This window comes from Lygodium microphyllum, chromosome 7 (assembly GCF_053477565.2).
Source record: "Lygodium microphyllum isolate KBCC chromosome 7, Lygodium_microphyllum_v1.1.10, whole genome shotgun sequence".
Lineage (NCBI taxonomy): Eukaryota > Viridiplantae > Streptophyta > Polypodiopsida > Schizaeales > Lygodiaceae > Lygodium > Lygodium microphyllum.
This window is the reverse complement of record NC_141141.1, coordinates 106,402,670-106,474,758: the sequence shown is the minus strand read 5'-3', so window position 1 is coordinate 106,474,758 and position 72,089 is coordinate 106,402,670. Positions and strand designations below refer to the sequence as shown.

General features: G+C 38.9%; 1 protein-coding gene across 4 annotated transcripts; it reads right to left on the bottom strand.

Annotated features, from left to right (window-relative positions):
- Positions 1-33,954: 33,954 nt before the first annotated feature.
- Positions 33,955-52,854, bottom strand: LOC148033794 (DEAD-box ATP-dependent RNA helicase 20-like). 4 transcript variants are annotated; one of them, XM_087681785.1, is made up of 10 exons: positions 52,707-52,854; positions 51,981-52,420; positions 51,698-51,877; positions 41,097-41,258; positions 40,862-41,016; positions 40,660-40,752; positions 35,840-35,925; positions 35,499-35,725; positions 34,667-34,882; positions 33,955-34,582 (listed from the first exon to the last, which is right to left on the bottom strand). In XM_087681785.1, the coding sequence occupies exons 1-10, from the start codon at positions 52,763-52,765 to the stop codon at positions 34,485-34,487; spliced, it is 1,716 nt and encodes a 571-aa protein (XP_087537911.1). In that variant the 5' UTR covers positions 52,766-52,854; the 3' UTR covers positions 33,955-34,484. The 4 variants fall into 4 exon arrangements, 3 of the variants coding, with proteins under 3 accessions (XP_087537911.1, XP_087537909.1, XP_087537910.1); XR_015691373.1 differs by lacking the exon at positions 33,955-34,582 and adding an exon at positions 35,165-35,353 and having other exon boundaries at positions 34,747-34,882; XM_087681783.1 differs by having other exon boundaries at positions 33,955-34,882.
- Positions 52,855-72,089: the final 19,235 nt, after the last annotated feature.

The window sequence follows — 72,089 nt, the reverse complement described above, 5'->3', positions numbered from 1 at the left end:
AAAATATCTTTTTAAGTATACATAGCACATTGCCCACACTATCAAAGTTTTTTAAAAAAATCTTGCTCCATTTCATAGGCACGCTCTCTCTTTCACACACACACACACACACACACACTCTCTCTCTCTCTCTCTCTCTCTCTCTCTCTCTCTCTCTCTCTCTCTCTCTCTCTCTCTCTCTCTCTCTCTCTCTCTCTCTCTCTCTCTCTCTCTCTCTCTCTCTCTCTCTCTCTCTCTCTCTCTCTCTCTCTCTCTCTCTCTCTCTCTCTCTCTCTCTCTCTCTCTCTCTCTCTCTCCCCTCAAGTTGTACATCTCATTTCTCTACCAATTCCATTTTTTGACTTGGAACCAATCTTGATTCTTTGCGGTCTATTAGTCTCAGATCGTTTCTCGTTCTGGTGACTATGTGGCAAAAGGAAATGACATGTTGCCCTCCATGTATCGATCACAAGGTATCACTCGAGCAAAGACAACAAGTGGTGAAGCAAGAATATGATACGATCGTAGAGATAGAAAGAGTGAGGAGAAGAGGTGCAAAGATGAGGAGGTGTCAAAGAGCTAGACAAACAGAAGTGTCCAAGGAGGCATTGATTCCTAGGATTTCCCTTAAGGTTTCAAAGTACATAGAAGAAGGTCCCTCCTTCAGAGTTTCCCTCCACTTCAACTCTACCTCTAACTCTTCCCCTTGATGTGGGATTTGTATTAGATGGGTCTCCTTCACTCAAAACTATTGAGAGTCTTCTAATTTCATGCTTTCTAGTAATAATGTGAGGGATAAACTCTCTCTTCATTGTCCTTACATAGCATTGTAATGCTTTTCCCTTCATTATGTGAGTCATGTAAAAATCTTAAATCAAGAAGGTATGCTAGACTTAAAACCAAGATACAAAATTCTTAGTTGTTAGATTGTATATGGTTTTCTCAGGATTATATCTCTATTGTAATTTTCTTTCATGATGTACTTTTGCATTGAGGTATACACCCTTGAGGTGTCTTTTAATAAAAGATGCACCCACACACACGCATGCATGCACTCATAGAGGCATGTCTTCTTGCTAATTGTGAGGGAGTTCATGTTACATGCTATAGCTTTATGAGTAAATGTTTTACAAGTTGAGGCCTCCATATTGTAATGTGTACACATGCATGTAGATGCACATGCTTGTGTATCATATTCATGTGGAGAGAAAGTGCATGTGTGCATAAATAAACCAATCATATGTAGGTCAAACATGTGAGATGTGGATTGCATGTGCACAAGTGTGTATACAAACATGTGTAGACTTGCATGTATAAATGGCTTTCATTCATGCATGCAATGCATGCCTTCTACAACTTTTGTATGTTGCTTTGTGAGTTTGTAATTTGCAACCATGTAGGATGAGAAGAAAAATAATGCATTGTGCAATAGATAAAGAGAACCATGGCATGCTATGCTGATGTGGAAATATCACATGATGACTCGGCATGCTAACATCGTAGGTGTGCAATAGTGTGTTTTTTCCCCCTTTGTCACTGTTGATGTATGACTGCACATGCTATGCATGTTTTTGGGCCTTGAAAGCTACAACTTGGGTTTTTGTAATTGTGTAAAAAGAAATATTGATCTATTTTTCTTTTTAGAATATTTGCCAAGATTGTATAGAAAGATCTCTACGAGCTTAGTGTAGCATGGTCACCTTGGGTCTAAAGAGGAGAATGCTTTCTGCAAGCCATGTAGAGCCATATATGAATTTCAAAGGCTTGCAAAGAAAACAACGAAACACAAAAAGGTGCACACCACATTTTGGGACTATTGCTCTGAAAATGCCATTTTCTTTGTGTGATGAGATATGCACTTCTACAAAAACACAATAATGATTAATATTTAATCCCTACATTTCTTTATACATTCTAAATGCAATCCTTATTGTCAATGATCACAACACTCATGGTTTCTTTATGACAATCAATTTGAGCATGAGACTTGAGATTCCTTACCATGAAGTTTATTTAACTATCTTTGGCATATGTTGAATGAGGATTAGGATACTTTAAACAAGATTTGCAAAACAACCTTGCATGTCTGTTGTTATCATACCTCAACCATTTATGCATGTTCAAGTATTCTTTCTAAAAGAGAGCTCATCCTTCTTTTTTTTTTACTAAACTCCACATTCTCTTTGGGAGGCATACACTTCAAGCCTTCATAAATATTGTTAGCACAACTTATACAAGTTAAATATGGACCATGATCATTTTGATCACTTTTCATAAGTTTTTTAAAGGCATTTCTTGCATCAACTCTTGCATAAGGAACAAGCACACCTTGTCTTTTGTCCTTTGATTTCGGTTCCATTATAAAGCATAAACCTAGCTTGTGATGTGCAAGCCTTATGTCTCTAGAAATAAGTAAACAAATGACTTGTGTTATCCATAGTTCTCATAGGCATTTAGAATGCACATTAGACTATACTATGAGTCAAGAGAATCAAGAAAATATGCTTAAAAGGTTGGCTTTCTTATTACTTAGGCTTTCAATAAACTTATGTTGTGAAAGAAAGTTGATTATTTCTACAAGAGAATTGATAGCTTGTACATGGAGGCAAAGAATCCTCAAGCTGCTTATTAAGAGTCTCAAATACTCATTGAGAGCCTTGGATAAGGGTAGAGGGCGATAAATGGTGAGTGCCACTTACAAGTCAAAAAAGGACTTCCTCAAGAAGGCCTAACATTGAAGCAAGCATGCTTTCTCCAACTCTACCTCTTAACTTGGAAACAAACTTAACTTTGTGTTGAGGGAAAAACAAGCATCAATTTTGTGTTAAGGAGGGCAGCATCACAACTCATTGGATAGTGTGGATGGTTTGGAGAAGGAAAACTCTAATATGTGGGTGACTTAGAGCAATATGAATGGTTGAGAGAAAGTCGACAACGATTTAGAGATTGGAAGCATTTCACAAAGTGACTTAGAAAAGGGCACCCCATAAATCTTGCAAGTCACTATCTATGGATGAAGAGGAGAGCAAGCTATGAGTGATTTAGGCATGACAAAAGTGTGCAACTTCTATTCCATAGATTTTAGATGAAGGGGAGCCAAAAGTGACAATAGAGAAGGCATATATTGCATGGTGAACTTCCATTTTTGGAAGAAGTTTAGTTAATTCTATAAGAAAAACATCTGCATATTCCTTTATCCAAGAAGGTTCTTCTTTTGATTATTTGGCCTGATCTTATTAAGCTTCATTAAGTAGATCAATAACCCTTTTCTCGAGCCGCCTTGGACAATGCATGAAGCTTTTGCTAATTGGGGTCTTCAATCTTATAGCCTCACCCTGTAGTATCAGTTATACAATGTTATAAATTTTGTGCATAAATTGAATGCGCATGTGTGCATGTGCACATGTATACATACTAATTTAAGCCTCCTATTGATGGGTTAAATGAACTAAATCTTGTATGGGTCATTAAAGAGTTCCAATCATTTTATCCCAAGTTTCAACAAGCTACTATTTTCTCCTTAGCTTTGACTCTTGAGTGAAGAAATATAAATAATCATCTAATTTGAAGCGGCTCTAGGTTGATGAAAACTTGTACCTTTCATTGTTTAGTTTCTTTCATTAAGGGTGAAACCTAAACCTAGGTCATATTCAAGTGCAAGGAGCAAAGGAGCAAGCAAAGAGAATGGCGGAGAAGATTTCCATGGATGCCATAAGATATATTATTGCTATTGCCAACAAGTATGTTCTTGGGAGACATTGAGAGAGTTGTTATCAGCATAGTGGTAACACAAGTAGTGTATTACAAGGATGGCCATAATAAGGTGGATATTGTCCAAAGCCATAAGTCAAAAAACTTTTCAATGTCTACCTTTAGTTGTCTCCATGCAATGTAGAGGCAGGTTGAAGGGAGACAATCAAAAAGTTTTAATTTATTTCTTGGCAAAAGGATATTCAAACTTCTAAAGCATTCTTAAAGAGAGCTTTGATTGTATTGCCTGAAGCAAAGTTGTGATTGATTGGGTGTTCCCTTGAGGAGTTGCAAATATTTCCTGATAGTATAATATACACGATTCTCACACTAGAAAAGAAGAAAGCCCATTCAAACTTTAAGCACCTTGATGCTAGGAGGCATATTTCACAGTGGATTCTGTGAGGTTAAACTATTTATTTGCCAGGGCTTGTACACAAGGAGGATTCCTTGTGCGAGAAGTTGACGGGGATGCTTGTCCTTTTCGAACGTCGGATTAATTTAATATGCACGTGGGTGATTCCACAACGGATGATTCTGTAAAATGCATACTAAATTAATGGAGGCTTATGATTTTAGAGTGCGCAATCGAATTAAATTAAGGTTAGGACAAAGTTCCAACCTATTTAATTATTTTGTAGTTGAAGACTGCAGGTATTCACTTTTTTTAGGTTTTATTTAATTATTTTGTAGCTGAAGACTGCTAGGTATTCACTTTTATTAGGTTTTATTTAATTATTTTCTAACAACTGTGAATGCTTCAATTGATGTGTAGAGCAAGGCAACGGTGGTATTGGGTAGCACCGGGCGATAGCGTGAATCCAAATGCCTAGAAGAATTACTATTTTTTATGGGTGTGTACCTTATCACTAAAGGCGTCGTGCCAATATTTCTTTAAGCGCACTTATTTATTAAAGTGCTTGACAAAACATTTATTATCTTGTATGTGCATAGGCGCTCGATTAAATACTTCATTATTTGATATTTGTATTTGGGCACATCTCGACTTTTGGATGCCCAAATGCCCTACCTTATATTTGGGCAAATGCAAACACAAAAGCAAAAGCGTGCTATCTGTAAAGTGGGCTATTTTTTAGCTTGAAGATAAATAAATCTATAAATACATGCCTTGTGAAGCACTCAAAAAGGGCATGGGAGAAGATTGCACCCAATTGGTCTCTTTTGTCTCATGTTATGCAAATTTCCTTTTGCTTTGTACCTGAAATTATGAAGGTTTGTAGAGTTCTTTGTTCTTGGAGACCTTTCGACATTCACTACACACACATCTAGTATCTGATCTGTGCACTAGTGGTATTAGAGTGGAGTTGAGATCAAGAGATATCAATCACTTGCCATCTCGCACGAAGACAAAGCTCCTGGAATGAACGATCTCTACAGGCTATCTCGCGATGAACTAACAACAGAGATGTGTTCCTGGCGGTGAAGAACCCCTTACTATACCCTTTGATCACAAAGGACCTCTCGCAGTAGGTGGAAGACCACTCAAGAAGTCTCTTCTACAATTCATTTTTTTTTCAGAGAGGAGACAGAGAAAGCAATTTATATTAATGGCAATGCTAAGCTTTATGTTTAAGCTTAGAGAGCTTAAGCTCTAACTCAACACACAGTAATTCGGCATATACTCGTTGACGTCGATTCCAACAAACACATGTCATCGTCCTCTACAGATCATTCCAATTACTTAAGCTTGTTAAAAGCTTAAGATATTAAGCCTAACTTAAGTTTAAAGCGTAATTACCCACACTTTATATAGAAGGTGTTCATATTGTGGTACTCCCGAACCAATTTTGAAGCTTCAGTAAGCCCATGTTCCCACATGTGCAACTTGGCTAAATGAATTTATAGCAAGTAGGCTGTCACTCACAGTCTATGAGAAATACTATTTTGCTTGGAAGAAGACCGTTTTCAATTGTGTACCCAAGAAAAGCAAAATCATAAAATCAAAAGCATAGTAATAAAAAGAAAGCAAGTTCGTGTGGTGGTCTTATTCACATGTGACTAGAGGACGAGCAACAGATCTTCAATCAAATCTAAAATGTCAAATCATAACATGGACAATTTTATGGGCGAAGGCGATTTGCCAAAGCTGACTATGGAATAGAAATTGGATCTACTCATGATGCAACTTCAAGAAAAGTGAAGGGAACGTCAAAACTTGCAAGCACAATTGGATGCATTTCAACAATCCGCTATCGAGCAAGATGGAGCGCAACCTGAAGATGTCATTTGATGTACTATTGATGCGATGCTCGATGCACAGACTCTTAGAAAAGAGGCCAAGATAAGTAAAAGAAAATTTAAATTTCACACTTTTAATGGGCAACGTGATGGCAAAATTGTTCTTGCTTTCATTAGTTAGTTTGATGACTATTTTCATGAAGAGCAATATGCTGAAAAAAATAAACTTAAATACATCACTAACCATTTACCTAACAAAGCATCATTATGGTGGACTGTTGTCCGCAAGAGTGTTTATTGTCCCTCTACTTGGGAAGCCTTTCAAAAGAAATTCTTGCAGAATTTCCTTCTGCCTCAATTCCATGAGAAAGCCATCAAATAGTGGGATCTCCTACAACAAACAGATTGTGAATCCATCCCGCAATACACTGAGCGTTTCTAGAGTGCCTTACTTCAACTTCAAATGCTTGAAGATGTTCCTGAGACGACCCACAAGCGCAAGTACATGTCCGGTTTGCTTGGTCACTTCTATCTGGAAGTGAATATGTTCAAGCTAAAGACTTTGGAGGATGCAATTTCTTTACCGCATGATGCAGAGAATAAAATTCGTGGACGAGAAAAGCGACCGCAACAATTTTAGGTTAATGGTAACTTTGGTACAAAGCAATTCAATTCTAATTTCTGAAAATTCAATCAAAATCTCTTTGTTCCTTCTTCTTTTCATAAACCCTCGACTCGACCTCCTACTTTACTATCAACTGCTAATTCAAACCCTAAGCTTATGGTTTGCTACAAGTGTCATCAACCTGGACACTTAGCAGTGAATTGTCAGTCCAAGAAGCAAGTTGTTCAAATCAATCACTTGGGAGCAACAACTAATGACGAGGACCATGAAGATATGCTAGACGTCATTGAAGATGATGATGATATTGGCGATGCTTCAGATACTTTACCAGGTATATCAAATCCTCATTCGTTATTAACAATGACATGTTGTGTACATGGTAAAGAAAAGATTGTTTTTACATGAGAATGGAAGCACGCATGATTTTTATTTCTGCAAAGTTGGTAAAAGAATTGAATTTATCTACTGTTCCAACTCATTATCACATAAAGGCTACATTCTTAGGCACTAGATACAATGGTACACAAAAAGTGCATGATTTAGAGATTAAAATCGGTGATTATGTTGAGTGTAGAAATTTCTTGGCTGTGCCTTTGCAAGCTAGTGATATTATTTTAGGAATGTCTTGGCGACACAAATATAACCCCCTGACATAGACTATTCTACACATTCTATGAAAATTCCTTTTAACAGAAACCAAATCACATTACATGGACTGCACACCTTTGATAATTTTCCACTACTTAGTCAAACACAGGCTAAACGTGCATTGAGAAAAGGTAGTAAATCATATTTAGTATGGGTGAATGAAATTGAAGGCAAGGAAAATAAGATGCATCCTAGGCATGCACAATTTCTTTCACAATTTAAAGATTGTTTTGCTGATGATTTACCACCTGGTTTACCACCTACACGTCCTGAAGACCATAAAATAGATTTAATCCCAGGTTCTCAACCACCATGTAAAGCACCTTATAGACACAATCAAATTGAACAAAAAGAAATCCAAATACAAGTTGAGGAATTGTTGAACCGAGGACTCATTAGGTCCAGTAGTTCTCCTTTTGGTGCACCTGTCCTATTAGTTAAGAAGAAACATAATACCCCAACTTGTTTTTCAATAGTATACCAACTACTCATCTTATCAATATCTCTCTTTACCTATAACTTATGTGTAACTAGATTATAATACATATAACCATTTTTCTCAAGGAAATAGCCCACAAATACACACTTTTCAGTTTTCGTATCCAACTTCTTTCTTAGCTCATCTCAGGAACATGTGCATATGCAATGCATCTAAATACCTTAGCATGTGAAAAATCTAATTTCTTGCCAAGAAACTTATTCTTTGGTGTCATATGCAATAGCAGGAGTCCCCTATATATAACAAACATAGATGTAGTGATGGCTTGATCCCACCAATAATAATGAGTCATGCTCCTGTTAGCCATCAAGGATCATACAATTTATACAATGTGCATGTTCTTCCTTTCAATAACATCATTCTATTGCAGAGTATATCTACATCTAAACTACCTCAATGTTGTTTCAAAAAATTACTAAATTTATTGGAGAGATATTCTCCCCCTCCATCTGACCTTATGCACTTAATCTACACATCTATTTGTTTATCAACCAAATTTTAAATCCCGAAAGTGAGAGGACACCTTACTTTTTTCCTTGATGAAGTACACCCATACCTTCCTTGTACGATCATCAATAATGATTATATAATACTTATATCCAACCATTGATGTAATATTTGTAGGACCCATACATCTGAATGTACAATATCAATTAAATGCATATTTGCATGTTTAACATGAGAAATGCATGCCTTGCATGTTTTTCAAATTGGCATACTTCACACACTTTCTACATATCATCCACTTTGAACTTAGGCAAGCCCATCACAATTTCATGTGGTTGCATATTTTTCAACCACTATACATTTACATGGCCAATATGTTTATGCTGAATGTCAATATCAACCATAACTTCTACAAATTGTGCAAATATAGTCAGTTTCACCTCGCATGAATTTATATCCAATGTAAACATTCTTCCCATATGCTTGCCTTCTTTCCAATAGAAATCAAGTTCTTTGTGATGTTAGGCATATGCAACACATCAACCAAACGCATAACTTTTCCATCCTGCATTGACAATTAGACACTCCTAACATGAGCAATAGGATGCTTTGTATTGTCACCTATTTTCATAAAACTAAGCATTTCACGATTTCTCATTTTCCTAAACCATTCTTCATGAGACATCATATGGTTAGAGGCACCCAAATCCACATACCATATATCATCAATCAATACTGCCAATTCATCTACACTTATTGCATTCATAATATGCTGTATAACATACAACTTCTCACTATCAACCTAATAACTAGTAGATGCATAATTGTTATGCTATCTTCTTCCATTTTTGTTATTTCCACCTATTTTCTTTTTTGGATAGTCATATGAAGTATGGCCTTTTTTATCACAATTATAGTATTCTTTGATATCATAATATGCATTCTGTCTACCACATCCTCTATGGCTTCCCCTATCTTGAGACTAGCCTTTATCACCGGTATGTGATTGCTCCTATGAGTCATGAGATTTTCCCTAATTTTTCCCATATTGACCACTACTGTGGTCTCTATCACCCCACGACCTCTACCTCCACTTGTGTGAGTGGAGCACATGTTCTGAATTGTTCTTGTTGTAACAAGATCTAGCTATTTTGTAGAATCAGGGATGTGTCTCTTGTGTTGATGAAGGTTTGAAACTACTTGTACTCCTCACCTAAGCCATACACATATGCAGCCATTATATCATCATCATAGACCTACACTTTAATAGATCCAAGAGCTTCAACAATGCTCTTAATCTTCAATGCATAGTCACTAATAGACAAATTGTCATGCTTCACATTGTTTAACTTGGACTTTAACTACAATTTTCTAGCTTTGGTATTTGTACCAAACAGTTTAAACAGGCTATTCCATGCTTCTGCAGGATTGTGGCATATTGTATACGCCTAATCATATTATCTAAAACACTAATGGAAAACCAGCACATAAATTTTTGGGCACTTTGATTCCATTTCTTAAATGCCTTAGTCTCCTCAGGCGTGGAGTTTTCCTTTAGTAACTCTAGAACCTTAGCATTATCTCCTTTGATTTAGTTCCACTAACCTTTATCCATAAGGAAATTGGTCAATCCAAACTTCCAAATATGGAGGTTGTGCTTATCAAGCTTGTCATTGATAATTAGATTAAATGCCTCAGACATTGTGGAGTAAAAACTACAAATATATCTTTATTAATACCTTGATAATTCACATCAATTGTCATGCATATTGAACTTAATACATAAGCATACTGTGAGCAATACCTATAATGTTTGGCAATATCTAAATATTGTTTGCCACATCCACTATCTGCAACTTGTTTGTTGCGAAATGACAAAGTTTGCAAAGTTCATGAATCTTACTAGATTTGCATATGAACATCCTCAAACTCCCAAACGTGGACTAAAACATACCTGAAATGCAAAATCGACCACATAGATTCAAATCCGACCAGAGAGTTATAACACTCCCTTGAGCACTTCAAGCTTGTGAAAACAACTTGTCAATCAAAGAAAGTACTTCATAGTATGGTTTCCTTATAGAATATTATGCTTAGGGCTCATAGCTCCTTGCTTAAACGTCACTTTGATACCATGAAAAGATGGGGGGAGAGAGAGAGAGATAGAGAGAGAGACACAGACACACACAGAGAGAGAGAGAGAGAGAGAGAGAGAGAGAGAGATCTTGCAAGACACAAAACACATGAAGAGAATGCACATAAGATAGGAAGTTGAAACCCTAGTCCTTCTTCTTCTTCTTCTTCTTCTTCTTCGTCATATGAGTCTACTAAGAATAAGAGAGAGTACAACATACATAATATAGAAGCAATCCATAGTGTGAATATGCTAAGTATAAAGATAACTAGATAGATATCCCATAACTCGGATAGGTGGACTAATTGATGTGCAAATTTTGTAAAGTATCACTAGAATGATATGTAGATGTAGATATCAACCACATCAGTGATGTGAATGTAGAAATGGTCATCCAAGTACTTGAGTGTTAGCTTATATTGAGCTTGACATCTCAACAATGGAGTGGTTTCCTTTCCTATCATACCAATTAGTTATAAGTTCATTTGCGCTGGTCTCTCCATTTTCATATGAGTACAATCAATCACACCCATGCAATTAGCAAAGCATGGAAAATTTTCCATTCCATCTTTAGTTGTTTGTATCTCAAGAGTCATAGAAGGCCATTAGATAATGTCCTGGAGATGGCAAATCATAGCTTCTATGAAGTTGTTTATCAACATAGGGGGTAATTCACATCCAAAATGCTCGCACACAAATGAATATAAACAATCAATTGCAAGGGGGAGAAGAGTAATGGCAACCTTTCTTTCAATCAAGAATACGCAATCTTTAAAAATCAATAATGACTTTGTAATCCTATGTTTTCAAAGAGCATGTGTGCAAGCATTGTGACAAGTTGGGAAAATAAAGTTGAGGGTATGTGGAAAGATGACTGAAACCACATGTGATCCTCCATATACCAAACATGGTAATTTGGCCACCACCAATGAATGGACTGAGATTTTATATATATCAATCCTCAAACTAAATGCCATCCCGATGCACATGGGAAGTTGAAGAAACAAGACAACAAAAATGTGCCATGCCGATGTGAAGAACATGATCGAATGCTTGAAGTTGAACATTTCCAAATCCTCCCTAAAGGTTGAGAACATCCAAAACATTTAAAGTCGATGACCTAATGTGGATTGCAAGTTTGTGAGAGACAATACCATTAACTAAAGAATGGTAATGAAGACCGGTAAAATCATAAACAATGGATCATCATGAGCTCTTTAGAGGGAAACAAAAAGGGTATCATGATGTAGCACAATCAGATCACTAAGGAAAAAAAGAATGCATCTAATTCAAGCAAACATAGTACCATGTTACGTATATGCAAATCAACCTTGAATTCAATTATTGTAAAACTTGAACGCCTTCAAACAATGAGGTGGGTGCATACCTTTGAAAACCTTAGGGACAAGGTGGTCATATATTCTACCAAATGTACTACAAAATAAATAAATAGTGGAAAGAAGCATGGCTTATTATTACTATGCCTTTATTATTAGAAAACAAACTCATTATGGCTATTGAACCTTAATACAAAGTTGGAGGTGTTGTGAACTTGCAGGGGGTAACTGATGATTAGCAATCGATCAATGACAACTTAGTCAAAAATTGATGAGAGGGTAGTGGAGGCTAGTGGACAGGAAGGGAGGTCAATTTGCTCAAGTGAGCAAGGCTAATGGAGATCAAGAATGTAGGTCAATTGCAAAGAGGGTGGAGCTAAACGCAACAATAAGGATGAGGGCATGAGCTCCTTTTCATAGTGTGAGAAGGTGAGGGGGTTTGTGCATTTCAAAGAACCTCATATGTGCTATCCAATTGATAGCATCACACAATCCACGTGGGAAGGAGGTGCTAATATCATGCAATACATTTTGCCACTTCAGGTGCCAATTTGTAGACTGCTTATGGGAAGGTGCTCTATGCCCCTTATACAATTCCATATTGCCAAGGTATGCCATAGCATTCCCCCAACAGAAGTTATTTCCACTTTAGCATAGCGGGGTCATGTTCATGGATTAGACTTGAAAAAAATTTAGAATACTTTGGTTAGCTTTACAATTGATTAACTGATAGGGAATAATTTCTAATTCTTTCTTACATCTGGTACATAGACTAGAACCCACTCCTAACTTGGTTTCTCTCTCATTGGTCTATAAGGCTTTGTGTAGGATTAGACATTGGAGGTAGGCAACTTTCCCTTATGTGGATTTGACCCATAAGTTTTTGAATTCGTGTTTCCATTATTTGTGGCTTTGGTCTAGGTGCCATTGCTAGTTGGGTTTGTTGTATTTGTTTCTAATAGTCTAGGCATTCCTAGTAGCGGGATTCAAAGCAAGGGTTTGTTGTTTTTCCATGCTATCCTTTAGGGTTGAACTGTGATTCATATGTTGGTTCCAAAGCATCGTCCTCTCTAAAGATAATTCCACTTCATGTTGTTCAAGATGGAATGTGAGTTTGAATGTTTTGAGTTGTAGCCAATCTTTAACCTCATGGTTCCATAAGTCATTCCAATTTATTGCTCCTTTTCTTAAACAACTTGTGGGCTATTGCATATTCATATTGTCTTATGTTAGGATGAAAGCAACTAAACCAAATGGAGTCTGATCTTAATAACTAGAATTGACAAATGCATTTGGCTAGCTCAAAGTAGCCCTTAATCCTAATTGACTTGGCTAAAGGTCAAAAGTGATGGGGTTGAGCCCTTTCCATCTAGGGTGAACCATGAAGGAACTTTCTGGCTAGCCATTTGTAAAATGTCACGACTTTCTTCACCATGAAGGAAAATTTTGGCTATCCATTTGGTCACCATGTTGTTGGCAATGTGTTCAACACTTGGGAGCACTAATACCCCTTTTTGGAAAAAGTACAAACGTAATAGGCTAATTTGGGGATTTTAAACTTTATGCTATCCCTAGCTTGTAAGAAGCTCTTGGCTAGGTGGTTTAGTTGTTTTATGCTTGCAGTTGGTGTGGTTCCTAGCAAGCAAGATAATATAGGGAGGTAGGGATTACTCTGTATTTGAGTACCATTTCTCTCCCAACTGGTTGCTTTACATGCCTTTCCATTTTTTAAGTTCTTCTTGATTTTGTCCAAGACCCAATCCTATCTCTGCTTTTGAGTTACTCCAAAGCCCATTGGGATACTCGAGAAATTTGAATATTTTTCCTTCCTTGTATGTTCTTACAACCTTCCCTTAGCAATGGCTCAAGAGGGTCCTTGATTTGTTCCCTTCTTCTTGTTTTAATAGGATTTATTACTAAATTGAAGCTCTACAAAATATATTCAGACAATTCCAAAAGAATCTTATAGAGAGGGGGCCATTCTTGATTGTAGCATTTGTATCATTTGCGAATTGATTTAACACAATGTGTTTGTTAGTTGGAAGCTAAATTCCTTGTAACTTTTTTAATTTCCTCCTCCACCAAACCATCCGAATCCATCAATAGCTATTGGAAGATAGTAGGGGTGCCAGTGAACACTCCAAAGGATTTGCTTAATTCCCCATTTACTACAACTCTTGCCTATGTGTTATCAAAGAGTATCTTGAAACATTCTATAAATATCATTCTTAGCCCATGTGGAGGATTGAAATATAAAAGTCATGTCTAATCTATCGTATGCTTTTTCAAAGCCAATCTTAAAATATATGGACTTGGTTAGTTTTATGAGCATATTCATAGATTCCTTTTGATCTTTCTATATTGATAATTCATCACCTTTCTATAGCCATCAGTCAAGATAGTTATCCTTCTTCATATTGTGCAATGGCTTCTCCTTCTCTAATTGAAGGTTGTTAACACTTATATTTTGTGCCCTTCTCTTCTTTTACTGAAAAATTGTCACCTTGGGTGTGGTGGTAGATGAATTTGAAATCCAGTAAAGTTTCTTTTTCTTTTCCAATACTTGGTAAAACAAGAAAATTTCTAAGTTGCACATTTAAATATAAAAAACATCCCTCTCTCTCGACTTACTTGAGTAGGATAAGAAAGCATAGCTTGGCTAGTCTGCCTTGCCTTCTCATGTTTGATTGTTTTATTAAAGGAAACGAAGGTGCTCACCATGCATGCCATGATGGAGAGGGGATGGTGCATAACAAAGATGAGACTTGTTCTGAGAGAATGGCAGGCGAAACTTGCGCAACAACCATAGCTACACCAAAGGAGCTACCTTGCCATCCCCGTTTTAGAATGTCTACCTTAATAAGATAGGTGTCTTGTGCTATAAGGACAAAGGCTATGCACATGATATAAAATGCATCTCTTTTGCTAGCATCGGACAAGCGATGCCAAAAGGAATATCATGTTGGCACAAGTACATGCCATTGTTAGTTTTTCTATGAATGATCTCTAGAAGTCACCTAAAGAAAGAAGACCCCTCATCTTTGTCAAGAGAGGTGGGCATATTGCAAGTTTGGAAGCAAGAGGCCATGGTCTTGAAGAGTAATGTCATTGTACACAAATATGCTTCTCTAGAGAGGCATGCATGGGGTGGCACTTGATATCAAAGGAGCCATAGTGCTCATGCAATCGAATCACATCATCATTGGAAATGCTAGCAAGTACCATCAACAAGTAGCTTGTCATATTCATCCATAGTAAATGGTGAGAGTCAAGTCCATTTCTCTCAAGATTTCTTGTCAACTTTGTATGAACAATATAGTATCACTCCCCTTGCAATGGCTCTCTAGTCCCTTCAAATAGCACCCCCTTCCTTACCTTTTCTTCCTTCTTTTGTGTCTAATGTAGCTCTCTTCTTTGAGCTTTTCTTCACATGCACATACTTTCTATAGCCTTCTTCTATCTCTTACAAGGTGTGGTAGCATGTGGAGATCATTATGTGTCACCAATTGCATATGGACGATGCTCTAGAACACCATTGTCCTCCCACAATAAGCTGAAACATGCTGACGATGGTAGATGTACTTGATGAATATGCCAAAGCTATTTGTCAAGTGTAGGAATTTTCCTCATCCTTAGTTTTTGTTATCAATTTACAATTTTTCTATGGTGCCTTTAGTTGATGCCTTCTTCCCAAGTTTTTCGGTGGTCAATCGTGTGCAACTGGATATGCTTTATAGTTTTGGTTGAAAAAAGACACTCTTCTGCCATGATTTGTTAATGATTTGGATGGATTTTTTTATTTGATTATCTTTTCATATAGCAAATAGCCTCATTTCTTGCAAAGTTGCAAAATGGGGAGGATTAGAAACAAGCACATCATAGGGAAGAAATGAGGATGTGAAACTTCATTCTCATTCCTAGATAATCAAACATAGAGAAGAAAGAAAATAGAAAGACAACCATTCTCATTTCTAGAGACCAAATCATAGATAAGAATGAGGCTAATGCAATAAAGAGTGTGTGGTAGTGAACAAGAGGTCCATCTCTTGGGCCAAAAAGAGTGATACCTTGGTGCATCACAAATTAGGCTCAAACATTTGAAATTTGAAATCAATAGAGGATTTAATGGAATATTTCAAAGGTGTGAGATGGATGAGTTGAGTTAGTGAGGGTAAGATCAGTGTATGGTTGAGGAATTGTTGATGTCGGGCCCATAGGTGATCTCTACGTAGAGGGTACCAATGTCAAAGAAGGCACTACATGACGGTACCAGATGCAAATGATGAATATCAAGAATGACTAGAAAGTTATCAACTTATCTATCATGCGCTATGGATGTCATAGTCAATGTGGCCAGTGCAGAACATGGATAGTTGCTATGTAGCATTAGTCAAGGTGAGGAAATTGAAGTGAAGTAATATGCTATCTGGGCTAGTGTCATGCGAGGGCATGTGACGGACATGATGAATGATGTGAAATAGATTTGAGATCATTGCAATAGTTATCATATTAATCTTGGATGGTTGTGTGCATACTAAGCAAAAAAAATTGGTGTTAGGATGATGGTTTCCATTTCTGAGTTGTAGCGATGATGGGTAGTAGCCATCATAGAAGACAATGCAAGTTGCTAGCAAGGGTTCTACCATCTGGTTGATAGAGCTAGAGTGGAAGGGGGATGTAATTCATCACGTATATTTATTTTCACTCTTAGCATTTATTTGAAATTGGGAATGGCCATTAATCATAGTAGAGGTAAGCTGCCTATTGCTTGGACTATTGGTGGACTTTTTACACCCATAAATCATTTGTGAGCATTGTTGCTATAATGCTGTTAAGGTTGTAAGAGGGCAGAGTTTGAGCCTATGTGGAGATCTCTCACAGGCTCACCTCTATCTTTCATAGGTCCAATATCAATGTAATTCTATTATATAAGCTAAAATCACAAATGATCACATATATTGATTTATTATAGTGCTATTGACTTTTCATAAAAGCTTCAATTATGTGATTGAGATTTAATCTCATTTCTTAGGCTCAATTTCAAGTTTGAGCCTCTAAGTCCCCTCCTCCACATTCAATTCTTCAATTGATTCTCTTAGAGGCCTAATGCTCAATTTTGAAATCGAGCCTCAGGCACTCAATTTTGAAATTGAGCATGTAGAGGAGCTAGAGCCTCAATTGCAAAATTGAGCCTAAGGGGGTTTAGAGCCTTATTTTTGGCATTGAGCATGAGAGAAAAGTGTGTCTCTTGCACTCATCATCAAAGGAATCCACTAAGAGCCCTCTATCCCTTCTCTCCTCATGCTTAATTTCAATATTAATCCTCCAAGACACCTCATGGCTCAATTTTGAAATTGAGCCATCCACTCCTCCCTTTGCTAGCTAATTTTCAACATTGGTTCCTCAACTTCCCTCGTATGATACTAAATTTTTTAGATTGCCATCTAGTTCATCTTCTTTAGCTTGAGATTGCAATCAAGTGTATGACTGATCTTCTTGGATTCAAACTCAAAATGAACCCTCAAAGAGCCTCTAAGTCTTATCTTTTGAAGCTCAATTTTAAATATGAGCCGTTTAGAGGACTCTAGATTTGTCTCCTTGACCTCAATTTTTAAATTGAATCTCTCAGAGGTGTGATGCTCAATTTTGAAAGTGGTCCTTTTATAGCTCCATCCATACGCTTAATTTATAAATCAAAAACTTTATTTCTAATCAATCTTAAGTTAATTTGGTGAGTAAGTACTTATTATATGGTTATAAAACATACACCATGTGTATAAGATTTATGCCAATTTGAAACATTATCTCAACAAAATGGCACTTGAATAAGTGCCGAAATTCCTAAATCGGTTTTGGAGGAAAACAATCAAATATGTTGTTTGAATAAAACTTTGCAAAATCATTTTAATGGTTCTTTTGTTGTATAGATCCATGTTGAAATCACTAGAAATCTCTAAAAGGAATTTTGCTAAGAATATATATTCAAAGAGAAATGAGAAATCTAAGAAGCTAGCAATACTAGTGTTAATGTTTAGAAAAGTATCACAAGAAGGACAATGCGGTTTATTGAATAATGGCTTTCTAAATTTGGCATGTTGAATAAACATTAAATCAATTCAAATAATCCTTACAAAGTAACTATATAACATATAAGCATCAATATACATATTATTTTAGTACTATTTTTTTCTCTCCTTTTCTTTTTCCAAAGCTTTAAGAGGTGTGGTACATAGATCGGATGCTAGACGCATGCGTAGTGAATGCCAAAAGGTCCCCAATAACAAATAACTCTATAAAACTTCATAATTTCAAGTACAACGCAAAAGAAAATTTGCACCACATGAGACAAAAGAGACCAATTGGGTGCAATCTCCCCCCATGCCCTTTGTGAGTGCTTCACAAGGCATGTATTTATAGATTTATTTAACTTCAAACTAAAAAATAACCCACTTTACAAATAACATGCTTTTGCTTTTGCATTTGTGTTTGCCCAAATATATAGTAGGGTGTTTGGGCATCCAAAAGTCCAAGCTGTGCCCAAATACAAATATCAAATAATGAAATATTTAACCGACCACCTATGCGTATACAAGATAATAAATGTTTAACCGACCACCTATGCGTATACAAGATAATAAATGTTTTATCAAGTGATTTAATAAATAAGCGTGCTTAAATAAATATTGGCACCACCCCTTTAGTGATAAGGCAAGCACCCATAAAAAATAGTAATTTTTTTAGGCATTTGGATTCACGCTATTGTCTGTTGCTACCCAACGCCATTGTCGCCTACTCTACACATCAACTAAAGCATTCACAATTGTTAGAAAATAATTAAATAAAACCCAACAAAAGTGAATACCTAACAATCTTCAGCTACAAAATAATTAAATAGGTTGGAACTTTGTCCTAATCTTAATTTAATTTAAGTGCGCACTCTAAACTCGTAAATCTCCATTAATTTAATTGTATTTTACGGAATCACCCACATACAATTCAAATTAATCTAACATCCAAAAAGAACAGGCATCCCTATTAACTTCTCACGCAAGGAATCCTCCTTGTGTACGAGCCTCGGAAAATAAATAGTTTAACTTCACAAAATCCATCGTGAAATATATCTCCTGGCATCATACCCCCGCCTAAGTTTCAATCTAAGTTTGCAAGAATTCACTCTTGTCAGGGTTAGCATACAATTGATTCTCTTTCAACAAATTGAAAACTAAAGATAGATGTTTACAATGCTCATTCTCATCCTTATTGAAAACCAGAATATCATCAAAGAAAACAATCACACAATTTTGATACTTCAAAAATATACGATTCATCATACGACTGAATGTAGCTCGTGCATTGGTCAAAACCAAAAGGCATAACAAGAAATTCATAATGACCAAACTGAGTTTTAAATGTAGTCTTAAAAAGGTCAAATGTATCCATGCGTACTTGATGATATCTAGACTTGAGATCTATCTTGCTAAAAATAATGGCCCCTTGTAGTTTATCCATGAGGTTGTCTACCCTAGGGATCAGATATCTATTCTTAACAATGATTTTATTTAGGGCATGATAGTCAATGCACATCCCAAGGTCAATTGTTATGTGTTGTTTGTATGTTGCATAACATGGCCATAGATCATGGATTGGATGTTGACAATGAAATAGACCAAGATATGACAGTTTACAATGAGGAGATGCCTCAAAGGCTAGATCATTTAAATGCTATGAGTGTTGAGACAGTAACCATGTACCTTGATGAGATTTATGGCACCCACATGTAGCTCCACCTCTTTTGTCTAGAATTGCATAGATAGTGCTTTCCACTTGCCTTGAACAAGCCATTGTCTAATTGCATAATGAAAGCATAGATAAAATGTATATAGATATTGTAAAGCTTTTACCTACACTTAACTCCAATTAAAAATCACCTACTTTGAATACATGAAAATATTGTTGGTTCTTTATTCAAATTATATGCAACATGCATTCAATACTCAACAATCAATAATTGTAAATATTCACATGCTTCCTCTATTGGTATATATGCAATCCAAGCAAGAAGTTCAAATGTAGATTGTTGATGGAAATTATATGGATTTATAAGGGTTTGCACTTAAAATTTTGACGAAGGTGTCCTTTGAATATATGTTGTGAAAGTATGTCGTGGGGACTTCTCACATTGAAAAGTGGCATGTTCAAGACTTCTCAAAATAACACCATATGGAGAATATGGGAATTTTCCATAAGTTTGGGACACATGGTCAAAACTTTGGACTTGCCATAACTTAAACACTATAACTCCAAATCGAGCACTCTATAGTTCAATAGATTCCTTTTTTTAAGTGCATTCCAATGATAGGTCACATCATATGGTTTTGAGAAACTTATGGGCATGTTATCCATGTGCCACCTTTTTAGTATTTAAAAAATGGGAATTGGGAGATTCCCAAACTCACTAATATTGTGTTAAATGTATTATGGACATATAATCAGTCCCCTGCTTTTGTAATTAAGAACTCTACTATTTCGAGACTAGATCTACATAAGGTCTCAAAACATTAGGGATTGAGCTCTTTTAAAGCTATGCAAAGGTGACACTACTATTAGAGTATCTAAAATATCTTAAGGAGGAACATGATCAAAGACTTTTTGGTGGTGGAATACTTTAGTTTTAGTTTAGGATTGGTACTAGGTAGGGACAAGACTATGTAGGCGTAAATTTTAATCTGCTTATAGAAATCTAATATATTTGTAGAAATTTATTTGTTTGCTAGGAGGCAATATGTAAACTTAAATGTAAAAGTAAAAGCATTAAGTTTAAATGTAGATTGTTGTTGGTGGATTGTGAAGAGTTTGCACTTTAACTTTTGAGGAGGTTTCCTTTGCATATGTGTTGTGCATAAGGCCTCCAAACATAAGGGATTGAGCTCTTTCAGTGTTATGCAAAGGTAAAACAATTAAAATATCTAAAATATATTAAGTGAGAATTAAACATGATAAAACACTCGACCATTGGTGGTACAACCAAAGATGATCAAAGGCACAATCATTGATGGTAGAACCATTAAGGAAAGATCACAAATGATCAAAGACTTGACCATTGGTTGGTCTAAAAAATAGTGTTACTTTGACAATGTTGTGATGATGACTAACAACTTTTTTTATAGAAATTAGTTTGAATGGTCATAAGCAGCTAGTTTTTTGTTCAAAATTTCATGCATTCAAAGAAAGTACAATGCACTTATTTTGTGTTCAATATTCCTTATATTCTGAGAAAGTAACTAATTTTGTATTCAAAAACTTGTTTGAAGAACCTTGATGCAAAAGTAAAAGCATTGCATGCATAACATGTGTGAATTTGTAGTGGGCAATGCAAAGACTACTAAATTGAAAATCCTAATACAATGCAGTAGTGAATGGGAGATCACGAAGGCACTTCCTTAACAGAAATGAGTTTGCTACTATCCTAAACCTCCACCCTAAGCCGTGTAACTAAGGGGGGTGGGGCTTGGTGAGAGAGAGAAGCACAAAGGAAATCGGACATGCTCTTTATGGAGCCATGTAGAACTTGGACTTGATTTTCAATAGCTTGCACTTGTCTAGCTTGCAAGGCAAGCATTCCTCAACCTACCTTTGTTGTGCTTAAGCTCTCTCCTTTTGGATATGCTCCATAGTATCCGAGATTCTTGGTTATGCATTGGAATACCTTTTTAATGCTTGTAGCTTTTGCATCAGACTTTCCCCTCCTTCTCATGGTTGAGTTGGAACTATCTAGACAAATAGGGTTTGAAGGGATTTCCCTTGCATTGGTTGCAATGTTATTAACGCTACCTCCACCACTCAAACTTCCAGCTATTGGATGTTGTCTTAGTCATCAAGATGAATTTGTGTTCTCTTCAATCACAACACCCATTTAGTCAGATTTTGTTGAGCAACATATACAAGGAAAAGTATACAATGGGAAGGTACTATGTATGATACCAAGAGAATTAGCTAAAGTATCCATAATGATAGGGCCAAGGTCCACTAAAACATCAATCCCAAACATGCTATCTAGAATGTCATACATTCGCATGTTAAAGGTCTTTAGAAATCTTCCTACTTTACACTCCTCCACATCCATTAGACTATAGGTATTTTTTCCAAATGGGATGGCCTATCCTAGTCCCATAAATTCTTCTATTTTGGAAAAGTGTTCTCCCACTTATCACAACATTGTAATGGACTTTTATTGGCTTTCTTGACCTTACACCATGTAAACACCTTACGCTATCTCTCGTCTAGTGAAAGAAATGTATTCTTGCCTTTGGCTTCTATCATTTCCTTGTCCAATCAAAATTTAGCATCCACAAACACCCTAAAATCATTAATGGACCAATGATCCCTATAAGTTGATGCCTCATCATCGACAAGCTTTTGCCTATGTGACTTTGCATACTTTTGATTATTGGACTCTCTAATACTATTGTTTGCAAGGTTTGAACCTCTTTTTTCTTTAAAGGGTGGCCCAAGAGACATTGGTTTTGCTAATGCCATGACACAATCATTGTCATCCTCATTGCACACATGGTTATCGCATTCGTCATCTTCATTAGAATGGAAGTCTTCAATATCCACTAGGGTATCCATATTTGTATCAACCTTCCTTAATAGTTCCAATGTACCTTGTGATCCTTGAGAAATTGCAAGAGGAGCTCATAAGGATATATGTGAGAGTGACTAAGAGGGAATGGACAATCAAATAGGTGACAATCTTTCAAATTCCCATAGAATACCCATGCTAGGTATTTTGATGGTGGTTGACAAGCTATGGCTGGCATATTGTTGTTGAAATGAGAGGTGAGGGTGGGCACACAAATGAACCATGAAAGGAACAAGAAAGTTATTTCCTTATAGGATTACCACAAGATATTGAATGGCCAAATACATGAGATAATGAAGATAGTGGAAAAGGAAAGGATGTCTAAGGAGTTGATGAAGCTTGTGGCATGATAATCTCACAGGGATTGTGAACAAAACACTTGGGACATCTATGACTTGTTCATTTTTCCATCATCAGAGGGGGTGGTCTCATTAAGATGAAATGGTGATACCATGCTACAAATAAGCATTATACAAGGGTAAGATTGCCACCCAGAAATTGCAAAAGCCCTTTAGAAACCCCAATTCAATCCATCTTTACTTGTTCTTATACACACAAATGAAGTAATACAAACTAAGAGATTACTTGACACAAAACTTTGAAATCATCAAAATATTACTAGTACATGAGTAATTTTGGACCAATTTTTGGGACCATCAATTGTCTTGCCCCCTCCCAACATAGTTAATGGGTTTTGAATGATGGGTAACTACAATCCAAAGATAGCGAGGGATCTGATTTTGACAACTTTCCCCACCATCTACCCATGAATCATAAGCACCAACCAATTGATGATTGAATCAAGACAATGTGCTTTATCTTGGCTTGTTGGCTCTGAATCACACATTCAATTGGTTGCTATGGTTTTCCAATACAAAAACACCACTTCTATAGACATGTAAACTTAAAACATGAGCACAAGAATATTTTGTTCTGAGGTTAATTGCTCAATTTCTTTCACTTATTTTCCCTTATTCACATCTACTTAATACATGGTGGAAAATTTATCAAGGGATTGAAATTTGTACATGTCACCAAAATTTTGCAACATATTTTCCTCATATTGTGTAGCAATCTCACTTGATTGAACTGCACTCATAATTAGAGTACACTTAGAAACCTTTGCATCATAGAAAAATTTGATCAACCTTTTAAAACAATCTCATGTTCATTATCACTTTTATATCGAATCATAACTTTTCCTTTTGATTTCATCATACAAACTTTCATTCACATACTTTGTATTTGTGCATGATAGTTTGTGACTCAATAAGCAAGACCTTGATAATAAAAGGGATACACATGCTATGGCAATTTTTAAGCTCAAAAGAAAGGATTCAATAGCCTTAAGGAAAATTAATGCTTCTAAAGAATCACATTATGTATATTAGTATTAACATTTCTAGGATATATCCACTTTCATAGTCATCTTAATTTGAAGTAGCTTATGCTTTCCTAATATAGAATCTATAAAGGTGTTGCCCATAGTCTATCAACAAAAAATATTTCTCCTCACTAGCTCAATCACACTCCAAGGACTAGGTGTCCAACATATGCATACATATCAAATTATACAAGTAAAGCGATATACATGCAAAATGACATAGTAAAAATGCATTAAAATTTATGTGCATATGTGTGAATAAAGGGAAGTAAAAGCTATGGTGGAAGGAGCAAGAGAGCAAGAGAGGGACACACGCACAATGTGGGAACTCCAACAGTCACAATGTGTGACTGGCCTTCCCTTTATTCAAATGTCACTAAAAGAATAAAGAATGAAGTGATAGTGATGGGCACCCGTCGCCTGTAGTGTGCAAGTGGCGTGGATACTATCAGTGTAGTAATACACAGGCAACTAGGTAGAGGCACCTTTACCCCCAATAACCTCCCACTTAAAAGCAAATCTGCCTCAATGAGGAGTGAAAAAATAAAAGAAAACACAGTACAACATATACATAGACACAATAGGATGAGGAGAGATGTCATCTCATGCAATACTCATCAACCTCCTACGAAAGACAAAGTGCTCTATAGAGAGCCTTTTCATGAGCAAGTCTGCAAGATTCTGGTCAATTCAGATCTTAACAAGGTCAATAGACATGTCCTCAATGACCTCATGAATGAAGTGATACCTCACCTCAATGTGTTTCTTTTTTGCATAGAAGACCAGATTCTTAGTTAGCTGGATAGCACTCATAGAATCCGAATATAGTGTCCATGAAACAACACCTCCAGCAAAAGTATACACATAGCTAGAAGTGGACTTCCTACTATATGCATATCCTGTATAGTCAAAGTCAATGTATCCCATGACTCCTAGATCTTGGCTGCCATAATATATGCATATATTAGCAGTGCCCTTCAAGTACCTCATGATACCCTTCACACCATCCCAATGCCTCTCATCAGGTATAGCCATATAACGTACCACAACACCAACTACAAATGTAACATTTGGACATGTAGCTATCATGGCATACATAAGACTGCCCACTACAGATGCATAGGGAATCTTGGCCATCTCAACCCTTTACTCATATGTTTATGGATAATTGACCTGTGATACCTTCACATAAGAAGGCAATGGACAACCAGTAGGCTTCACATCCTACATATGGAAGCGCTCAAGGACTTTATGGATATAATCATGTGTGATAGATAGAGTAGTCCCCGAGACTTGTCACGCATAATGCGCATACCAAGTATATGAGAGGCATGTCCCAAATCTTTCATCTCAAAGCTCTTCTTGAGTTGAGCCTTAAGGGCATCTAGCTTATCATGAGCTTTCACTGCTAAAAGCATGTCATCCACATAGAGTACCAAAATTAGTAATGAACCATTACGAGCTTTCTTCATGTACAACCATGGATCCATAACACTATGGCTATAGCCATGTGACTGCATAAATGCATCAAATTTGTGGTACCATTTCCTAGGTTCCCGCTTCAAGCCATAAAGACTCTTCCTCAATCTGCACACTAGGTATTCTCTGCCAGGCTCTACAAAGCCCTTAGACTGCTCCACGTATATCTCATCATGCAAGTCCCCATGTAAGAAAGTCGTCTTGACATCCAACTGATACAAGTCCAAGTCAAGCTGTGCAACCAAAGCCAAGGCTAATCATAGGGTAGTCATTTTAACCATAGGAGAGAAGACCTCATCAAAGTCAATACCATGCTTATACTTAAAACTCTTTGCTACCAATCTAGCCTTGTATGCCAACTTGAGGTGTCCAGGGGTACGTTTCAACTTGTACACCCACTTGCAAGGCAAAGCCCTCTTACCACTAAGCAAGGAAACCAAATCCTACATATGATTCTTATGCAATCCCAGATTGTATAGCCCTCTCCTAGAAGTGACTGTCACCCCGGTGCATAGCCTCATCATAGGTGAGAGACTCTCATGCATCTATAACCAATACATAATTTATAGAGGGCTCATAGCGGTCAGGAGGTTGTCTATCTCTAGTAGAACACCTCAATGCAAGCTATTGTACTGCATGTCCAATATCCTGGCCATGAAGATCGGCTGTTGGTGCAAGCTATCTAGCTAGTTGTGCAGGAGGAGAAGGCTCCTCTTGAAAAATAACCCTGCGTATCTCAACAACTTTCTCATACGGCATATGCATTTTGTCCTCATGGAACACCATGGCTACAAATCACTTTTCGTGCATGCAAATCCCAAAGACAATATCCCATCTCACATGCATCTCCATAGCCAAGGAAAATGCATTTCACACTTTTAAGATCCAGCTTATTATGTTTTTCCTTGGTCATATGGCAAAAGGCCTCACATCCAAAGACATGCAAATGAGCATATGAGAAAGGCTCCATACCTCCTCTACAAAGCTGGAAATAAATACCACTGCAAGAGGTGACCTATTAATGAGATACACGGCAGTAAAGACTACCTCAGCCCAAAAATGCTAGGGTAAGCCTACTTGGCTAAAGCATAATCCAAACCCTCTCATAGATAGTCCTATTTATACGCTTAGTCATACCATTCTGGGGAGGGGTGTAAGGAGTGGTCAACAACTGACGCTAAATACTTCGTTCGTCACAAAACTGCTCAAAGATACATGAGATGTACTCACCCTCAATATCGATCCTTGGGCATTTCAGCCTATGTCCAAACTGATTCTCCGACGAGAACAAGCCAACACTCAAAGACGACTAAGACATCAAATTTCTGCTTTATGGGATAAGCCCAAACCTTGCGTGAATAATCGTCAAAAAATATGACAAAGTACTTCGCACCCCCTAATGACTGACAAGGCATAGGTCCACATACATCTAAATGCACAAGAGCCAAAGGCTCACCCATGCGTGGAATACTAGACTTTTTATGTAAATTTCTAGTCTGCCTACCATATAAACAATGATCACATTACTCAAAATGCGAGTAGTCAAAAGGTGAAAGATACTGCAAAGCACTAAGCATTTTCATTCCCTTAAGCAACATAATCCCAAGACAAGCATGCCAAAGAGATACATGTGGGATAGAACCCACTAACAAAATATGGTCAATAGTACCAGATACAACCAAGGGGTAGAGGCTGCCAAACTTGGCACCTCTTGTAAGAACAAGCCTACCATGAGTTATCTTCCATACAGAATCACCAAAGCATACATGATAACCTACATCATCAAACTGCCTAGTAGACATAAGAATTTTAGTCATGACATACATTATGTAAAACAAAAGTGCTACCAAATGGAAACTGTAGAGTGACATCACCAATGCCAACAATAGCAAAAGACTGATCATCACCTAAGCACGCAGTACTAGATACACTGCAATAGATATGAAACCACTCACAATAGGGGGTCACATAAAAAGATGCACCCAAATCCAAGAGCCAACACTGTGCATACATAGACCGAGAGCCTCAGTCAACTGAGAGGCATCACATAAAGCGGCTGCTAAGATGTAGTCACCATCAGACTTCTCAAACTGCATGACATTTATCTAGTCGATCTTTATGCGTTGGACTTTGCAAGTATAATACTGCAATCACTGGATTTCTCCAAAGTGCCAAGCAAAAACAAAGGATGCAGATTATCTTGAAACTCAATATTCTATTGAAGAAAATTCTTCTTGATAGAATGAAACTGACTAAAGTGAGCAAACAATGGGGTCCCATCCATGCAAAGATCCATCAACTATTCAAGCCAATACATGTGCGAAGCAAGGCTCTACTTTGCATAAAGTTTTTAAATCTTTTCCTATAGATTCCATGCACCTTGATCTTCGTCTTCAACAATATTATTATGGACCTCTTCAAAGAGTGATAAAGTGATAGTAGACTTCAATAGTGCATCTAAATCAACCCAATCATCATCATCCATGTTCTCAAGTTTAATACCTTTGTTTCTTACTGGCTTAATCTACAATTTTTGCACCAAAACCTGCCATTTTTGAGACTTCCAATAACCATAGTTGGTGCCATCTAAATTGGCAATGTTTAAAAAAGCTGTATCTTTGAGAAGACTAGTCATAATGAGTCAAAACGGAGGCAAGCTATGCAAAAAACTTGCTATAATTAGTAATAAATAGACTAAAACCATCGCCAATACAAGCTGAAAAGTAAAAAATTTGCTAAAACGACTAATTGTCCACCAAATAGTATCAAAAATACATCAAAATGACATAATTAAGCTCAGCAAATACACCACAGTCCCATAAAACAACTCGATGTAATAAATCACAGTAGTGAGAAAAAGAGAGCAAATAATGAGCTAACAATGATTCAAAGTCAAATATGACTGCCAAGTCAGATCCTACATGAAGCAAGCATGTAACAAACACTCTAGCAACAGCCAAGAAACATGAGTCAACACCCAAATGTGTCAGAGCAATCGATGTCAATAGGAGGATACAAGCCCTAGCAGAAAAAACTCAGAGAATAAGCCAAGCTAGATACGCCTAATTGATTAACAAAGATCGGTATATGCTCAAAGAGAAAACAAATCAAATCAACCCAAAAGCATTCAATGTAGACAAGTATCTATTAAGAGCATAGACATATAAGAGATCCCAATCTCATCTACTTAAGAAACTCAACTACATAAACCATAAGCTCTATAATATCCAAAGATAGCATAAAGCTCCCACTGACAAAAAGATCGATGTCAATCGAGCAATCAATCTGAAAGATAGCATGAATGCATAAGACATCATGGAGCCAAGATTGTATATCAATGGAGCATCCAAAGCAAGGGATCAGTCAAGTATCATCTATAACATCCAATACATCATGTAATGATCTATGTCAAATCTCTGATAACCCAAATAAGCTTCCAAGAGCTCCAAAGTATGCAAATGAATTACCAACTAAAGTTTCAAGTGACAATCAAATACAAACAATATAAGGATTATGCATTTCTAACAAATACGTCAAGGCATGTACCGAAGGGTCAAACATAAACCATAAGCATAATGACTATCACAAAGCATACCATTTTAAACCAATGTCAATCAAATGCCAACCAAGATGGGACTCGATCCAAGCTCAAAAGGCATTCCGAAGCAATACAAGACATATGCCAACCCCATATATATCCATGTAGTCATATGAGTCACTCAAGAAGCACCCATGATCAATAGATAGAGCATACACTGACCAAATAAGCTTTAGCCCTAATTATTACAACAATAAATTCATTGTTTAAACTGAGTAAATCAATCCTCAAATCAAACTCAAAGCCACCTCAAATCATGGGCATATAATATACCAATGTAGTAGCATCAATGGTACACATCAGTATTGCATATAGAATACCTAAATCATAGCCAAGAACAATAAGCATATAAAATCCTTGTTAAAAGAGGTTCAACCCTACTATATACAATAATCAATCCACTATCAAAACAAGCTATTTCAATACCAAAATCAACTCAAAATCCAATCCATAACATAGGCATTACATTCCCAAACATGTAGATATCACCCAAGCATAATCGAGCATCACAAGACCAACAAAGCTGACCATATAAGCATCAAATAGAGTGTTGTCTTGTATTTCCAACCAATAAACCTCAGCCAAATAAAATGAAGTGATTAAATCAGTTCGAAATCAACTCTAAGCAATGACATATCATCCCTGAATATATAAGCATCAACCGAGCATAAGTAGACATCATCCAACCAATGGCAATGAGTGTAGACATCAAAGATAAGTGTTGCCTTGTTTTAAGCATCAAAACCAAGTGTATAAGAGAAATGCAAATCAAAGAAAAAATGAGATTGTTTAATACTGTAGAATATGAAAAACATGAGTTGCTACTAAAAAAAGAGACTTCACACAATGTGACACTACACGAGCAAGGTAAAGACTATGGAAGGCTGCTTTAACTTACTCGAAAAAGCTCAAAGAGTGCTTAAGAAAAATGCAACCGATAGGAAGCTCGAATAGAGTGGCTATGGTTGCCAACAAAGAGATGTCTCCTATAGATATCCAAATTAAAGCTAAGTGTGCAATCTCGAGCTCACAAAGAAGAAGGCTCCGATACTAGTTGAAGGGACGCGAGCCCTAAAATGGAGGCATGAGCAAGAGCAAGAGCTATGGTGGAAAAATCAAGAAAGCAAAAGAGAGGTACATTGTGGGAACTCCAACAATCACAATGTGTAACTGACCTTCCCTTTATTCAATCAAATATCACTGAAAGAATAAAAAATGAAGTGACGGTGATGGACACCCTTCGCCTAAAAGCCGCCTGAAATGTACAAGCATGAGTACTGTCAATGTAGTAATATATGGGCAGCTAGACATGCGTCTTTACCCCCAACACGTTATACAATTATTTCACGTGAAGGAACAATTGTCCCCATTACACCATTGGAAAATACCCCATGCAAAAAGTTGTGAAAATTTTAAAAGCTAAAACAAAAAGCTAGTTTAAAAATCAAATGAATCACTAAATGGTTTTAAACTTGATGTTTCTATACAAGACAAGGTTGAAAATATTATTGAACTGCTTATTGGTTTTGAACTTGATGTCTATATGCAAGACAAGGATAAAAAGAGTGACCTAATAAAGCAACATATAATGTGGGCTGAGAAATGACAACACAAAGGCAAAGCACTGATGGAGAGGACAAGTGTTTAAAGGAAATTATCAAAGCAAGAGAAGAGAATGAAAGGATCTCAAAATGGGTAGATCAAAAAGCATTGCAAGCAAACACTTTGTATTAATCTACTAGGATGGGCCTATTTAAAGCATACAAGAAAGGCAATGTCCCCTACAAACCTTCCTACGATCACACAAATAGGATAGAAATCTAAAAACCTAACAAAAGAGGCCTTTAGTTGATACAGGTAGACCTATTGCCATATAAAGGTCAAACACAACAACATTGATGTCGATTCTACAAAAAAAAGTGACATTCTTGCAAAGCCACCATACCTCATCTCGTCTCATCTCATTAGATATTATGTAGATATTATAAGTAATATAAATCTATTCACATTAAGAAAAGTTTCACTTAAATGAGTCTACAGTATATTGGCTTTGGTGATTTCAATTGGACCAAAATCTTTTCTTCTACATGGACAAGTGAGGAGGGGGCTACCATGTGGCATGCACAAGGCCCCTCCTACATTGCTCCTCGTTCGGCACTACCACATGGCATATCATGTTTTACTTGCATATCACTCTCGCTCGTCTCTGAGTGGGTTTTAGAGTGTATCCAATAAGCACACTAGTTTGCAACGTTCAAGGGATGGCACCTATAATACGAGGGTTGAGGTAGGACAATGGGAGCTATTCACTCACCCTTCCACCTTAAGGAAAGGCTTCACATTTCAAATTTTAAACTTGAATTTTCTCTTAGCATTTTGACTATAGCAAATGATTAAAATTTGGAAACCCCTCCCCTCCTACCACACACTATGACAATAGCCAAGTAACATTGGTCCAAGCATTCGAACTATAATAACATATATATGGTTACGTATTTCACAATTTTTGAATTATATCAACCATTGTAATATAATAATGCTATATGTATCATCAATTATTGATTATGATAATTATTCTTGAATTATTGATTATTGATTATAACTATTAATGAATTATAATACCTATTATATTGTATAAACAAATATTAGATTAATGTGTATATACAAGACATAATAATAGAATATATAGAATATAGATATAGATGTATATTGATATGTATGATATATTATATTTAATAGATATATTAAGTATTATATATATAAGGGAAGGTCAAGGGGAGACTAGCCACATGGCACTCTCCTATCCCCTCCCATGCTTCGAGGGGCGAGTCCATGTAATACCACAACCCCATGACCTCCCACTTAATAACATATATATAGTTACGTATTTCACAATTTTTGAATTATATCAACCATTGTAATATAATAATGCTATATGTATCATCAATTATTGATTGTGATAATTATTCTTGAATTATTGATTATTGATTATAACTATTAATGAATTATAATACCTATTATATTGTATAAACAAATATTAGATTAATGTGTATATACAAGACATAATAATAGAATATATAGAATATAGATATAGATGTATATTGATATGTATGATATATTATATTTAATAGATATATTAAGTATTATATATATATATATATATATATATATATATATAAGGGAAGGTCAAGGGGAGACTAGCCACATGGCACTCTCCTATCCCCTCCCATGCTTCGGGGGGCGAGTCCATGTAATGCCACAACCCCATGACCTCCCACTTCAACTGCCCTCCCACAACTCACACTCACGACCCTCCCTAATTTTTCGACCATTTGCATAGGCACACCAAGAGAAAATGAAGCATAGGGAAAAACCACAAAACTACACCCATCACAACCCTTCGACAAATGAAGGAAACAACTTGTGAGACCCTTTGGATGGGAAAAATAGCTAATATGCCTATTAAATATATAATATATAACACATACATATAATAAGGACATGCAAGCAACACCAAGAAGACTTTGTGAAAGGCCCTTTTCTAGTACAATCTAGTTGTCGATGCTTTTAACATATACTAATCAATTTTAACTTGAAAAAATGAGTCTACTTCGATCAAAATAATCCAAAATGATAGACTATTAGTTTTCCATCCACATGTGACCCTAACTTCATCTCATGGGCACATGAGAGAGAGAAAACAAAGCAAGTATAAGATGAAGCATAAGGAAAAACTACAAAACCGCACCAATCACAACCCTTTGGCAAATGGTGGAAATAATGTGTGACCCTTTGGGTGTCCAAAATGGCGAATACTATTAAACATATAACACACATACATATAGTAAGGACATACAAGCGACATCGAGAAGACTCGAATGAAGGATCAATTTTTAATTTAAAAAACGAGTATTTTGATCAAGTTAATTTGAAATGATCAATGATCAACTATTAGTTGTAACAAACTAATATCACAAATTTACACACCTTTTCCTCCTCTAACTTTCCCCAACCACCAAAATTTAACAAATCCTAAGGTACACAATTGCCATTATATCGTCAACCTATCTTTGTACCATATGGCAAAATACCAATGCTACCATCACAACCGAGATGTGGGATTTAGAATTAGGGAAGGATAAGGTCACAAGGACAATCTCCAATCAAGGCATGCATATTGGACTTCTTTTCATGATGAACATGCTCTTATTTCAAATCATGTTATGCATATTGCTATCATAAAATATATTATGTACTTTAACACTATAAAGTGCATCTATTTACAATACTTAATGTGTCATGTTGTATGATTTTGAATGAAATGATAAAAACATACTATGTATACTATGGAAAATTTGGGAAAATGTGTGGAGTTCACTCAATCTATTGGCATGTGTCACAATGTTTGCAAGAATAGATACAAAGGGACCTACAATAGTAAGAGCACAAATAGTCAATTATTTGTGCGTGGCTTTATAACTTTTACTGTAAATTTGCAAAAGCATTGAAACTAGGATTACAAAAATAAAATGCACATTTTATGGTTTGGTATTTGTGAGGGTAGGCCTTTCTTTTTTGTAACAAAGAGGGATTTTGAATGTATATTTTTGGAGGGACAATATGTATATTTTTGTATTTGCTCTCATGGTCTAAGTGACAATATGTGCTAACGTTCAAGACTCGTTTGCATGCATAGTCTAACTTATTACCTTCCCTTTTTGTGATGATGAATTTTGTGAGCCTAAATATGAGATAGTGTACACTCAAAACAAAAAGGCAAGGCTTAAGCTTGTGGTTAAGAATTTTAAGTGCATAATGCCTAAAATGGACAAACAAGTTACATTCTAAACACATACTACATTACCCCCAAAGATTTATATCACAAGATCAAATGATGTCATGCTCTAAATTTGCATTATATGTATCAAGAGGAGAAAAAGACTATCTTGAATAGAAGTGAGCATGTGACTATTATGAGATACCAATTTCATTTGATATATCATTTTCTTCAGGGCCCCCATTGCCTTGATTTGAATAAACCAGTATAAACATTAGCATTATAGATGAAGAAAACACAAAGAGTGAGAATTATGTTATATGAATAGTAACGGGAATCATACCATGGGAGAGGGTGCTTCAACCCTAACTCTGGCTGGCAGCATTGGGAGGAAACTAGGTGCTTTCTATAAAACGAAAGATGATGCCTATGCTACTGCAAAACCATTGCCAAATGACCTGAAAGTATAATAACGAGAAAGAGGAAGCAGAAGCTGCCAAATAGAGGCACTTCTGGCGTTCATATCTACAGCATGTAAGTGAATACTCCTGTATTTTTGTCATTTCACATGTTTTACCCATATCAAAAGATCAAGATGTTCTTATAGGCCGTTTTGCATGAATATGCTTAACGAGAAGCAAAGCCTCTGTTATGATATTGAGGAGCTTCTAGTGAATGGAGGTTTCACTGCAACATAATAACGCTTCAGATTCTCAATCACTAAAACATTCCGACTTCTTGGCAAGTGTTGGAAATACCTTATCAAACCTTCGAGAACATGTATGGTAACTTTTATCATGCTGGAAACAACATCCAAAAGAGCAACCTCTCGATCAGATGGCATGAAGACAAAGGACTCCTTTCTTAGGTTTTACTCATTTGCCTCAGTTCCGGCGCAAGCTTGTAGATAGGCCAAAAGCCCAGTATGAACAGCTTTTACTTTGCCACAGGTAATTTACCAACCCACGACCATTTGTGAACCTTCTTCACCATCGCCCCCTTTTGGAACCACTAAGGGGCACTGAGTTTGACCCTGATTGGAAAGACCTCCCATACCCTCTACCCCCAAAGCTTCTCCCAAATCCTGGAAAAACGCATTCGTTACAAAACCTATAGGACTGCAGCATTGCATTAACATTCCAATACTTTGCGCTGCAAAAGAATTTACCTGAGCCAACCATAGCTTGCAGTTCAGGATTGACTTGCTGGCTAGCTTCCTTCAGAATACCCACAAGCTCCCTTGCATGCCTCGCATTTGCTGCTGTAAAGAATGTATGTGCTGTTCCTTTTGCGCCAGCACGACCAGTTCTCCCAATTCGATGCACATAGTCCTCAATTCCTCCCGGAAAATCATAATTGATAACATATTTGACATCCTTGACATCTGCAGATACGAAACAATGTAGCCTCCAGCATGAATTAAGAGATGAAAGTCATCAATCGAAGGCACACAAACTGAAGTACACACTTTGACTTCAAACTAAGACATTGTTTTGAAAATCATTATCATCCATAAATCGGTACGTAATCAGTAGGTGCAAGTAGATGTAACTAGAAACTTTGGAGCTGCATTTATTGTTGTACACACCATTAAAATAATCGTAGGTTTCCTGTTAAGGTTAACAAAAATTTAAGGTTGGGACAACCAATAAGCTGTTGAAAATACCACGTGCAGAAGCATACTCGTCATAGCTGAGAGCAAGAGAACGCCATCTCCAAAGGTGCAGATCATAGCAATGGCACTAGCAGTTACCGTACAATAGTCACTCTTACAATTGTCAGTCAGCAGTCACCATATACCACAATTGCACCTTCAGAATATCAGCTGGCAACATGCCATCTTGGCGCAGCCTTGCTGAAAAGGCATTTTCAGTTACACCGATTTAACTACCAAGCATTCCTCTCCTAGAAACAGCAGGATAACTGACTTGAACAGCAGATTTGAAGAAAATTAGTGTGTTCAACCAACAATTGATTTAAGTAGATAATGCTCAGCCTACCCAAACCACGAGCTGCAACATCCGTGGCAGTCATTATAGGACTGCTCCCACTCTTAAACTCGGACAGAACCCAATCTCGTTCTGCTTGACTCTTGTCACCATGGATTGATAAAGCAGGCCAGCCATCCATGCGAAGCTCTTTTGTTACTTGGTCACAACCTCTTTTAGTTTCCATAAATATGAGTATTTTACTTCCATCCATCACTTTTTCTAAAAGTTGCAGTAACCTGCACGATGATGTAACAAAACTTAAGTGCAACACACAAATTCCCAGGAATCTGGATTAAATGGAACACTAACTTGCCCAATAACACTGGAATCTGCATATATGGAACACTAACTTTGGATACTTTTCATGCTCCGATATTACTTCTACTATCTGTGTGATTGCACGGTTGGCTTTCAAATCTGTTGAACCAATTGTGACCTGCGACCAATTACAAAGCAGCAGGATTTTGAACAAGAATAATAGAAGAATACTTGGTAAGTATGGTCCTTATTACATACAAGGTCTTCCTTTATACTTCATTCTTCCAGCAAGTAAATAAGTGCTATTGTGAATTCCAGAACATACAAAGCTCCAAGACTCTGAAAATTGGTTGGCACTAAAAGCTGACATCTCCAAATGCTTTGGTCTAAAGTGTCAAGATTGTGGGAGAGAAGGAAGGAGTCTCACTTGAAGCTTTCTTGCTTGCACAATGGGGGAAGACACACAAGGGTGGAGGCTGAAAACAGTTTTCCTCTTCTTAGTTGTGTAAGCCAAAAGAACTCAAGTACAAAGAGATAGAAGAACCCTAAATATGGGTCTCAAACCAAACTCAACTAACTAAGGTGGCATACTAACTGAGCCACGAACTAGAGTAGATAAGGATAGCTGTCATCTAGCTATTATTCATGGGCGGTGTACCAACCGCATCTACAACTGACAAGTCGGTGACATAAATGCACAACGGTCACCCTGGCGTATCACGAGTGGAGCTGGATATCTCAACATAAAGCACCTCTCAAAAGGGTAGTTTGCTGTCATTGGCTATATTGTTGCAACAGCAGCTTCCATTTAGAGGCAAGCCACAATTGGATAAATGAGATAATTGATGACCTGTCCATCAGCAATGGCATTTGGCCTCGGCAACTCAACAGAGACTCCAGAATATAGTCACTGACAAACTCAGCATCAAAAGTAGCTAGTTCCTAATGGATGCTAACCAGCAGGCACTCGGATTGTTGCAAGGTCTCAGACTGTGACCTGTCATAGTGCCTCTAAATGCAGTCAAAAGCAATGACTAGAAACTCTACTTAAGGAGAAAAAAAGGAGGCAAATGAAGCTGGTTACACACCAAATGGCAGATGCCCACTTTGCAAGTGTTAACCAATCAAAGTACTACTTTAGAGGTTGGGTGTCCGCGGTTTTTACACACTCCAGAGGACATGACCTACTATTTACTTGCTAAACAAGTGAACTCCCTACCCACTTTTGGACAGGCAATCTCCCTTGCTCAGTTTGTAAAGTGATGAACAAGGATGCACTTTTTTCATTCATAGCCAATCAAAAAAATAAGAAACACATTATTTTCTATTTTTTTACAAAATGTGTCCTTTTGGTGTGTAGAAGCTTCATGCCCATGTCCATGCCTAGTTTCCAAAATTGTACAAGTAAGCAACAAGGTATAAAGAAGAAACCAACAATTGGTTTAGTTCTAAGTCTCATCAATGAGAAGCCCGATGCAACAAAGTTATACAAGGCTCAAGAGAAAATGAAAGATCAAACAATTTGGGTCTTCTTTGACCCAAGTGCATAAGCAAGCTTCATATCGCTAGAGTTAAGTAAATTCGACATTCATACAAAGGAGATCAGACCAAGAAGTGAAGCAATATTGGCTTTTGTCCTAGCCATGTTGACTGTGTTACACCATCCTTTAAATTACAAATGCCTTGATGCCACAATGTTCATGGAGTGGTAGAACCATAGAGCATAGGGCAAGCAACCCTTAGGAGAGGAGCAACACAACACCTCTTGTATCACCTTCAGCTATTTCAAATGAAATAAACAGCTATCTTTCTATGAAATGCTTATTTGGTTTCTACTAAGGGTAAGAATGATAATGAAGCTAGTTTATCTAAGCTTGATAAAAACAAGGCTAACTATTTGCAACAATAAAAAGCATATTTCTATAAGTCTTTGCCTAATGCTCTTGGGACACTTAAGTTGGTACAATTAAGTTGTGCACATGTGACCTGCACAATGTGAAATTAAGTTGAATGTGAATCACAATGAAACAATCCTAGCTTTGGCAATGAGAGACGTCTGCAAAAGTTGTGGGCAAGTGCCAAGAGGTACCTAGGATAGATCTTGGTTAAGGACATTAAATAGCCCCTTGGAAATGACTTTTGGTGTCATGCAAGTTAGGATTTTAAATTATTTAATGTCTCTAACTAAGGTTTATAGAAAGGTTCAACACTCAAATTTAAAGAGGTTAAGATTTTAAGTTGAGACTTGGTAGTGACCAAAGTTGAGCAAGGGCCATGTATTTTTCATATAATTGAATTATTAACGGATGAAAATTAAATCTAGAGGTTAATTTTGCACAAGCAGGTTTTAGCACCCATATTTGGGAGCCATGCGAGGTTGTGTGAGGCCATACTAAGCTGTTTGGGGCTGGAGAGACCAGATTTGGGACAATTCACTGCAACTGATGCACATTCTAGAGCAATTGACAGCTGCTGAACCTGATTTTGGGTGATTTAACAATAGAAAAACCCTAACCAACTATAGCCAAAAGCATCTGCATCTCTTGCAGACACTGTGGACTGCTGTTTGGGCATTTTCTGCATGAGAAAATCATAACTCTCTCCTCTGCTGCTTCTCTCTCTCTCTCTCTCTCTCTCTCTCTCTCTCTCTCTCTCTCTCTCTCTCTCTCTCTCTCTCTCTCTCTCTCTCTCTCTAATTAAAGACACATTGAATCTGGAGCATTTCAGGAATGAATTTGCTGTTTACGGACCTGATTTCAAAAAAATTTAGGGTTTCCATGGCTGTCTTGGAATGCATGCTGACAAATCTCAACCATGCATGAAGGATCATTGAGATTGACAGCAGATTTGAAGAGATTTGGGTATCTCCGGCTAAAAATGGCCTGCATGCAGCTACTGAATGCTCAATTTGACTCCCCATGCATTCAAAAACAAGGGGCAAATTGAGGATCCACGATCCACTATCCTGGGCTATAAATTGATGTTGGTCATTGTTTTAGGGCTGAATATCAATGATTTCTCCTTTTGTTTCCTTCTCCTCTATGCCTGATGCATGTGCATTCTGGTCGACTATTGAAGACTCATGCCACAATTTTGGACCTGAAATATTGCTGGTTGGGAATTTGCTGATCTTAGTCTATGACCAGCAAGGATTAGGGTTTGCACAGCTCCATGGGGATGCACGCATGCATGCCTCAATGATTGAGGAACAAATTTCCGAAATCAATGTGAAAAGGAATACCAAAAAGGGTACCAATGTTTTTGGGGCCAATCCATGTCATCTCATCTCAATTTCTTGAGGCCAATCTAGCTCAAAGTGGTAAAGGATGAATTTTCAAGTTATTATTTGTTTTTCCATTAATTGCCTATCGTAATCAGTATTTGGGGTTCCAGCACCCCTTCAACAAGGAAAGTTAATTTCAATCATCATGTAGTGCCATGCAATACTCCATCAAACTAACCAACATACAAAGTGAGTGCAGCCCAACAAGAAGAGATTATGACAAGTGAAAGATCTACTGCACAAGGGGTTGTGGCACATGTCCTTGATTACCATATTTTGAACAAGATTCAATAACCATTTCAATCAGATAGATTTGAAGACTGAGTATCCAATCAAATATGCATTCAATAAGATAGATTTGAAGACTGAGTATTCATCAAATATGCATTAAAAAAGTATGTGTACAACATGGCTTTTAGGACAACCCTCGGCTTGTATATGTTTCTAGTGATGTTTTGGATTGCTAATGCTCCAGCAGCATTCAGTGGAGCGATGGACAAGCACAATCCTTTGTGGGGATGAACTCTGGCTTCATGTCCTCCGACTCATGCTCAAGGTTGATTTACCGCCTCATCCCACAAAGTATCCTTATAATCCTCATAAATAGGCCGTTTAGGCCCCTACAACAGGGTACACCAATTGCAAACTAAGGGGCACCTCTTGTGATTACGGCTACTTTGGAATCCAACAATCAAGTCTCCTTAACTTTCTATCAACCCATTTAAACTTGACCTTCACCGTCTAAAAGCCTTAACACTGATATTTCTTTCGCTTATAAACATATCGTGATACTTCAACAAAGGACTCGCTTGCAGTTTTACGTATCATCTTTCCCACTTTTTCAACCCTCTCCTTTGGCATGCCCTTGCGATTTTATCACATTGTTAAAGTTATACATGTAAAGTCCTTGCTGTACCCAAAGGCTACATATTAAGCTTGCCTTTTGTTTGTTTTATAAATTAAGCACCAAGGAGCTGCAAGGTTTCCATTAAGACATTCAAACATTGAGAAGTTGAGTAAATTTTGGCACAAGAAACACAAGTAAACAATTGCAATAGTCGCAACTTCCTAAGACACGCTAGTTGACGATGTCTAGATAAATATTTCAACGCAATCTAGACTCTCCTTTACAACACCAAGGAGTCGCAAGGACTCCATTGTCAAGACTCAAGGCATTCGTGAGAAAAACAAGCATTTGAAATTTTTGGGCACTTGTGCAACAACCTTCAAGTGAATAGAGCAAAGTAGTTTGCACACATAGGAAGGAGGACTTGGCGTTGAGCATATATGAAGGATTGAACAAAGCGGTTGTGTTAAATGAACACAATGATACTCTTGAATGGTCTAAGCACCCCACACATGCATTCTACGCAATGAAAATGTGACACAATGCATGCAATCTACCTTTGATTTCTGGCCTACACGTTGCACTTCACCCCTAGTATCAAAGGGCAAAGCCATAACACGCAACCAGCTGGGACGCTGGTTGGCAAAAGTGGAACAACTCCAGCCTATCTCAATCTCAGCACAAAAGGCAGAGACTTACCAGCCTAAATAGTGAGATACAACTGCTTCATTGTGTTTATTCCCCAGATGAATACTTTAAAACAGGAAAACTTGAAACTTTACTTTGTAAGGATTCTGCAGAAATTGTCTGGCAAGGACTTCAACTTCTTTAGGCCATGTAGCACTCCAATATAACGTCTGCCTGTCAGGTCGAATCTGTAAAACCAAGATGACTCAGTCACTGTTGAGAATATACCCACGAAACAAAAGCATGTAAACTCAAGCAAGTGCGGATGATTTATATGTGGACTTTATGATTACCTACCTGAGAGACTATTTTTCTAATTTGAGGCTCAAAGCCCATGTCTAGCATACGATCTGCTTCATCAAGGACAAGGTAGGTAACTCTGCGTAGGTTTGTATGCTTAGAATCTAGCATATCAATTAATCGACCAGGAGTAGCAATCACTATCTCCACTCCTGCAAAATGTATATGCAACAAAGACAAATTCAGAATTTACTAGCACTTTTGGCTTTGAAACCAGAATTTAAGCTGCCACCTTTCTCTAAATCTCGAATTTGTGGTCCCTTGGGAGCACCCCCATACACACAAGTGTTCTTTAGTTTTGATGATGAGCCAAACTTTGTTGTTTCTTGTTGTATTTGCACAGCAAGCTCCCTAGTTGGTGCTAAAACAAGGACAATGGGTCCATCTCCAGGTGCTGTACAGTAAGACGATAAGCCAGATTAGCTACAAGTGCAGCTCGTATGTTTTCACCTACCACCAGCTCACACTTCAGAGAAGTGAGATCTTCAATAGGGCCATCTAAGATGCTTCAATTTCAAGTTTTAGCAGTACGACAGATTTGGAACTGTCAGAATCATTTGAAAGATTTCTTATTAAACGTACAATACTGAGCACTCATCAAGTGCAAGTGTCATCATCATTAAAATGCCAACCTGAACACGTTACCACTAACTATATTCAAATTTAAAAGTAAATTATAGCAGTGCAAACTGTAGACATCATCCAATACAGCGGATACAATTTTAAAATATTAGGGTACAATACGATCTCCCAGTATGTGCACCATAGATGGAGTGCCTCCTAAACAAGTTGATTCGCATCAAGCCATACAACATCAGTGGAATCACTTACTGGATAGCTACAATACCTCAAATATGAAGCTCATACCAGCACATCAAGCTCTGGCTCCACAGTATTCTGCCAAAGTGCTCATGTGAAAGACCAAATGCACCTTCTAAGTAAGCTCTCCTAAACTATTGACTGGCATAAGAAGCCTCCTTTCACTTTTTTAACATCTGCTTCTAAGGCTTCACGTAGACTCACTGGCCACCTGAAAAATAAGCTACCAGTGTCCCACTTAAGCTTTTATTTAACCTTCCTTGTCTTGTTCCAGCATTCATTTATACAAAGCTGAAACTCATACATACTCCATACAGTAGAAGTTGTGGGGGGATCAGATCCAGTATACTTCAAACATTCAGTACACTTTTGAGTGTATAGAAATCAAGGCATAAGGCACATAGAAGGCATGATTGGCTGGTGTACAGAATCTACAAGGCATTTCTGCATGATTCTTCAAAGTCTACAAAAATTGGTCCTATAAAGGGATGATATTTCTACTTGTCTGACTGTCACTCATCAAGGGAAACCAATAAAGAACAATAATTTGTTCAAGGCCTCCCGAGAATTCTAGTGGTTGCATGGCCATAATCTTATTTGTGCTCTCTGTCTGATCATCAACGTAAGGGTGGACAGCAATAAAAGACGATTCTTTGCTTGTTTTTCTGCCTTCAAGACAATCCATAAAATCCAATATCAATGGAAGAAAGTATGAGGAGAATTTCTTAGTAGCAAGATCAACAAAAATCTAACAGAGAAAGTTTAAACAGATATATTAAGGATTTGGAGAAGCTGCTATGTAGGATAGCAACACTATTATGGATGATGAAAAATCTCGACTGGAGAGCGCTCGGCTGATACAATTTTGTTTGCTTGTCAAATGTCTTGCTAACAAGAAACTCTTCCAGAGCTCTCCAAAGAAAGATGCATGTTTCATTCTCCTGGCACGGGCTTTATCCTTGTCCACTCTACACATCCAGGCATGTTGCAAGGATTCAGCTGTCATGCCATGGCAGATTAATCAAGGCTCATCCTTATCCCGTCTGCACATCTACGCAGGTTTTACAGCTTAAAGTTCACAGACTGCTTAATACAGGCTTATAGAGAAATTGTCACACTTGACAAGGCTTACTCTGCAAAAGAGCAGAAACTGAATTGGATGCAGTAAAAAATTCAATTGTAACTAATTGTAGCACTTTCAAATGTTACCAATCATGCCAGTGAGACTGAAAATTTAAACCCAAAATCATAAAAATCACCTAAGATTCAAAATTTTCGAAAAGAATTTTGGTTTTTAACATCTGAAGTTCCTATCCTTGTATGGGAGACTCAGGGTATCTACACAGATCTTATAGAAATGCATCAAAGTATGTGCTACATACATCGCCTCTCAGTTTGACAACTTTGCCAAATAGCAAACAGTTTTGTGAGGGACATGTATGACAAAAAAAGGAAGACAAACTTGTTTTCAATGACAAAAAAAGGAAGACAAACTTGTTTTCAATGACAAAAAAAGGAAGACAAACTTGTTTTCAACATGTTCATGGCATCCAAAGTCTACCTCATGAATCTCCAATCCCTACTGTGACAAAATCTTGCTTGTAGCATCCATCCACTTATGGAGAACTGCTTCAAAAACGTGTCTAAGACACCACTATAGTCAGAATATACAAAAAGCCATACTTTGGCAAAGTACTTCGTAATCCAAGCTTCTTAGAGAAATCAATGATCTCATTCACGCAGAAAGGGGGTCCAAAGCCTCCCTTTTCCTTGTGCCTTCTGCAACGATCCCACTCTAGGTGAGATCATCTATATCACAGTCAAAATTCTCATCTTATGCATGATTCGTGTGGCTCTTACCTGACCCTAGGCCCATTTTCAGAAGGGTGATAGCACCCAAGTTTTGAAAGGCTAAGAAATGGGCCAGAGCTTTACATACAGGTCAACCCCCCATGAAGACACCAAGGCACTTGGAATGAAAATGGGTGTACTTGACATCCCCATCATACATCCTTGGAGAGCAACCAAGGAGAGCATTATGGCTCAATGCTAATTCTGAAATTTCCACGTATGGAAAAGACAATGGATTTTCTATCCAAGAGGACACCCCTTGAAGGGAACGATACTTGGGCAAAGACTTGACACTCGCACAAGTGGCACATTAAAAAGAGCCCATTCCAAGGGGTATTTGAAGTTTGGAAAGAGGGAAAGTACATAATCTGTGAGGAGGGGAAGGTAATCAGGATGAAGCTTTGATATACATGACAATGTGCAGCCCAAAACTTGAAATTGCAATGGATCTCTTCCATTAGACACACGGTGCTTTGAGCACACATTTACCGGTAGAGACATTGCAACGTATACTAAGATATATCAATGCACAAGAGGCCAACTGCTAGAGCTCTATGGATATTGTACAAAGATGAAATACATGGAAACACAAGATATAAATCACGTGGTACATAGAGATGTACGTGCACAATACGTATGGATCAGAGTGAGCACAAATAGCCCAAGAGAGAGATACATTGCAGTATGCTATTTTGCATCACACGAGATATGTCCCCCACGATGAATCACCAAAAAATCTACTACATGAGGACATTACGAGGTTTGCCAATATGGGTGACATACTCCTGGTCGAAAACTTTGAAGCACAAAGGAGCCTTCACAAGTTTGCAAATGAGGACATTGGAACACAGATCAGCCTTCGATAAAAGAGAAGTGACAAAGTATGAGGCATGTTTTCTTGCCTTGGGAAGTGCTCGTGGGCTTGTCATTTATAATGGTATGTCCCATTGGTGAAGGTCAAAGGCTCTTGTATGCTAGAACAATAAAAGGGAGCTAGCACAGTGGACTATTTGTGGGATCACCAGGTCTGATACCAAATACGTAGAGTTTTACCATCTCACCCAGACCAATTGGTGTGGCAGCCAAACTGACTTTCTCCATGGCTTGTGGACAAAACAGAGAGAGAGAGAGAGAGAGAGAGAGAATATCCCTTCCCCACCCTAGGCCCCCTAGGTATCCGAGATACTATTTTACATGAGACGAGTGGTATTCATAGCCATGTACTCTATGGAGGACCTAGAATATGGACCCTTAAATTTTCCTAAAGAAACTCAACAGTCCTAGAAGACACTGTACATAATTCTGCAGCATATGCTTTTGCAATAGAGCTTCCCATGGTATGCTTTCACATGCTAGGGATCCCTTAACAAGAACCCCAATATAATGAGAGATTTCACTTGACAGTTGTACGCACAAACAAGCAAGGATGCTCCTTCAATGCCTTATTTGTAGGAAGAAATATCAATACTCCATACTTGAGGCAAAAATTTACCAGCTATTCTGGACCTGACAACAAGAGGGCTTTGAGGATGTTTCATGAGAGAGGGCTCCCATCCCAATCATGACACTTGAGGCATGACACGCATATTCTAGAACCTTGTATTGTGCACAAAGACAACGACGTGTATCGCATTAGTCACACCCAAGCCAACAAATAGCTCCCTCATCACATTCAAGATGGTCATAGATGCCACTGATAGACTGCAAAAAATGCTCAACATTTGACCAAATCGTATTAAGAGTGGAGACCCCATGATCCCCAATGATACCAAACCATCATGATTGGAGACTGTCTACCAAGATTTTTGGCTCTCATGGAGCATGCGCATGGGCAGCTGGGCAGAGTTACATGGACACAAAGTGACAAGGCAAGCTATTTTTAGGAGAGGGTACGTTCATCAAACCATACACTCACTTAGAGCTATGATAGAGGAAGGATGTGCAAGTGGAAGATGTATTAATGCGAGTCATATGGGAATTTCGATTCCCATATTGCTCTATGAAGATGACATTGTGCTCATCTCCAACTCCAAGGGCCTAGAGCAACACTTAGATGCCCTACAAACCTATGCAAATAGGAAGGATGTGCAAGTGGAAGATGTATTAATGCGAGTCATATGGGAATTTCGATTCCCATATTGCTCTATGAAGATGACATTGTGCTCATCTCCAACTCCAAGGAAGGCCAAGGTCATGGTATTTAGCACCCAAAAGATTGGGTGACCAAAGCAAAGCACCAATTCACTTATCAAAGACCAATTGTATGTATAATTGGGCATGACCTTCAAAGCACCAATTCACTTATCAAAGAGCTACAAGGAACAAGCTACCATGAGGTTTTGCAACACTAATGCAGATTTGAAGGCTACACCAACCACGAGTCCAAAGTCCATTATCCTTTTATCTCTATGAGATGGAAGATATTGCTTATGCATCTTCCTCTATGGAGGAGCCTTGGCTTGTGGACAATGGTGCATCATCCCATACTTCCAAGATTGGATGCAAGACCTAGATTACAAAGGGAGTAACATCACCATCAATGACAACTCGTCAGTGCTAGTTCACGGAGTGGGCAACATCCCTCTTATTACTTGCAACCAAAGTTATCCATGTCCCTTAAACCTATAGTTCATTCATGGACTCGCACAATCAAAGACTCGTGTGGTCTTCACATGACAAGGGGCAACATCATCATTGGTGACAACTCATTAGTGCTAATTCGTGGAGTGGGCACAATCCCACTCATTCCCAACCAAACAAGATTATATAGCCAAAGTTTCTCCACATCCCAAACTAGTTTTAAACTATCATTTGTTCACAAACTTATGCAATTGGGAACCCGCCAAGTCTTCACCCAAGAGGTAATAACTATGGAGGATTTAACCATTGGAGATGTAATTTGGACAAGTACATAAGAGGGCAAGCAGTACAAGCTCACAACCCTAATAACGATGTCTTCTTCGACTCTTCAATATTTTGGCATGCCCGTAATAGGTATCAAAATTTTGATTCAAGTCTCGTCCATTATTCAATTTTATTAGTCCTACCTTATGCTCTAGCTATGAGGGGTAAACATCATCACTAACCTTTCTCCTAAGGGAGCTAGTAGACAAGCTCCTACTTAGAGGTGGTGCATACCCACTTATGTGGTCTAATGAGGATAGTGTCCCAAAGCCAATTACCTTGTGCTTATGGTTGACAACTTTTTCAAATATGTTTGACTTATTTTCTAGAGTTTAAGTTAGGAGGCATTTTCTAGCTTTGTGAGTGGAAGGTTTTTGAGGAGAAATAGACTATTTTAAACATTTGAGGGGATCTTGGAGATGAGATTCATTTGAGAAGCTTGACAAGTTTTGTAGGTAGCATGGGATAAAGATGGCATTCTCTCAATCAAGCACACTATCAAAGAATAGTGTGGTGGAGCGACAAAATCAAACCATGTTGGAGATGGCTCATTCAATGCTAGAGCATCGAGGGACCCTCTAGGCTAAGGTAGTTTCTACCATGGTTCACATTTGCAACAAGTCACCAACTATTGCCTTATCAAGCTTTCTTTGGCAAGAAGCCGTCTATGACCCAATGTCGCATCTTTGGATGTAATACCGATGTCATGTCAATGAGAAACACAAACACCAAATTCAAGAAGTATATCTTCATTGGTTATCAGCCTATAGCCAAAGGCCTTAGGCTCCATAATCCAAAGACCCTGGTACCAACATAGTGATCAATTCTTTCATCAAAGTGGTTTTCACCAGTCAAATAATGGCCCCACCTACTTTTGATTGGATGGTCCTAGCGCTTGGCATCTTCTTTGGATGACCTCAGTTAACCACACGTAGGATATCAATCAACCACATTTGACACACCAAAATCAAAATCAAAATGCACTTTGGCAAGAGGTCCCAACACCCATAACATGCACTCTAGCAACACGATAAGTGCACTCCTAACACCGTCTCTCGAATGATGGACGATCAATACAATAAAAATATACAATGATTAAGAATGCATCAAAATACATGTACAATGGCAACCAAATCAAACCATGGATACCAGGCAATGGATGGTCACACCACCAACAAGATGCCTCAAATATACACTAATGTTGATGTCAATCATACTAAGGCCTAACCACAAAGAGTAGAAATAGTTGAATCTCAATGCTTGTTATGAACCAACTCTACAAAAAGCACATCATAACCATGGATAGAGTCATGGAGATCCCAAGGTCATGCAACCATTGGATGGCCATCACAATTTGTGTCCTTGACATTAAAGGTGATGTTGAATTGGTGATTGACCATTTATGGACTTCGATCCACAAGCCCGCCTTATCTCATTAAAGAGGCGAGGATGAGCACTTGGTCCACATCTATGAGATGAATCTTGATAAGTCTACTTTCAAAGAGGCCCGCTTCACTCTTCCCATGTGGCCATATGGCCAAGTGGATCAAGGATATGATGTGTAGCTCCACTCTCTTTGTTCTTCACTTCTTTCTTTAATTCTCTCTTATAGCACCCCCCTTGCATTAAAGAAGGGGATAAGACCTAAAATTTTGATTGTCACAATTAGAAGGGTATCATGAAGGCTTGATTTGTTTGAAGAGGCTTGGCTATTTGGTTGCTTTGTTAAGTAATAATGGAGATGAGAATTTTCAATAAAATCGCATCTATTGGAACTCTAATGATGCTTTGGAATTTTCAACACTTCTTTGATGCATCTCCAAAGAAGCCTTAACAACAATTACCTCTAATGGTATATCTCCAAAGGTGTGGCTAAGCCCCAAGATCCCTCCATATATGAAGCTCCATTCACCATGCGGGCAATCACTCTTCATGGTTAGCTTTAGGCCATTCGATTTGGTGGGGGGGATTAAATGCAAGATTTTCTTCTCCGAGTGATGGTTATACAGGGTCATCTTTGGGAACATACAAGCTACTCTTCCAAAAACATAGTTAGTGGGAAGTATCAAGTTTGATATTGATCAAGGTGAAGATCTCAATATAGTGTTCTATTATTTCCCTTAATTAGGGTGAGTCTCATCTATCTACCAACATTAACTCAAGGCAAGTTACAATTAATGGCCTTTCTTTGATTTCATAGTGCATCTCCTAGCTAGCCACCAAGGGCTTCAAGTTCCATAGGATATAGGGCTTAGCTATGACTAAAGCACCTTCAAATGATGAGCATCTTTGGTGCTTTTAGACAACCTTAGCCATGACTCCCTTTATGAGTTTTTAGAAAGCAATTGGTTGAGAGGCTTCCACACCAAAAACCACCTTGGAATGTGTCAAGCTCGTCAACTAGAAAAACAACACCAAACTCGGTCTCACAATAATCTACTCATGTAGCTAAGGGGATACTAGGATTGATTTGTTTTGATCTTAATGAAAATTGTCCAACCATCCTTTAGTAGTTCATATATTTTCTTATAGCGAATGATTACTCTCAATACATGTGGATGTATTCCTTCAAAGAAAATACTTTAGTAAGAATTAATTAGTTATTATCAATATATAAAGCTTTCACCTACATGGGCTAGGTTAGTTACTAATCAAATGAGTGTCTTCATAGGGACAAGGAGTAACAACAATTGTAAGTTTATCTCCCATTAATATATAGAGTTCTTAAATGAGTATAGCATTATATGCCACCTCACCTTGACCAAGTCCCCTTCTCAAAATGGAGAGGTTGTGCGTAGGAACCAAAGTGTGATGAACATAGCATGATCCATGCTCTTTGTGGTTGTGTATTGATAGAGCACCTATGGTCAAAAGCTATCAATACCTCTTTTATAGATGCATGTACACCAAATCACAAAAGGTGAGCTCGTGCCATGATCTTATAAGCTTCTTATTTTTGTAGGGTATTCGTCTAAACCCAAGTATTAGCATTCAAGGATCAAAAAGATCTTCACTAGGAGGGATTTTGCAATCAACAAGAGGAATATTTTGTAGGCTTCCCAATCCTTCAATGATGAAACTATATCTAAAATGTCTAAAACAATCCAATGGGCTTGTAACTATTGTGTTATTTGTGGATATGTTTTCGGTAACTTATTTAGCGCATTGCACATAGAACGTGGTAAGAAGTCCTCAAGCATCCTCATTAACATATTAGCCATGTACGAGCATCCTCATTAACATATTGGCTAGTACATGGCTTTCTTTGTAGGTATTCTTGGAGGATCCAATGTTGATGGTTCAATAGGAGCTTGATCACTTCCCTGGGTTGAAGTACACGAGAGTAAAATTTTTTGAGCTCATAATTCTTGCTTCTTAATTGGAGTCCTATGTAAATGTACATGATAGATGGCATCTAATTGTCCTAAATTACTTTTGTGATGAGTAACAATCGGCCTTTTTTAGTATGGCATACTCACATTGCATGCTTTTGTTGTCATTGGTTGGAGATCTCATTATGATGCCACTATGTTCATGATTCCTTGAAGCACTTAGACTAGAGAGTTCCACAACCACATCTTATAGAATTTGTGTAAGGTAGGACCATGATGGAGTGAGGTTCTTATTGAGTTGATCAAGATGACTAAACCTACCTATCATGCTTTTTAAAAATCTGATATTATGGTCTAATGGTATCCTTCAAGAGGCATCCATGGTCTTATAGCCATGTACATGGATCATTGCTATGGCAAGTGAGCTTCAACTTTTCAACTCATGTTATCCTTCAAGAAGTAGCAACTTGATAAATTATCTAACCTATAACTGCTTGGTCAGTTCATGAAGTCTCTTTTTATTATTGGCTAGGTCACTTCTTAAATGATTTTCTTTGTCTTTTTGGCTTTAGTTGCTGTACCAAAACATGCTTTGTGAAGATCAATATTCTTTAATCAAATACAAAAATTGGCAAAAGCAATGAGTAATCGTAGCAAAAATTCTTGCAAATGGCTGTGGAAATCATTGGATAATCATCGTTTTTGGTTAAAAACTCTGGCGTTCTTGAGAGTGATTACAAGATTGGATAAACATATGATGTATAATGGATGAAAGTCTAATTATGGGTAAAATGCAATCCCACGTATAATTGGGCTTTGTTGGCTTGTCTAATGCTTCTCTCCTTAGAAGAAACAAGACTCATCTTTTCATTTTGCATGTCACATTTTTCATATTCCATGCATGTATGAAGGTGTTTAGGAGCAACTCCATGGATGCATGATATCCTTTTAGATCAACCCACACTTAAGACTTCTTAAGGGTAGCCTTGATATTGAGAACTTTGCCAAGTAAAATTTATCAAGTCAACAACACAATCTAATTGACGAGCTATCCCTCTCCCACATGAGCTACTACTACCAACATCCCCACCACCTTGCTATCCTCAAATGTCTCCCCTACATACAACACCAATCGTACCTCCACCCTACACATTGTTCTCATCATGTTACAAATTTGGTCACCTCCAAGATGGGCATCGAACTTGAATAAGGAAGTTTAGACATCATCCCCATGTGCAAAAGCAAGTCAAACATGCAAGTATGTAGTTGCCATGACAACACAACCATTTCAAGCAAGTCCAACAAAACGACAAATAGTTGGTAATAGTCACAACAATTGAAAAGTCCAACAACTTGCTAGAATTGACCAAATCTATTGCAATGAAGTTTGTTTTAATTGGCTAGCCTACATTATTTTGTTATTTTTCTACGCTATTAATAGGAGCATCTACATACTGCCTTCCGTATTCAACATTCATTCTTTGTAGCCTCTTGTATTTGCCCTCCTTCCACCCAACACCTTTTTCACCCAAAACCTTTATTCCCTTTCTTGAACCAAATCCACATATCTTCCCTTTCTTACTTCTTCCCACTTTTCAACCACGCTTACCAATGTGCACTCGGTAGTATCTCCCAATCACAAACCTTATATGTCATTCTCACAAGACAATTTGTGCCACTAAGAAGGATTTGGAGTGTTTATTTTAGACATTTTGTAAATCAATGTAAAAATGATGAGGTTCGTCTTTTTGCAAGACTCAAGGATGGAGGGTGTCCAACTAATGACAGACGGCTCGGGCGCACCTTCATATCCAACTAGTGAACGATAACGGGGTTTACATAAATAAAATTTACTTGCTGCAGATTCTGGACATCCAATGCGTTTTCTAAAGAATTCAATCAAAAGTGCATATGATAGTATACTCACAGAGGGCTGGCTGCGCATTAACATGCACAATAGCAGGTAACAAGTAAGCAAGCGTTTTTCCTGATCCAGTTTCTGCAAGCCCTATAAGGTCCCGGCCTTTCAAAGCCATGGGCCAGCCTTGCGCTTGGATAGCCGTAGGCTCTTTAAAGCCAGCTTTCAAAATAACTTCGAGCACATAATCTGACAAGAAGGCGCAGAAGATGCAGATCAGATGCTGAAAATGAAGACTGGCCGTAAATCACAAAACGCATGATCTTTACAAGCACAGATCGTCAAGACCTACCAGGAAAGGAGGCCTCCTCGAACCGCCTAATAGGCTTTGGGACATCCTTGCCCTCGACATTGATTTCTCGCTTCTGACGATAAGCTTGGACTTCTGCGTCAGGCGTGCGAGAAATGGCTGGATGCTCTTCATAGAAGCTCTTCTCGAAAAGGGGAAGGCCTTCTAAGTCTGGCTCCTTCTGTGAATCACAGACGCTGCTGCTCAAAGCCCTAGGCTTTTTGGCAGATAATGGCTGCCAGTCTCCCCATCCATCCGAAGAAGCGGCCTTGCCGAATCCATCGTGATCATTTATTGCACAAAGCCAACTCGCATGATCATATTGTTCTTGTTTAGCATCATCGCCATGATCCCAACCGAGACGTCCATTAGTGCCACCCTCCTTGCCACAGCTGCCGGCCCGACCTCCTCCACCAAAGCTATCCCAGCTTCCTCCGAAGTCCCTGCATGATGGACAAAGAAATAGCACACTGCCAAAGTCAGCAATGGCAGAAACCATACGTCGCTGTACCAAGACACATTATTGACACTGGCTAAATTGCTTGCTTACGCCGTTCTTCTCTCTTCTCCCGATAAGAGGAGAGACCAATCCATGAAGCAGAATAGATGACAAGCGCACACCCTAACTCATGAGGACATATGGCGTGAACCCTAAGATATATCAAAACACAGCACTGATGCTGGCTAACTGACTGCAGCTTGCGTGGGCACAACTACGACAGTACTCACGTTCTCCTGTAGTGATAGGAGGAAGGATCGCGGGTTCGCCGGTCGGAGCCTTCAGCCATGTCTGACAACTGCCCGAAGACGCTTTGTGCCTGCCTTCCTTTCCTTCGTACTTCTTCTTCTTCTTTTCCTGAGCTAGCCGTAGATATGGCTGGGCGATGATCTACAGATGGCGGGAGAATCTCCATGCAAAATGTCAATTAATATGTAGAAATACCATAATTAGTTCGTATATAAAAAAGGTTGATTAAGGCCCTCAACTTGTAATTATCGTCTAACACCGTACACAGCCTCTCACTTATTAGGAGTAGTGGGGCCCGAATATTCATTCGCTTAAGAACCGTTTCACATGCGTGCATAATACCCCCCTTCCCAACCAACGGTGTGCACTCGAACTTGCCAGTAGGCTACATGCAAGCCCCAACATGTCATTCGATACTCCATCAGTTGCCATGTTTTGCAGATTTGCTGCTCCTTTCATCATCAAACACCTCCTTCTACTATCACCTAACTGTCTACTACCTTGGTAATCAGCGTTTTGCACTTTGCCACACTCCGAAAGCTCCCATTAGTGGTCTCAATACTCTGGATCCATCTCTAGTGGATGTCACCCTTCCCAACATCATTTGCTACTCTACCCTTGAGCATTTTTTACACTCTTACATTCATTTATTGCATTGATTCATTCACTTTAGAGTTCTCTTCTCTCTAAGCCTGTGCTTGCATTTCCTGGGAACTCTTATCATCACCTTTTGCAAGACTTTCTCCATTAAAGCAAGCAAGTACAATGTTTCATCTTCTCTATGATCTCACATTGAACAAGGTGATTTTGAACACTTTCACCCCTCTAAAATTCTCATTGTGAGGGAAGATACATTGAGTGGCTTGTTTTGCATTTGAAAGTGTTGAACTTTGAGCACCTTGCCCAAGTATAAACAACACCTGTTGGCAATGATCTTGGACATCACAACCCATGACAAATGTCTCTAACCTACTAAGATAAAGTCAGAATAACCTATCTTAATGGAGGTTTTACAATTATAGAAGTTAGATGATGAAATGGACTTCTTGAATACTTTAACTAGGGTACAGAGCCAATAAGTTGATGCTCCCCAAAAAAGCAAAACTAATGGTTTTGAGAATGTGTCACATGTGGATTACTCAGACATGGCTTCAAATCGTGCTTCTAATCTAGTCCTCCATATGGACCTTTTAGATCTACAAGTGAATTTTGTGTGTGTTGTGCAACTTTCCATTTCTTATATGCCAAATTTGCAATCGCATGATGCACTCTTTTTGTTGCAAGATGATGTCTCATAAGCACGTCCTCGTTGCAGATAATAAAAAAATAAATCAATGCTACCTTTAGTGAGATTTAGACAATCCATTTATGGTGGCAACCTATCAACCCCTTTACCCTAAGAAAAAGTAGGGACAAGTGTGGATTTTCATTCCCTCGCTTCTTTGTCCTTTATCTAAGGAAAGTTGATAAAATTATGCGGACCTATCAAAAGAGAAGGTTACAACACTGGAGAAGCTCAACATATAGGCAACATGTTTTAAGGAGACATCAAGATAGAAAACTAGCTCAAAACTAATACTAAAGCTTTAGTCATTGGCCTCAACCAATCCCAATCACATGAGCGTCTGATAATAAACTAAGTTAACATGATTTATAGTCCTAATAATTGCATATTTTGAACTCCAATTAGGATTTGTACACATTACAATGGCATGCTAGGGCCTTCCCTTAGGCCTACGATGCAATGTGGTTGCACATATGCATCCCGCCTCTTGCAATTCCTCCCATACCTCATAGATTATATTGGTCTTGTTGGAATCAGGTTCTATAGCATCATGCATAAAATCAATCATTTTTCTTATATGCAACAACACGAACTCCACTCATCCCAATGCTACAAACCAAGGCCAACTAAGTGAACAGTCTCACTACACTTGATCACTAATGAAAGCAAGTTTGTTCTCAAGCTAATGCAGCATGCTCATTTGCATAAACATGACATTTCTGTCAAACAATGTATATGCAATGCATAAAGGTTCCTTTTTGTAATACAAGTGCGATTGCATGAATTCCTTTTTACAAAAGTTATCTATGTAACACCCCCACATAACACATAAACATATAGTCTAATGCCAACATGTGCTACTATGCATCCCACACTTTATGTCTATTGCATGCATATGTAATTTGCATAACTCTTTATGTTTCATGCATTTATTAATCATGGGAGTCTTTTCAATTTAGTTTTCAAAGTTTTATATTTTTCAATGGTGCAAAATCAAGAGGAAACTTATAGCAATAAAAAGGATTATGAAGATCAAATATATAATTAAAATAACAATAAGCTTAAGAAGTGCTTGGTTTGTCCATTTATTCATCTTTTGTAGGTTAGAACCATTATGGGAAGTTGTTGGTGTGAGTTATGGATTTGTTGATGTGCTCTAGACACCTTATAACCTCGTGCATTGAAATAGAAGGCATTATAAGTATGAATTAATTTATAGGCATGTTCCATTTTTCACATAAATAATGGCTAATAAGGAAGCCTTGGCTCATGAACAAAGAGTAGAAAGAAGCCATGGATGTGAATGGTGAATCTAATTAATGGATCCCAGAAGATGAAACTTATGGTGATTAATGCTCTCTCTCTCTCTCTCTCTCTCTCTCTCTCTCTCTCTCTCTCTCTCTCTCTCTCTCTCTCTCTCTCTCTCTCTCTCTCTCTCTCTCTCTCTCTCTCTCTCTCTCTCTCTCTCTCTCTCTCTCTCTCTCTCTCTCTCTCTCTCTCTCTCTCTCTCTCATATTTACATGGATGTATGTATAGATGTATATTCATAGTTTCAAACATTATATGTACATATGTATCAATCATGAAGGAGGGCACCATTGATGAGTTGTGACCATGGAGTTTAGCCGATGGTCCAAGATGGATGCAAAGCATGTGAGAGTAAGCAAAGGCTCTCTCCCTCAATGTTGTGTATTCTCAGGGTATGAGGAGCAAGGGATAAGGGTTTAGAAAGGAGCAGCACCCCTCCTTGCTCCACCTAATAGTTGTTGTTCCTAAGCCTTATGCTTTCTTTACTAATGTTTAAAAATGTTTTAGCCATTAATATTTAGTTATTTTTAGTTTTGTTCTCGAGGTTCTTTTGTTTCATCTACTTATACCTCACCATCCTCGATTTTGAACTTGTGTCTTCTCATCTACAATTTTGTTTACAATCAACCATGATCATTGCCCATGGTGCTCACTAAAGCAAAGAAATAGCAAATAAAATTGTGCTCGCATTGAAAACCATGGGATAGGCCAACCCATCCCATCGCATTGATGCCAAAGCATTAACACATTAAACTATTAACAAAACTATAACTTCTTAGGAAATAAAGATTATAAATTAGACATTGCTCCCTGCTAATTTACACATACATTAGCCCAAAAGCACATGTGGGCATGGGAGGAAATATGTTGTGCTCTATGAGCTTAGCACTAGGACTATTAGATACATCCTTATTAATTCAAGGATTTCGATGTATGAAGCACGTGGCTATCTCTCACCTAGCCTACTCACATGCTTAACAAATCTAAGTAACTCCATACAAAATAGAGAACACACTTATCAACACTCACCACATTGTAGTGATTTGCATCAACAGGCTATGTTCCATGATCCACATGTGCACCCTTTGCTCTTGACCTTGCTTCCATTACTGCTCACATATGAGATAAGTTATCAACAATGATCTTGAGGAGATAAAATTAAGAAGCAAGTTTCACATACCCCATCCCTCCACTCTCAACTTTGCACACTCTTTCTTATATACACAACTCACCGAGAGGATGGGATGAAGAAGTGCATTAAATAATGCAATGAGATTCTCATCACCATGTCCCTCCCTCCTCATGCACTCTCACACTCCCTCTCCTTCACTCTCACTCATAGATAATAAAGCAGCAATATAGAGAACAAAGTTAGCACACACATGAATATCTTGTTCTATTCTTTTTCATCTCTTTTGTAGATGATCTTTAGGGTTAGGGTCTTCCCATTCCCCTCGGACATCTAGTCCCTTTTGTGCCCATGTGACCAGTCTTTCCTTCCTTTGTATGTATCTAGACCTTAGTTTTAAGGAGAAAACTAACTAATGCATATCCTAACCTCATGATGCTACTTAATTTGACCCAATTGGTACAAGAGGGATCCCAAATCTCAACAAAATATACAAGTGATCAATACAATAATCTCTTTCTAGAATTGATGGGTCTCTCTTTTCAAATATCATAAAGCCATTGACATTTGCAATTAACATTATGTCCCCCTCCTAGAAAAGTGCCAAACAAAGGTATCTTATACTCACATGCGAGGAATGCTAGGACTCTTGATGAGAAGGTCCTAGTAGAGGAAGGATGGTGGTTGATACTAAATATATAAATAAAGAGAATTGAGCATGCAGGGTCAAATATTTCTCATGCTATGACATGGCTACTTCAAAGCATGGTGGAGTAGTTGTTTTTTGGATCATGGTTAATGTGGGCCACCAATATTGATGGATTTGCAATAAGTCACTACTTATTATGTCACTCGTGCTCTTCCTAAGCCATGTGTCAACTTTACTTGTGCAGTGAGTGGTGTGCATCTTTGTGAAACTAGGAGTTGGGTTGAATTCCAAGTAAACTTGGAATATTTTCTCACACTCGAGAACCCAGTTGGTGTAAAGTTATTTTGTTGTGCTAATCTCAAGGTGATAGGTCATCTAAGCAAGCTTGTAGTGTCCTACCCTTGATGTACCCTAATATTGTGATATGGGGATATGGACTAGTGGGTTAGAGATGGCCAACCTAAGCTACCAGATGTTTTTAACATGAGGATCCTTTGTGGGAGCTTTCGCTCAACCGCCAAGACCCACGGACCGCTTATTGTTTCAAGCGTTTCAAGCGAGCTCTAATGGCTATCTCTCACCTAGCCGACGCGTCGTCGCAATCCTACGAGTGTAGTGAGATTACCTTGATGCCGATATGAGTTGCCTTCTCTCTCTCACATGCCAGTAGCTCCACGATCCTAGATGCTAGCTCAAGCATCCTCAAGCCTCCTCCGTCTCCAAGCTCCATCCACCATAGCCGCGCACGTAAGAAAAGAGGATAGAAGAGAAAAAGATAAGAGGAGATGGTGAAGAGCTTCACCCTTTTGATCCCTCACTCTCACACTCTCACACTCCCTCTCAAGAGCACACACAAGTAAGGAGAGGAGAAGAAGAGAAGAAGAGAAGAGCTCTTGTTAGCCACACACCAAAAGGACGAGCTTCCATTCACTTTTTGGACTTTATATATAAAACCCTAAATTCCCATGGGCACCCATCCCTTTCTTTTACATGATCGGCCATTGTGGCAAGGTCCTTTGTCTATTTTCCCCTTCTAGCCTTGTGCCTCTAGCCTACACCCGTTTAATACTTTACAATTGGCACAGGAGGGAGCTTGGCACTCTTTTACGCGAACTTTTTGAGTTTTTTGAGGCGCCTTTCATTTAAAATTATGCTTTTGGCCCCAGCTTAGCTTTAGAGGCCGCATGTGTATCTTTGCTCTTTTTCCATCTTCTTCCCGCTTTTTCATTCATTCTTCCGCCTTCTTGACTTGGGGTTAACATTACCCCCCTCCGAGACGGGTGCCAGTCCCATGGCACTCTTGGCTACTGTTGGGGTTTAAGAGGCAGTTGGCGAAGTAGTCGTGTAAGGGGAGGGCCACGTGTAAACTCAGGTGCTCGTGGAAGCTTGGTAACAAGGTTGGTTGGAGAAGCCAAATGGATAGCAAGTGGTTGACGGGGGCCTCCGAAGTCGGTGGTGTGTCGCTTTTGTGATGCTTGGAAGGAAAAGGTGCGGTGCTCTACCTAAGGGGGGGTGTCGATCTTATTGTGCAGTGTATTTTTCTCATGCTGGTGGAATGAGGAGTTGGGTCTAACCATAGGCTAGTCTGGGTGATGTCCCACACTTGAGGACCCCATTCGTGCAAGGGAGGTGCGGTGCAAGTAGTTAAGGGTGACAGGTCTACCATAGACGAGTGGTACCCCCCTGGTATGTCATGTCCTTGATGTGCCCTAAGCATGAAGTGGGGGAGCAAAAAGGGCGAGGGGGTTAGGAGTGGGGCCAGTTGACCAAAGCCACCAGGCATGCCTAATGTGAGGACCCCTAGGTATAGTGATTGTGCTTAATGTGGTGCTAAGTGCTTTTGTAAGTGATTTATTTTGTCCATCCCATGCGTAATGTTCCTCTTGCTCTTCCTTGGATGCTTGTTCGTTTTCTTTTTCTTCTTTTTCTTCTTCTTCTTCTTCTTCTTCTTCTTCTTCTTCTTCTTCTTCTTCTTCTTCTTTTGGGATAGTATTACACTAGTAGAACGACAACCTATGCCCAATTTTCCTCGTTTGACTTAGGTGGAGAAGGGGGTTGGATGGATTTGCTCAAAAATTGAGATTCATGCGGACGTGGAAGGAGGTGGTGGAGAGGAAAGGATGGTTGCATCTACTGAACTGGCATCTAGTTAATGTGGACCACCAATATTAATGGATCATGGTTAATGTCATGTCCTTGATGTGCCCTGAACAATTGTGGGTGATGCTAAAGGGCTAGGGGATTAGGGACGGAGCCAGCCGACCAAGGTCACTGGACGTACCTAATTTGAGGACCCCTAGGTGATGTGCTATGATCGTGGGTGCTTCGTATCCTTTCGTTCTTTTCTTTTCTTTTTTCCTTTTTGTTTTCTTTTTCTTTTATTTTTCTTTTTTAAATTTTTTATTTGTTTCATTCTTTTTGGACTTGCATGAGTACAACATTGCAATATGTTGAGGCTATCAGCCTTTCAATGGGTTGGGAAATGTCAAGCTTCAAAGGCTCAAGAAATGGATATTACAGTGATAATTGTGCCCTAGCCTTGTTGTTAGAGAAGCAGTCGTTGAGATGGGGAGATACACTTGAGATATTGCAACCCTCTTTGGAATGTGCGATGTTGGTACAATTGGGGTAACAGCTGCCATGAGTACCTGGCGTAGAGTGTAACCAGAAAGATGAAGTGGTTAAGATCATGCTTTGGGCCATGCGATGTGGGCACTCGCAAGGGTGATTTTTGCTTTCGGCAGCGTGGCTTTGTCACGGTTCTTTGTGAGGTTGGTGGTCTTGCGGTGACTTGGGCATTGAACACGTTTACATGAAGACCTGCGTCGTCCTGCATCCACTTGTCACTTCATGAGAGTATATGCAAGTCGCATGCATCAAGTACAACAAACAGATGCAATCATGTCAAGATATTACTTTATCAAAATCCTATGATGTTGATTGCGATGCATATTCCGGTGCTTGTTAAAGACGTGGCATATATTAGCAATAGGTAAGGAAAGTGTATACAGGTGGGGAGCCTGCCTCGTTAACCATTTAAAGAGAAAAAGATATGGCAGGATGGCCTTTGTTAAGTTGCTTATATATCATATGGGCTACTCTATTTGCACGAGGCGGGGTGAGTCTGGGTGGTTGGGGACGACTGAGGCTGTGCCGATGAGGGGCTCCTATGAGGCTGGGCGGGGAAGATGTCATGTTTCCAGAATGCTTTTAAACAATGCGTCAAATTCCTACTTGTCTCGAGCTGCCCTCTCCTCTTTGGAGCACCTGGTGCCCGAGCGTCTGGTGGGAGTCTGCACGGCTGGTGTTGTCGCACCCCGTGTGCTCCCTTGAGTCCTCGTCCTCTTGGCTTGGGGGTTTTCGACGCGTATCTCTTTAGAGTAGGCACGTAGTGTTCTGGTGGGGGCGCTAGTACCTTATGCTCTTTTTGACGGTGGAGAGCTTCCTTGCATGCCAGCTACACTATGTGGTCCATGACTGCTACCATAGGAGGACTTGCAAAATGCGAACCAAGGATTAGGCCCTGAGGCAGGATAAAACTATTCGCATGGAAGGGATTATACAGTGGGTTATCAAGCGCATATGACGAGGAGGGGAAAGGTGAGGCATGCCGTGTTTGTTGTAAAGGGATGGCCCCCATGATGATATTCGTTTTGCCTCCAACCATTAGTAGATCTTAGCTTATGCCAAGTTGCATGGACTAGTTGTCATGGAGTGGGGTCGGGCTCATCCTCGGAAGGATAGACCGAAAAGGGGGAAAGGTGTATAGAAAGGGACGATACCTTGTCTACATCATCAGAGATGTTGGTCAAGGCTTCCTATGGCGGTAACGAGGGTTGCATGCCCTCCACCTGGAGGCGGGAATGGTCACACGACTTCTAAATGTGTGGTGAGAGGAGGACTTGAGGAGCTTAGCCTGTTAAACCCAACTCTTCTCCCTACGCTTGACTATCATTGCTTGTGTGTGTTGATATTGTCTATACAAGGTCACAAAATTCATTGTTTATTTATATACATATTTATGAATCCATGTCACTTCACGAGGATAAAAGCCAATTGTAGAACTCTGGATTGTACTGGAGTGTGGTACATGCATCTAGTACTTATGGCAGCTTACTCAACAACGAAAGATATTTTGCAACGTCGAGTAGCATGGAATCTTGTCCGAGTCTACTTGCAACATGTAACTCCTCCTCAATGAGAACCTTATTAGACAGAGAAATCTCTTGGCTAGTTTCAGCTAAGTTCGTACCCCGAATGGCAGTTAGCACCACTTGAAAGGAAGTTGGTGCCACATAGGTTGGGTCTCTTTGAGACCGCCATTTGGCCAATCACTCCTCTAAGATTGTCATAATCTGGGCTCCTAGTTTAGCCATTGCAACGCGGTTTTCAACCCAACGTTTTTCAAATTGACTTTGACCCTCTGATTGTCGCTTTAGTTGCTCTATCTCTAAGAGATTTGGTTGGCAAAGCACATCATTGAATGTTACAGTTAAGCGTAGTTTGTCGGCTTCCTTGTCAGAGGTGAGTCGCATGCATTCATGCAGAAGCCTGTCATAGTGCTCGTCAAGATGTTCTTGCTCTTCCCAGGATAGGGGAAATGGCAAGTATTCTTCAAGCTGCTCTTTAGGGAATGCGCCCATGTCTACCAGGACATAGACACGTGCGAACACTTTGAGCTTAGCATCCAACTCAATTAAGCATTCTGCAACACTTCTATGTTCAACGAGGGCTTGCTCGATTGCTATCCCATGCAAGGTTCTAGGAGTTTGCCTAGGCTTTAGCATAGCTGGGGGCTCAGGCCTAGATGAGCGAGATTGGTCAACGCTAGGATTGCTTATGCTCTTGGGGTTTCCATGTTTCTCATGAGGCTTTGTTATTGCATCATGGTTCTCCTTGGATGTGACTAATATAAATTTGTCACCCTGTTGTGACAGCGTTGTATCCACTCTTGATTGGTCAATGCGAGTTCTGTTGTCGGTGGATTGACTGTTTTAAGCAATCGTTGATGGTAATGGCTGCTTTGATTTTTCAGAGCACATGGATGTGTCTGAGGTTTCACTGCTATTAGGAGAGACATCAATGGGTTCATTAGTGGATGGACTCGATGCTTTATTCCTCAGCTCTCGAGCGCTCTTGGTCTCAATGTTCTCGGGGTCCACAACCACCTGTAACTACTGTTGTTTTCGCTGTTTTTTCCTCTTTTTCTTGGTCAATGAAGGTGCATAACTTAACGACTCATGACCCTGAACTAGGACAACCCGTTGATGTGCTTGGTTGGGCCTCATCTTTCCCCTTCTCTGGTGTGTCCTCATGGGACGTAGCTGCACCCTGTTGGACAGCCTTGCTAGGTTGATTGGTCAGATGTGCCATCTCCTTGGCCACATCTTTGAGAGGTTTCTCCTCAAGCCTAGGCTTTAGGTGCTTTGGAAGTACTGGAGTTGTCAAGGATGTTGGTTGCGACACCTTTCCCCAGGTGAACTACTAAGGACAAGTTCCGTAAGGGTCGTTGTCGTAGCGAAGGGCTGTGACTGCTGTGATCCCTGATTGGAAGTGGTAGCGGCTAGTCCAGTGGGCTGGCTAATCTTGGTGGATTGTGATGTCAAGTCCCTAGGGTGATTAGAAGTGGCCGTGTCTTTTGTTGCCCTTTGAGCATTCACTGTGTAGATCGAGCATGAGTTGATCTAGTCACATTAGGGTGCACATGCATATCCTTGGGCCGAGAGCTATGGATGGTGTCATGTCCCACCTCTTGGACATTTGGAAGCTTAGACGGAGATAGAGATTGGGATTGAGCAGCTGCATTTGATGACCGCTATTGTGCTTCCTGTGTCCGTTTAGGGAAAGAGGGTGTAGGAGACTTGGGACTCTTAAGTGGCTTTGACACTAACTGAAAGATTTGCTCATGGCTGTTAGATGATTTTACCATTTGCTTTATTGAGCATTTAACCTTGCCATGAGCAATGTTGTGCCTATGATGCCTGCAATCCTCTTGGGGAATCAAAGGCTCCTTGGGCACTAGTGGCTTTTGCGTATTCTCAACGATTACATCTGATATCTGCTTGTCAAGCACTCTAGGCTGAGGATCTATCCTCCGATTGGTCCGGTTTGGTTTCTTGATTTCGACCGTGAGGGGCTTGGTCACTCCACTGTTGTTTACTCAAGACTTGGTTTTTCGTTTAGATCTCCTCCTACACTTCTTTGCTCTTGATACGATCTGGCCTTTAGTTATAAAGGAGGTTTAGTAAGGGATTTTGGCACCCAAATCCATCGGTTGCCTACGTAATACCCTTGAGCACGTAGCAACGCTTTGGATATCCATCGTGACGTTGTGCTGACCCTCCGTCGATGCCTTCGTCTATAAGGCTTGGACTTCTTTTCGGGTCTTCTACGATATTTGTAAGTCCAAAGCTCGTCCTTGGCATTGTCTCTTGACCTTCTTGTTTCAAGCATGGCCTTACTCACTAGTTCTCGTTGTTTGACCTGTGCTTGTATCAACTCTTCCAACAAGTCCTTGCTCTCGTTAGTAGGCTTGACTGTTATGTCAGCACCTTCATTGCCTTTCCCTCAAGGTTCGATGAGGTCACCCTTGCTAAAGGTTGTGACTATCCTCACTCCCAGTAGTGTCAGGTGTATCCTCTGTGCTACATAGCCGGCCTCACACTTGGTCGCCCTTCCTAGGAGGGTTTCCTTCCCATAATTAGCACTATTTGGAGGAACATGAAATAGGATAGGCAAGCTTTCTGTTTCGATTGTCGCAAGGATTTTGCACTTCCCTATGAGTGCTTGTGGGTGTCCCCTGTAAGGGCTAAGAGTTGCATTAGTCAGTGTGAGCTCTAATTGGTCTAGCAGGGTCCATGATTCATAGGTCAAGATATTAAAATCTGCTCCTTCATCAATCAGAGCATCGATAGTGTGCTCTCTTTTCGCGGTGAGTTTGACCCTAAGATAAGCAAAAGGTACTATGTCTTCATCTTCCGAATCTTGGCTCATAAATTTAAGCCTTTTGACAAATGCCCTTGAGTCCCCACCTGTACGACCATATGTGGATTTTCCACTGATGCCTTGGATCACCTGTGCAGTGCTATTCAAGGTGTATCTATTGTTAGGATGGTCATATCTAGTCTTCCTCGCTGTTGTAGCTTGATGTTGTTGCTTTCGACTTTAACTAGATGCAGTCCAAATGCAACATATACGCGTTTTTGCAGTGTGGCCTTTTTGCCCTTGTTGGCTAGATTGGCCCATTGAGGTTCTAGAGTCTCTGTTTATCTCTGTTCGGGTATGGGCTTTTGGTTGCTCTTTTGCAAGTGAGAATCCATGCTTGTGTAGAGCCATTACTACACTAGGGTCCAATTTGGAGGACCTATCACGGCGCGCATTTTCTCTCCAACCTACTTAGGGGAGGTGAAAATTCAAATTTGAAAAAATTCAAATTCGGCCTAACAAGTATGAGTTGCAAGGGCTGAATTCTCGATCTGGCCCATCCTAGGGCCGAGTAGAAAGGGCCAAATGTAACTGGTTCGAATGTCAAATTCGGCCAGTCCAAGTCTGGTTGTCCAAGGGCCGAGTGGGCCGAGGGCCGAGTCAAGTGGGCCAAGTCGATAGGGCCGAGGGCCGAATTTCAAAGTTGGTCCGAATGCTTCGCTCAAACGGTCCGAGTGAAAGGCATCCAAGTAGTGTAGTGGGCCAAATGGCCGGATGGTCCGAGGGTCGAATGGCCGAGCGGTGATTCTAGGACTCGGCCCAGAATCGTCGTCACTCGGATGGGCGAGCGCGATGCGTTTTTTCATCGGACTTCAAAAAATTTGTCGCGCTGAGAGATGGAGGCCTTCCTACTGGTCGAGCAGCTCCAGATCCAACCTACTCATGCAGTGGAAGGTGTGGAATTACCTGGCCTAGGCAAATAACTCCTGGATGGCCAGATCGAAGCGGATCCACTCAACGAAGCTGTCTCCCTCTCTCCTGCTCTCCTGAAACCCTACAATGCACAATGTGGCCTTTCTTGCCACTCTTGGCCCCTTATCACCCTACCCAGGCCTACACTCACCTTAATCTTGCTTCCCTTACTAACATTTAACCCTAAATTTCATTTTTTACCCTTCTTTTCCCTGTTTCAGCGTGTTATACCGCAACAGAAAACCCTACTATTTGCTCCAATATTTTGCTCCTATCCTTTCTAAATGCAAGAAAAAATCATAAGGAAAATGCATATACTACTCCATTATACTTTCCCAAGTCCAAAACCGCAAAAAACTTCTTGCTAAAGAGATCGAATACCTCTTCAAACTCCCTCGCTTCCTACCTATCTACCTCAAGCATCGATTCGAGGAAAACCCTACGTCAATGCTCAATTCGAAGCACACAAGCGCTCAAGGCTTGAATCCGTTGGTCCCGGCAAACGGAACCAAAATGTAGGAGTTTTTTGCTCAACCACCAAGACCCACGGACCGCTTATTATTTCAAGCGTTTCAAGCGAGCTCTAATGGCTATCTCTCACCTAGCCGACACACCATCGATCTTACGAGTGTAGTGAGCTTACCTTGATGCCGATATGAGTTACCTTCTCTCTCGCACACACCACTAGCTCCACGATCCTAGATGCTAGCTCAAGAATCCTCAAGCCGCCTCCATCTCCAAGCTCCATCCACCATAGCCATGTGTGCAAGAAAAGAGGAGAGAAGAGAAGAAGAGAAGAGGAGATGATGAAGAGCTTCACCCTTTTGATCCCTCACTCTCTCACACTCTCACACTCCCTCTCTCAAGAGCACACACAAGCAAGGAGAGGAGAAGAAGAGAAGAAGAGAAGAGCTCTTGTTAGCCACACACTAAAAGAATGAGCTTCCATTCACTTTTTGAACTTTATATACAAAACCCTAAATTCCCATGGGCACCCATCCCTTTCTTTTATATGACCGGCCATTGTGGCAAGGTCCTTTGTCTATTTCCTCCTTCTAGCCTTGTGCCTCTAGCCTACACCCATTTAATACTTTACAATTGGCACAGGAGGGAGCCTAGCGCTCTTTTACACGAACTTTTGGAGTTTTTTGAGGTGCCTTTCATTTAAAATTACGCTTTTGGCCCCAGCTTAGCTTTAGAGGCCGTCTACGTGTCTTTGCTCTTTTTCCATCTTCTTCCCGCTTTTTCATTCATTCTTCCGCCTTCTTGACTTGGGGTTAACACCCTTAGATGTAACAAAAGGGTGATGTGTATTTCTTTTCTATTATTATTATTATTATTCTTCTTCTTCTTCTCCTTCTTCTTCATCAAGTAAAACATAAATGAGTGCATAGAAGGTGATGTACTGCTCAAGTAGTAGTCAGAGTCTTATTTAGAGACATCCTTTGGTGAGGAGATATTCCTTTATACATTCGCGTAGTTGCAATGATAATTTAGGCTAGAAAGGGTGTGTACACAACAAACTTACTTTCCATTATGTCTTTCGGCAATTGTACATAGAATGTGGGTGACAATGTAGCTTTGAGGTAAAGTCAAACCATTACCACATGGTTAATACTTGCATTTATATTGAAACAATGTGATAGGAGCCTCATATTTGCATGGTGTAATTAGTTATTGCTGTATCAACTTTATCAAGAGCATGAGGTAGTTACATGTTATAATTAGGGTGGCTAGTGAATTCTCTCACAAAATTACCAAAGGATGACACTAGGTATATGGGATCGAATAGGTTGATTTTATCAGCAAGAGTAGCTCTTATATTCGAAATTCTCAGGAAGTTGTACCTACCATGTTTGCTTTCTTCATACTCTTTGCCATGTTGCCATTGATAAGGACAATAGTGTGGATCCACAGACTCATCTTCATGTGAGTAGCAAAATATTTCCACTCCTTCTTGTTGTTTTCTAGGATGGGATACCACCATTCTTGTAGACCTAACTATGCTTTCAGTAGCTTCAACTTTAGATATTTACCCTTGCTTTCTTGTGCTTGGCAAGATCTTTTGTAGACAGTGAGATCTAGAGGTTGATCCATTTACTTACTATACTCTTTTGTCATCCATATGAGTAGCTATATTGTGCATAGGGGTAATAATCTTTTGAGCATGCTTTTCTCATAGAACTTGAAGCCAAAGACTACCAAGGTGCCCGATCTTTATCTTGATCATGTTTCTAAGTCATTGGATACCTTCATCAATGCGGTCTCATGTAGTCTATGAGTTTCACCTTCCACTAGCCTAACGATGCCTATCATGTTAGCAACTATTGTTTTCTATAGGCATGAATATGCACCTTTCCATTGGCCTTATGCCTATAGATGCTCCAAGTTTTGTCTTTCATACAAGTTAGTTTTGCCTTCTCTTAGGCCAAATGGAGGGTGACCTCTATTAGTTAGTGATTTGTCTCAAACAATTATTTGCATAACTTGTCCACCTCATCCTCCCTAGCTTTCAATGTTGAAACCTTTTTCTCTAAGTTTAAGGGAATTTTCTTGAAGTTTTGAGTGTTTCTCCCAAATTTATGTTTGAAGTCTCTTTACCTAGTCAACAAACTTCACAAGGAACTTCTTGTAGGCTTCTCGAGTTTCATCCTTTAAGTTCTTGTCTGGCTATTATTACCTTAGCTTTATCCCTCTTAAAATCTTCACATAGGCACTCTAGAGCTCCTATTCTATCTATTGCGCCCTATCATATCGGAGGTTCATGCATACTATTGGATGGCTCATTATGACACACACATTTTTCATAGTTTGCAATCATGGTTTCTTTTGCCATGGGGAGCTCATTGCTCTATGCCTTTATGCACCTTATCAGTATCATTAGCTCATGTAGGGTTGCCAAGTCAAATAATTGTGATTCCTACATTGCATTTCTTTCCCTTTAGTTTATTCAAATTTCTCTATTAGAATCTCAACTACTTGTCGTGAGATAATTTGATTCTTTTTACACATTACCTCCTCAATGGAAGCCCTTATTGCTCACTCATGCTCTTCTTGGCTTTACTGTATCTTGGGTTTCAACTTCTTCCACTCATTCTTTGACCTCTTTTTAGAAGCTCAAATTATCATTCATTTCTCTTATGTTTCTTGTCCATCAAAATTCCTTGATGATGAGCTCAACTCTATCTCTTGTATTTGTTTCTTATTTCTCTTATCTTGCTTATCAATGGGATTGGCTTCTCTAGCTCTTCTCTATGTCTCTTTTCCTTTTCTTGGGTCTTGTGTTCTCTTGTATAATCCTTTGGTTGGCAAAGGTGGGGTACATACTATGATGAAATGATTTCTTGCAAGGGTATTCCTACACTGACGGTGGCTATGACATTGGTTAGCACACACTACTAGAGTTCATAATGTTGTTTCTTACTTTTGTATGGTCAAGCTTCAATCATGGATCTTTCTAGAGAACTTTGTGAGCCTTTTCTAAGGATTTTGTAATACATTCTAGCCATAGGACATTCAAGTCTTGTTTGACCCAATTCCCCATTATGGTGTTCTCTAATAGCCATTTTGACACTCTCATTGGGATGATCGTAACTTTATTGTATGTAAACAAGTGATGAACCACATGTATTGTGACCCAAAGCTGTTCATCAATGATAGCTTTCAACAAGACTCCTTCGCTCTTTACTAGTGAATCATCCCCATCTTTGTGTGATATAGGATGTTCTTTGGGTTATGTTTTATTTCATTGTTCGAGTCTTCATTCCTAATGCCTCATCCACTAGCTTTGAGGTAAGTTCAAGGTCTAATTCTCTCTCTACAAATTGTTGGCTAAACTTTAGGGCATATGAAAATCTGTCAATCATCGTATCTGAATTATAGTTCTTTATGAGAGTTGAGCATATCATGAAATGAATAATGGTTGTTATGGCTTGGATATAGTTGGTTAAACCACCGTTATCTATGAGTTCTCAAATGATCTGGTACTTGTTCGCCAGACTTTCAAGGTTAGTCAAGATCTTGAACTAGATGAGTCCCATTCTCCACATGCTTACCTCTAAGTTGAAGTCCTACCTCTACTGGTGTGGTAAACACCATCTTAGTTTTTGAGAGGGTCTCTAATTGATATTGGGAGAAGTGCAAGTTGCATTGGAGGGGCTTGATGAGGTGCCATCTACAAAAAAATAGAAATGCCCATTGGAATAATATATTAAAAAAGAATGAAATGCAATTCACTTACCCTCTCTTTACGATTTAACCTTTCAACATAAACAATTTACTACATATGGATAGTTAGGGTCTTTGTATTGGCCATATTTTTCTCACATGAAGGGTTTGGAAGATTTGGACAATAGCTTTAAGCTCTCCTTTCCTTGCAAAAAAGAAGACAAGCTTCGATCTTGGGGACTTAACTAAAGTGTATGCAAGAATTTTTTTAGTTTTTGGTTAATTAAGAATGATAGATTTATTCATATTTACAACAATAGTGGTTCTATTTATGTACAATGATTATTCTAGGAATCAAGCAATTATATAAATCAAGATTATAATTGAGCTTGATAAGGGCATCTAGGATTGTAAGTTGAACCATGAGTATGCACAAGTAAGTTGTAATGTCACTGACTAATGAGGTGTTTTTAAAGTGATTGGCAACGTGGAGCTCCTATTTAGTCACAATCTTGTCCATAGTTAAGTGACGAAGCAACTCTTTTGATGCTCAAATTTTGATGTGTCAAGTTTAAGGGACTCGGTGATATATTAGAATAACATAGACTCACGATATGTGGGATCACATCTTAGCAAATTGACTATATGATGTTATTCAGCCAAGGTGATGAGGTGGCTATCCTTAGAATCGATATAAAATCATGGTCAATGCCAACACCAAGTGAAGCAACTAGAGGCATAGGCAAGACGTAATGTGACCAAGTAACGAGGGTTCATTAACGTGATCTTGTAATGTGGAGCTCCTCTTTGATCACACTCTTCTCTATAAGTGGGCAATGAAGCAACTCTTTCAATGCTTGAGTTTCGATGTATCTAGTTTGAGAGACTCAATGATAGTGTTAGAAGTGGTCATATCACAATTTCACAAGTGCCCACCACTGCCTAATTTATGAGTCTTTTCAATTCCTATCCTCAACAAGAAACCCTCATTATCATCTCATATGTAATGCTTGCAAAAGGCAAGGTCATATTGAAAAGGATTGTCGCCAAAAAAATAGATTCAACAAATATCAATCAAAAGGTCAAGCTCACTTTGTTAGTATCGACAATTATGACGTAGAAGAAGAACCAGAAACAATCATCAGCCTAGCCACAAGTGTTTGGGCACCTTCATCAAACTCCAAAGAAGAATATACATGGTTTCTAGATTCTGGAGCTACTCATCATATGACTTTTCACAAGGAATGGATAGTTGACTTCAAAGAGATCTCTACTCCACTCCATGTTGCCATGGGGGACAACAGCATTCAACAATCTCAGGGCTACGGCACAATCCAAGTGGAGCTTCCCTCCAATTACATCATCAAGGTACATAGAGTCTATTATGTTCCCAATCTCAAGAAAAATCTATTAAGTATCAGTGAGCTCACTTCTCAATCCTCTCTCACTACTCACTTCTATAAAGACCATTGCATCTTACAACTACTCTCACCTTCTCTCAAACTTACCTGCCCCAAGGACGGTCGGCTTTTTACACTTGGGTATTCATTACTACAATCTTCTTCAAATGCTTAAGCCAACTCTACTTCACTCACAAGTCTATCACAGAACACCCTCCTATGGCACTCTAGGCTTGGTGATGCCTCTCAGAATGTTCTCCAACAACTTATTCACAAGAAACTTGTCTACAGCATTCCACATTCTCTATCTCAACTTCCATTTTGTCAAGCTTGTGTTCTCAGTAAAACTACAAATCTTCCTTATCCCAAATCTTACTCCATTACGACCCAACCACTTCAATTAGTGCACTTAGACATTTGCGGTCCAATAAATCATGTTTCTCTCACTGGAGCAAAATACTTTATGGTGCTTATTGATGATTATTCAAGATATACTGTTGTATATTTTCTCATGAGGAAGTCACAAGTCTCCTCCAAGTTTCAAGAATATAAGGAAACAATTGAAAATAAGCACAAGTTACAACTCAATGTTCTTCGTACCAATAACGGAGGAGAACATACTTCAAATGAATTCAAAGATTATTGCAAGGCCTTTGGCATTCAACATGAGCTTACCATACCACATCACCCATAGCAAAATGGAGTTGCCGAAAGAAAGAATCGTACACTACTCAATGCTATAAGAGCTATGCTATCACTAGCTCATCTGGGAAAAGACTACTGGGAGGAAGCGATTGCTACTGCAACATATCTTCAAAACAAGTTGTATTCCAACTCCCTACAAAATAATACTCCTTACAGGTTGTGGTTTGGTCACCCTCCTGAATTATCACATCTTAAAGTCATTGGATGCACTGCATTTCTTGTCAATCAAGATCACAAATCCAAGTTTTCTCCTAGAGCCACACAACTGATTTTTACAGGATATGGAAAGCCACATGGTCACAAGGCCTATCGCTTCTATGATCCAACTAATAAAGTATTTATTTATGGCCGAAATGCCATCTTTTATGAAGATATTCTTCTTCCGTCCAACACCACAAAATGTCCATCTCTCACACTTTTTCCTGTCAAAGAATCCCCGATATTAGATATACCTCATACAAATCCAAAGATCACTTCGACAACATCCTCTCCGTCCAGTTCTAGCCACACCGGCTCTTCACCTTTTTCATCAGCCTTATCTTCTTATAAAAGTTTAAATTCCCTTAAAACATGTGAACAATCCTTATCTCCAAAGGATTCAAACCTTAAAGATAAAGCCTTATTAAAACCTTTAGGAGCTATTAAAGCTCGAGGCTGTTGACCAGCGCCAATCACGGCTGGTGACGACATGAAAAACTCTCCTGCTATCCCTTCAAACGACGTTGTTTGTCAAGCTATAGCAACGTGCAAAAAGAACACCATGCAGCAGCAGCAACTGTCACCTTCACAAGATGACACACAGATGTCATCTTAACAAAACGACAG

Bases quoted from the DNA above. Each gene is read 5' to 3' on its own strand.
- LOC148033794 (XM_087681783.1), bottom strand. From the start codon at position 52,765: ATGGCTGAAGGCTCCGACCGGCGAACCCGCGATCCTTCCTCCTATCAC. The intron at 41,259-51,697 runs GTGAGTATACTA...CTTACTGTACAG, and splicing joins TAATGCGCAGCCAGCCCTCT to CACCTGGAGATGGACCCATT. The intron at 35,726-35,839 runs GTTAGTGTTCCA...ATCATCGTGCAG, and splicing joins GAGCATGAAAAGTATCCAAA to GTTACTGCAACTTTTAGAAA.